The 72,089-nt window shown below is 33.6% G+C and overlaps 4 protein-coding genes across 5 annotated transcripts in view; 1 reads left to right on the top strand and 3 right to left on the bottom strand.

Moving 5' to 3' along the window:
* Positions 1 to 25,286: 25,286 nt before the first annotated feature.
* On the bottom strand, positions 25,287 to 42,432 carry LOC133180249 (AP-4 complex subunit epsilon-1-like). Its single transcript, XM_061314790.1, has 19 exons — positions 42,170 to 42,432; positions 41,964 to 42,035; positions 41,491 to 41,614; positions 40,680 to 40,753; positions 40,407 to 40,534; positions 39,684 to 39,843; positions 39,274 to 39,440; positions 38,671 to 38,744; positions 38,295 to 38,417; positions 37,393 to 37,502; positions 36,927 to 37,066; positions 36,502 to 36,617; positions 35,626 to 35,747; positions 32,697 to 32,918; positions 31,900 to 31,977; positions 30,609 to 30,711; positions 29,877 to 29,988; positions 29,238 to 29,415; positions 25,287 to 26,229 (listed from the first exon to the last, which is right to left on the bottom strand). Exons 1-19 carry the CDS (start codon positions 42,326 to 42,328, stop codon positions 25,537 to 25,539), a joined length of 2,955 nt encoding a protein of 984 aa, XP_061170774.1. The 5' UTR covers positions 42,329 to 42,432; the 3' UTR covers positions 25,287 to 25,536.
* Positions 42,433 to 43,808: 1,376 nt separating this feature from the next.
* On the bottom strand, positions 43,809 to 55,219 carry LOC133180488 (AP-4 complex subunit epsilon-1-like). The gene is made up of 12 exons (XM_061315002.1): positions 55,112 to 55,219; positions 54,818 to 54,889; positions 54,105 to 54,228; positions 51,435 to 51,508; positions 49,727 to 49,854; positions 48,892 to 49,050; positions 47,175 to 47,339; positions 46,880 to 46,953; positions 46,393 to 46,515; positions 45,792 to 45,892; positions 45,574 to 45,618; positions 43,809 to 44,721 (listed from the first exon to the last, which is right to left on the bottom strand). The coding sequence occupies exons 1-12, from the start codon at positions 55,184 to 55,186 to the stop codon at positions 44,146 to 44,148; spliced, it is 1,716 nt and encodes a 571-aa protein (XP_061170986.1). The 5' UTR covers positions 55,187 to 55,219; the 3' UTR covers positions 43,809 to 44,145.
* A 7,104-nt stretch (positions 55,220 to 62,323) lies between these two features.
* Positions 62,324 to 66,594, bottom strand: LOC133180487 (uncharacterized). Its single transcript, XM_061315001.1, has 2 exons — positions 66,395 to 66,594; positions 62,324 to 63,781 (listed from the first exon to the last, which is right to left on the bottom strand). Exon 2 carries the CDS (start codon positions 63,778 to 63,780, stop codon positions 63,022 to 63,024), a length of 759 nt encoding a protein of 252 aa, XP_061170985.1. The 5' UTR covers position 63,781; positions 66,395 to 66,594; the 3' UTR covers positions 62,324 to 63,021.
* A 2,518-nt stretch (positions 66,595 to 69,112) lies between these two features.
* Positions 69,113 to 72,089, top strand: part of LOC133180486 (uncharacterized) — a 14,008-nt gene continuing 11,031 nt past the window's right edge. For both annotated transcript variants that reach the window (XM_061315000.1, XM_061314999.1), the window contains exons 1-4: positions 69,113 to 69,205; positions 70,181 to 70,323; positions 70,877 to 70,960; positions 71,339 to 71,421. In XM_061315000.1, coding sequence (XP_061170984.1) covers positions 69,193 to 69,205; positions 70,181 to 70,323; positions 70,877 to 70,960; positions 71,339 to 71,421 — 323 coding nt within the window. In that variant the 5' untranslated portion in view covers positions 69,113 to 69,192. The remainder of the gene's footprint in view (positions 69,206 to 70,180; positions 70,324 to 70,876; positions 70,961 to 71,338; positions 71,422 to 72,089) is intronic.

The raw sequence follows: 72,089 nt of genomic DNA, 5'->3' as shown, positions 1-72,089 counted from the left end.
TTGCTATGGAGTAAATAATTATACAGTATTCAATAAGTTGCTAGGAAGACCAAGTTTGATTATACTATTTTAAAATTTGTTTCTCGTTTTCGTAGATAACAATTCAATTGATTTTTCAAAAAAACTTTTTATATTGTTTCTCTTTTTAATCATCAAAACGCCCATATTTGTTGCTAGGCAACGGATTCGATTTTCAAAAAGGCCCGGGGATTTGACTTCAAATTCTAAAAAAGAAATTCCACTGCTTTTATGTGAAATACACGCAACAACTTTATTGATCTGGCTTTTTTTTTTTTAATTTGGCTTTAAATATTGCCAAATTCAAGAAAAATGCTGAATCAGCAAAAATTGCAAAACATATGTATCTTCCAATGGCTAGCAAAGAACTAACTTAAGACCTTAATTTTTTTTATTGAATTGTTAAAACACTTAAAATGTGTATCTGTATTATATCAGTAAGGAACAATAATTCTCATGGTATTTACTTTTTATTTTAAGCCTTAAAGATAGATGATTTTTTTGTTCATCAACATGGAAAATTTGCCAGTTGCTAAAGAAATTTCTTTAGCCTAGTTTCCATGGTAACCATGACTCAAACCATTTTTTAGTTAAAATACATTGTTCATAGTTCAAACTAAATCTATGAGTGGAAAATCATCGGATTATGAGAACCTTCATATATCACCCTTTGTCTGATTTTTATATGGACTGGTACACAAAACATGGAGCAAACATAACGTTATCATCTGCTATTTATAAAATATGTTGATGACTATATGTATACGAAATTTCATTCTGTTCTGAATTGTGGTTTTGTAAATATAGAGAGAGTTCGCGAACGTTTTGATCACCCCTCGTATAAGCATTAAATTCTTAGATTTTGGATGTTGTCTGTCCTAAAACAGCACATGTTCATGCCGAAAAATTATCATAATGCGCTAACGCGCGGTATTCAATTTGTCGGCACGGCCTTGTGCTGTTATAGAACAGATATCCAAAAAATCGAATTCAATACTTAAGTAAAGACAGTTATTTTGAAAGCCACGAAGAAAAATATCTTTAATTTAGGAATATTGTAGTATACTTATTTGGACTAGCAACAGGCTCACTTCCTATGTAAGCTCTCTCCATAGTACAAAGGTCAACAGTCTAACGTCTTAGAATACTACAGGAGTCAGGTATAAACAAAACACATATCAAATGGATATAAGTGTAGTGGTTTCAAAAATAAAATATACAAATATTTTTGTTGACAGAATAAATTCATGGACAGATTTAAATATTGTAACATTTTGATTGAAACTAAGATAATAGTCTATATTCAAAAGAATTTTTAGAAGAAAAACAATGATAATTGAAAATTATTAGATCTTTTTATTTATACATACATGAAGAGTGAAATGGAGTTTCAGAACTAGTTCCACACATGCACAACTTTGATTGTACCTTTTAAAAATGATTTGATAAATAAGCGTTTAGATAAACGTTTAGCATTTAGATAATTAGCATTATTTTGTAATTGGCTATGTAATATACATGTATTCACTCGTTGTTGTAGTTTTTTTTAGCTTTTGAAAAGGTTCCTTTTATGCATGATTTAAAAAGGTCAAGAGTACCCTCCGCCTTAGATATGAATTAAAGTTATAGCAAAAGAAACACAAGAATTTTTTTATGGAAACAACTAAGAAATATGCCAATCAGTCTTCTTGAACAACAACATTTGAATATTCATATTCTGTGACCTTTTGAACTTCATGATGAGACTTTGAATAAAGTATTAACCATCTGGCTTCATTGTTATCAGAGGTTACAAAGGTTTTCCTTGTCTCGGTTTGGGTCAGAAGTAAAACATTTCAGATTCTGCTGTTTTCATTGGTGACTTGACCTAGCTCCAATATAATGATATGTATTTGAGATATAAGCAAAGATTGTGTGATCTGTTTATATTTTTGTAAAACAGTTACTGATGTCTGTTAATCATCTTCTTAATATAGTACCGGAATTTTAAGAATGTATTTTCAAACCGGAAAAAAATTCCGTCACAGTTTCACAGTTTAATTAATACTTACGAATGACGATTAACAATGTAATTGTCGTAATGAAACCACGTTAGAACTGAAAAATTTTCATTAGAATCAAAATTATCAATTTCTACTTTTTTTTCTCTTTAAAAGCGTTCAGTATTTTAATATCTTTATCATTTCCAAAAGAATACACAATTCATACTAAAAAACAATGTTGGTAAGTGAAATCGAGCTTTATATTCTCTGATACATATATATTGTTATTTTCAACTATAAAATTAAAAAAAAGTTAACTTAAGACAATTCTCGGTTAATAGCCTCTCTCATAAATACATGTTATTCATTTCAAATGTATTATATCAAATCATTTTTTTTTTCATCTCTCTCTTTCAAAATTACCTCTATGTGTGAGATATTGACTCGATTTTTTAAATGAATTTATCATTTTAAAAAATAATTCTTGAGGAGAAAGAATAAAAACAATTACACAATGTCAAAAAGATCTATAAATCTCTTAACGAAGCATATCTAAAATAGTATGTAGTTTAATATATATATATATATATATATATATATATATATATATATATATATATATATATATATATATATATATATATATATATATATATATATATATATATATATATATATATGCATGTTATAATAGAAAAAAAACTTATTTTGCTTTAATATCTCATGACTTTTATTCTTTAGCATCATTATTACATATAGAAATATATATTTGTAAAAGAGAGATATTTTCTTTCAAACTGTTTCCCTGTTTTATCATATATTTTACTTCCTTGTGTAGCGTAAAGTAGTCATTTTAATGAGATAAAGAGAAAATGCGAATTTCTCAATATGGTATATTTTTCAAATCAATAAATGATACGACATAAATATCCCATCCCTTGCACTGAAGAAGGTTTTTGACGAAGAGCATTTTACGTTATTTTGTTAGGATGAGTAAAGAATAAATTGGGAAAGCCATTATGAAATTCATGTACTTTTCTCTTAATTCCAGTTACAAATACAAGTCTGTGTTTTTCTGTGTCTTGCTGGAGTCGTGGTTAGTAATCCAATATACCCAACTTCCGGAGAAGAACCTCGAAGTGCTATATTCTCCTTTTCAACTCTTCGGAACATTTCAAGGATGATCGAGGAAGCAAACAAATGTCCAAGCCAGACCGGAAGTAGTCTCTGTCCATGGATGTGGATACCGGATATTGACGAAGAAAGAATACCAAAAGTTATATATAAAGCAGAAAAAATGGCGAATTCACCTTGTGAGACTGATGATGATAAAGAATGCATGTATAAAAATAAACAGTTTGGTGTTATGCACCTGGACCGTAATTCTGATGGAACTTTTAACCTCAGACAAGACGTAAAAGAACTTCCTGTTGCAATGGTTTGCGCACCAAAACTTGTAATGAATGGAGGACATGCTGACTCAAACATGGGCAATTTTGATTAGTTAGATTCCTTTCAATATAAATTAATTTGTGTCTATATATGTTTCATTTTAAATTTAAAATATATGTGGTTATTTCAATGGTAGTGATATTGGAATGTTTATTTATTATTTTTAGGTTGTATTTTTATCTATGTAATTGTATTATTATATTACATATGTATGCATTATATCTCAAATCAGCTTTATAGACCTTTTATAATCAAATAAGCATTAAATACTTCCAATAGCATTATATTTGTATTACATTGATGGGAATTCCATTTATAAATAAAACATTGACATGTCAAATTGCATGTTTTGTAGTTTTCTCAAATAGTGTGTTATATTGTAACTGTTGTTCTTGAGAAATGTCACTTTCCAGGTTAGACACAGGGTATTTCTTATTCAGGAAACCAGCATTTCAATCATATATATCACATAAAGTCAACTTTATTTCTTTCAATATTATTTTTTTCATTAGAATAACTTGAGGTAATTAAAGTTGTTGAAATAATTCTTCGTCTCAAAGGAAAATGTAATGGACTGGGATATTTGGGTTGAATAGCTCATCATTCTCTGGTATGGAAAAGAAAAGAAATGGATCGGGGAGGATACGAAATCACGAATGTGAAAATATTTTTCACAAACTCTAAGATTTTTCTTAGAAAGAGAGACAGATGAGAAAATTTACAGCTACAACTAATATGAAGTATTCTTATATTTTAAGGAGGTTCGGTCCTCAACTTTTAGCAGATTTTTGTCTAGTCTGCAAATTCCGCATAATATTTTAGTTTTTACAACATTTTGGTTTCTGCAATGCAAATTATACATTAGTTAAAAAATTCAATTAAATTTTGTATAACTAGAAATAGTGAGGAAGTATATTTTGAGCCGGAAGGTTTTCTGATAGAAAATAAGCATTTATTCTATTTTAAAATATTTTCATTACTGCTAAGTATGTCTTCATAGAATTCTATGCAGACTACACAAAAGGTTTATCTGTGAAGTGAAATATTGTTTGTAAGTTAATGGTTAGATTAGCAGTTTTAGATTTTACTATCATTTTGTGACAATCATATCAAATTTATTGTAAAAAACAGGAAAAAGTACCCCCAATTTTAGCCAAAAATCAACATATATTTTTTAAATATCTAAAAAGAAATTACATATCATCGACCCCCGCTTTTATTGTCATTTTTCCTGAAAATATAAGAAAACTCTGACGGTGACCAGTGTGCTGCAAAATCTGTGAAATTATAAGACTTTAAACAAATAGTAGTGCTTGTTATATTTTAATATTTACATTTGCTGTGTTTTTCTACTAAGCCAACTGTGAAATTTATTTGAAAGCCATTTTCGTGTATACTCACGCGTAGAAATATACACGGAGAAACTCGCGCTAAAGTGACGTCACAATAAGCTACAGAGACGTTAATAAAAATGTAACGATATAGGGCAGCAATTCAAACATTGAGTATATTTTTGGTGGTTTTTAACATGTAAAATGTAAATATAAATAAGGAATGTGTTTAAGTTTAGTGTGAACTATTGGTGTGTAAATCACAAAGACTTGCACGGAGGCATATTTTTGGTCTGTAAAATATGCTAAAATTTATATTATAACTTGTTAAATATTATAATAGATTTATATCAAGAATATCTATATCGTATTATCTACTTTGTTTACAGGTTTGAAGAGTGAAAGTGACCAGTGACTAATACGGGTTTCAAAGTTAAGTGTGCAATAAAACAAGCGACTAGCAATTAATAATAATTAGTAATACGGGTTTCAAAGTGGATATAGTTTGTGACAAGGTATCAGAAAGTGACCAGTGACCAATACGAGTTTTAAAGTGGATATAGTTTGAGACATGGTGTTAAAAAGTGACCAGTGACCAAGTTTGTGAAACCAAGAGACAGCCCCTTAAGTACGGATGGCTGAAATATACATGCTTAATAAAGATAATGATTTCTCTTTGTTCAGGCCCGTAGGAAATAATAAAATAAAAAAAATCACGGTAATCCCCCCCCCCCCAATAAAAAAACAACAACAGGGGGTTATCACGGTTATTAGACGTTATTTTTGAAAGGACAATTGTGCAAGGATAAAGTTGCTATATTTTCTATAGTAAATTATATTGGTAAAAAATATAAAGGGAGTGTGTGTGTGTGTGGGGGGGGGGGGGGGGGGGGGAGACACATGCCCAGGGTCCTATGGCTATGTTGTTTATTTTATTACAAAGGTAGACAAATGTTCGGTTATCAACATTCAGTGTCAATCTTGCGATGCATAGACAAAATAATTATACATTCGATAATTATTTATAAGGAAACCGCTTGGGTCTCGCAAGATACATAATCAATCAATACACAAGTTTCAATACATGATGTAATGGCCATGATAAAAAAATTAATAATTTTAACAAAACAATGGACCCTCTATACACCGTTGGGACTTTGAAAAAATCCTATAGCCTAAAGGAGTACGTATTTTAATTACTTAGGTCACGTATGCCTTTTAGTGAACACAGGAAATCTTGAAAGACATCGTAGTAGTGATAAAGAAAAAAATCGCGTTCACTATCCCAATGGTGTATATATTCCGTAAAGGCAAAAAGGCTGTGGCCTACACATCATTTTTTTATGTAAAAAAAATATTTATTTATACATGTATTTGGTTGAAAAATGGGGGAAAGTTGATCATAAATCTTATTTATTTACCACTTACTAGAATATTTTTTCATCAAATGCAATAAAAGTATTTTTAGCAATCCACGCTTTTATGCCTATCCAATTTTTACAGTATAAAAAACTTTTGATTTTTATAGTTGGTTAAATCAAAAATTGAAATATTACCTTGAAGTCGATTTTCAGACTATTAAAAAATGACATCAACAGGAGTCTAAATTCGGACAGGGAACAGAAAATAGGATATATGTTCGGGTTAGTAGGGAGTCAAACATAAAACATTTTAAAAATTATATTTAGATTATTCAGTAAAGAAGTTTCCATAATTTCCAAGCTCTGTGTAAGGATTTTAAAACTTCTCAATTTTATTAAAAGTTGTCATGAAGATTTTAATTTCTGTATCATAAAAATATGTTTAAATGATTTATAATTATATTCACTGGAAAAATGACAATGATAGATGTATCCAAGATCGCAGAAAGTGGTCCTCCGACCCCACCCCCTTCTATTTAGAGGGGGCGACTCCCTCCTTGCCTATCCGCAATTCGGCAATGATGCGCTTTAGGTGAAATATGTAACTTCACATTAGCGTACACATTAGCCGAAGGGAAAATAGACCACTTTTTCCCAATAGGAGAAATACGTGAAAATTAAGTTTTCAATTAAGGCTTTGAATACTTGAATTAATTAAAAATGATATATACAATACAGACTGGAATTTATTTTGTTCATATCAAATAGTAGATCAGTCTAACTGCACAAATTAAACCTCAAGGACCATCTATACACTGATGGAAAATGTTTTGGGGACTGAGAAAATTATATAGCATAAAGAAGGATATTCTGAAATTAACTAACTCAGTTTTATTATAGGGAGCGTGCCTTTTTTATTCAGGAAAAATCTTCAAAGACAATGAAGTAATAGAAAAGAAAAATTGCCTTCACTTACTCAAATGGATAAAATACATGCAAATAAAGTTTTCAAATACTCTATCTTGGTCTAATATAATGTTTAGAATACTTGGATTTATTTCAAATTATGTGATTTAGTTCAGATTACAATTTATTCTACTTGTATGTCAAATGGTAGGTCAGTCTCATTACACAAAAGTACCCTGAAAATAGGGCGCAGTGTAGAGAGGGTCCTTAAATGTAATGAAATGTATCCTTAATTAAATGTCTGTGCAGTGTAAAGATGATCCTTAGTATTTCATATCAATAATAATTTTCTCCCTCATCAATGAGCATATTAAATAATTCATCGACATACAAATTTCGCAATTCAACGATAAGCCATATAATATTCTATACGTGTATCTATTGTTTTGTTTAATGAGGAAAATAAGATTATATATTTATATTTTTTCAAAACGTTACCCAAAATTCATTTCTATTTTGTTTTGATACATGAAACATTTTTTCTTGCTTTATTATTTAAGCAAATGACCACTTTGTTATCAATATATTCAGTGATTTCTTGATAGTAAAAACTTTAAAAAGGGGAGTAATCAAATATTGAATCCGCCTTTTGATTGGTTATTTTGGATCTTGAATCTCGAATTTCGAATCTCGTATTTCGAAACTAGAAAGAGCCTTCTGGGCTTTCGTAGAAATATGCAGAAAATATCTTAAAAAATCTTATTAAGAACAACTTGGCCAAAAAGGCTGAAACTTATGTGGAAGCATTCTGTGGAAGTGTAGATTCTAAATTGTTCAAATCATGACCCCGGGGGTAGGGCGGGGCCACAATAGGGAATCCCAAGTTTTAAATTGAAATATGTAGAAAATGTCTTTAAAAATCTTATTTTCAAGAATCAATGGGCCAGAAAAGCTGAAACTAATGTGGAAGCATCCTGGGGTAGTGTAGAATCTAAATTGTTCAAATCATGGCCCCTGCGGGTAGGGCGGGGCCACAATAAGGAATCTAAGTTCTACATTGAAATATGTAGGAAAAATCTTCTTCTCAAGATCCACTGGGCCAGAAAAGCTGAAACTTAGATGGAAGCAGTGGACAGTGTAGATTCTAAATTGTACAAAGCATGACCCGTTGGGGTAGGGCGGGCCACAATAGGTATTACAAGGGGGAAAAGCAGATGAAGAGTAGCAGGGCCAAAGTTACTCAGGTGAGCGTTGTGGCCCATGGGCCTCTTTTCTATGTTCTCTACACTGTGCAATCCGACACTCTGTCTATTTCGACACAAAATTTGCTCCCCACCCACCCACTCCCTCCCCAAGTGCATGTTAGAGTTGACAAGTTTCACTGAACTAAAAACTTCTATACGCCTTGAATTGAAATTCATCAATTTCTTCTGTTTAGAATAATTCCAAATCCATTGTTCCTTCTAGAGTTGAACGGACTTGGCAGCTTGACATTTTAAACACTTTGAATTTTATTCTCAGTCAGATTATCACATATATTTTGCGTCATGGGGAACATTTTGTTCCTAGACATATCAGCTTTACATATTTGAAAAAAAAAATTAAAGGAAAATATTCCTTCTTTCATCATAAGGCAGATTAATTTGCCCTTATACCAAATTAATCTCATTTAATTGACGGAAGCACATTACAATATCATTCAAACTAATAGTAGAACGAATTTGTTATAATCCAAAAGGGAAAAAAGAGTCATATTGGTACGAGTTGATTAATTGGTAGCACTTCCTTTTCCCGCCATCCAGCAGCAGAGTGAGACAGGAGATCCACATAAAAAATTATTACCCACCGACCCACCCCTTTTTCATAGATGTAATTTCATACTGTTTGATTCGTACTTTCCTTTATGTCATAATTGTATATAAGTTGTTACTAACGAATCATCACATGGTTAAATTGTTTTTTATGATTTTTAAAATATTAAATGACGTTGCAATTACATGAACCATACGGTGCATCAAATTTGTAAACTTAAGCTTTCCTTAACGTAGCTGAGAGCAAAGTTCAATTGAAAATCATCAACCACCAACACAATGATCAACAAATCATCAACCATAAATTATTTTTCAGAGAGGATAATTCTGACTTCATTCAAGGATAAAATTGGACTTTCTAAATGAGGATGCACATACATTCTTCTTCCTATCGCCATTTTGTACTTGTTTTCCAGGACTGCAGTGAATGTGTACTTGTCAATATATAATAATTTTTTTTTATCAAAATCATACTTAAGTACGAATATATTTTGAGGAAATATTCAACATTATTATGAAGTCAATGCAAGGATCAAAATTACCCCAAAACGTCAACAATTGAATTTGGTTTTCTTTGTAAGAAGAAAGAAGACAAAAAGTCTAAAATAATTTTCATAATATTTACTTTTATGTTCCATTTCATTGCTTAAGAAAATAATTCATAGTAAAGTATTTTTAAACTTAAAATTTTTTGCTTTTTTGCTCGTGAGAATCAATCTTTTGCTGAACTACGTCTTTACCCATACCATGCTCCCATTCTGGTGAAAAGAACATGACAGAGAAAACATAGTTTTACAATGTACTCTGAGGCCATGCATTGAGGAGTGAGCATCCAAAGTCGACCGATCACATCTGCATTGTGTTCCTTGTCAAGATCGGAAAAACGTTAAATCCGTATACAACTCAGTGTGAAAATAATGGCCTAAAAATTTGTATGATAAACTTCAGACGAAATTCGACCTAATGGTAGACTGTATTTGCTGACAAGGTTTATTTATCGACAATAGAATGTTGACTTTAAACGACACTGCTGATATTCTTCTTTCCTCAACTTATTTGTCAATAACTGGTCTTGTTTAAGAGATTGTTTGTACATAGAACATGCTCTTCCGTATCGACTCAAGTGAGAGAAATGAAACTCAGTATGCAGGTGATAATGGTACATTTCTACATAAATAAGGGAAGTTGATGATAGTAAGTTGAAGTCATCACATTTATCATTAAGTTTTGTTGTTAGGTTACCATCAAAGTCTTCTTCAAGTAAAATACCCAAATATGATAAAGATGTTTCGGACTCCGTGGTATCTTCTATTTCAAGTTCAAAGGAATATATATCGTATCAAATTACGAATGAAAACGAAGATTGTTAATTGATAAAACGTCGTGTATCTTAATCTAATCAATAAAACTAAAAGTTTACTATTTATTTAAACAACTGTATATAAAATTAATTTATATTGGCGTTATAAAGCTGCACAGCGAAAGAGAAGGTAAAGAAAATCGCTAATATGATAAACATATCTCCGATATAAATCTCACAAGCATACATTAGACTGTTTGAGCTGAAATAAGGAATATCAATTGCTTATTTTATGTATATATTTAAAAGAAATGTTTGGAGGTTATTATTGTCTGCATAATATTTTTTTTAATTCCTAACAGAGTTGAGGCAAAGTAGCAATTTTTAACTATTGCACGCATTTTCGGCAAAATTACAAGTACTTCCAAAACAACACAGATTTCCTCCCAGCACTTTTAAGGTAGACAATGTTAACTCTTTATTTATTTATCAATTTTAAACATATTCCCTTAAGCCGTCACGGTAGCTCAGTCGGTAGAGCGCTCCCTCCGTGACCAGAAGATCGTGTGTTCGAATCACGGCCGCGACTGACCTAAGTCAATAAAAAATTAGTAGCAAATGTTCCTTCGCCAAGCGCTCGGCACTTTGAGTTGCGGGTCCTTCGGATGAGATCTTAAAAACCGAGGCCCTGTCTTACGATAGGCGTTGGCACGATAAAGATCCCTCACTGCTCACTGGCCCTGAGTGCCGAGTAAAGGTTTAAGCCCTTCGCCCGTATATGGTGACGTCTCTATATGAGTGAAAAATTCTCGAACAGGACGTTAAACAACATACAATCAATCAATCAATCATATTCCCTTAAATTGTCTTTGTACTTTACATTTACATTTAGCTTAACAATTTTAAGTCCAGTCGCATTGATACATTCTATGTAACTTGTACTAAGTACGGTACATGGATCATCATGGATATCTATATTACCCATTCCTGTATTTAAATGATTACTTTGTTGCATGGAGAGATTATAAAATGTTGTACATATTAAGAAGGTTCAACGATCTCTTTTATCAAGGGTGACTTTTCCAAAATTGTGAGATTCAAGACTCTTAGTCAGGGGGTTCTAGTGCTAAAACGGAGCTCTGTTGCTAATGCAGTGAAAATGCATTGTTTCTTTAAAATCTTTTTTGCTCCGTCGTATTAGACAAAAACTTAGTATACATGTTTATAACGAGCAAGGATAGATCTTCTAAACTCGGTTATCTTAAGGAGGGAAATGGGAATCGTGATCGAAGTATTTTCTTAATATGTATTACTTTAATAATTTCTGTAACAGAGTAACTGTATAAATATAGGAAATATTGATAGCAAGGTGCTCCAGAAATCTAATTAAAATCAGACTTCTTAGATCCACGCCGTATAAACTCTTACGTAGAGTGTATATGGTGCGGATCAATGAAGTATGATTTTAATGAGATTGGGTGCTCCAGTGACCTGAAGGTCACTGCCCTCGTAGTGAATGCCGTTGACACTCCGGTGTAACGACGAAAAGTGACCCCCGTAGAATATTGACCGGGGGTCATTTTTCTACGTAGAAATTTGACCCCCTGGTCAATATTCTACGTAGAAAAATGACCCCCTTTTTCGTAGAAATTATGGCCTGGGGGTCATTTTTCTCCGTGTGGGTTGTAGAAAAATGACCCCGTAGAATAATGACCCCGTGTCTTTTTTTAATACAAAAAAACTGGTTTTGGTAGGAATATTCTTGATAGGCAAATACATAGAGGTAAAATCACGCAGCCTAAAAGCTTTAAAGTTTAAGTAACAAAAGGTTACACTATACCTTACATGTACATCAATAATACATGATGTTTTATCCCATTATAGGAAATCAAATAACTATAGACTATTATGCTGTTCGATGACTATAAGAGTAAAAATACACGTGTTCTAAGATTTGTTTTATCAAATTTTATATAAAAAAGTTTCCAAAGTCGTCATTAAAAAAAAAACAAGATTATTTACTTAGCTGGTGTCAGAGAGAGAAATTTACATATGAATAAAAATGCATGGTTTCTGTGTATAATTGTAATGATCCTCTTTAAATTTTACTCTGGGTAAATAATGTAAAAAAAGAATGAAAATAAAGTCTCAAGCGGTTTTTTTCTGAAGTTACAAGAAAGATTAATGTTTTCGAACCCTACCCAAATAAATCTGCGTGAAAAAATGGACAATTGTTAAGAAATTTAGATCTCATATATATCTTTGATTTCTGGTTTAAAAAAAAAAAAAAAAAAAAAAAAAAAAAAAAAAAATTTAATAAAATATAAGGAAGATTAAATTTGTGTAAAAATAACAGACAGGACTAAATAAAAATTCCTGTGATATTCGACCTCAGAGTCACAAAAAATGGTTAGCTCAAAATCTTTACCAATGTCTTTTGTCGTTTGCTAGTGTCAACAAAGCCTATAAACAAAATGAGACTTTTTACATAAAAAAAAATAATTAATTAATAAAAGAGGTGTTTGGTATACTAAGCATTGACACAAGTTTATACACAGTAGTACGTATATCCCCTTTCTAGTTACATGTAATAATTTTTACCAATAGAAAAAACCGAATGTTGCATTATGAAAAAGCTTCCCTGCCTAATTTACATATTATTTTTTTCCCTAAGTATGATTGGCAATATTAGCACAATTGAAGTTGCGTTTGCAAGACTACATAGAACTCTGCCAAAAAAATATTGTTCAAGTACGTGATTCGTGTCAGCGTATCTATAGTGGTAAGTTTTGAGGGGTTGGGTAACGGGGATGTAACCCACTCTTTAAATTTGTTAGCCTATAGAAAAAAAATCTGGCCATGTCTTTCCTATGCACAAATTAAGCGATCTTGCTGTGTGATACGAGGTTTTAAAAATATAAGAGTTTTAAGGATAAAAGTAAACAAAAATCTTTTTTCTTACATTAGAAATCCTACTTATAAGGAGTTACATAATGCATATGTGCATGGTGATGTAGATTATACATGTAACTATATAATGATCAAGGAAGGGGAGTATATTGCCAGTATTTCTATCACAATCGAAGGACACTCCTAACAAAAATTTACTATAGTAAACTATACGAGGGTTGTCCGGTAAAACCGTTAACAAAGCGTTTTTCTCGAAAAATAATGGGCAACCTAAGCTGAAATTTTCAACAATTGTTTAATTATCATATTTAAGTGCATCGTAATTTTTTGGATAAAATATAGACAAAAACAAAGTGTCTATTATGCTTGAATGTACACAGGGAACGGTCCTAAGGCGCACGATAAATAAACCAGGGTTTCATTTGAAAATACATGAGTATTATTTCGAAATAAAAGTACTAAATAGATAAGGTTGGGGTAAAAATTATTCTATTTTTAATCCACTATCTATTATGTCGTCTTTTGTAAATTTTTAAGGCATTTTCTTAAACTTTGGCAGTTTCCCGAGCATTTGAAATGGGAAAGTGGTAAACGCAACAAGCGAAAAATGGCGATGTTTGGTGACGTTACGGCGCACCGGAGAGCGGTTCCGTTTGATTTAGATGTAGTAATTACGCCCTAAGAAACTTTGAATGACTAAAGAAGAAAAGAAATATCACTAGATCTTTAATATACAAGTGAAATGGGAGTTTTCTAAGCAGAAGCTTTTTGATCGGGTCCCCGGGTAGAACGAAACATACCAACAAACAACTACTGGCAATAGCAAGAGACGCTGTCACTGTAGACCATCGATATAAGACAGCCTATTTAGTTGAATAATAGTGAGAGTACTGTCCATAACTTATTTATAAATCTTCAGAAAGTTCCAAGTGTGTGAGAGATTGGTTCCTTGACCGTTTATGGAGGAATAAAGGGGAACTCAAGTATGTGCATCAATGAAATTTCCGAATTTAAGTGGGGCTTACCTAACTTTTTTTAGCAAAGAGGAAACGTGACGCTGCTTTATACACTTTGACGTTATCATACGTGCGCCGTAAGGCGATACCGCACATAACATAAAGTCTCATATTTTGTTTATTTGAGCACATATCTAATTGAAATTTGCTATGTATATTGATGAAAAGTGTACTAGAAAATGGTGAAAATTTTAGAACGTAGTGATGATTATTTTTTACTCTAGACAACTTGTCCACGATTTTACCGATCAACCCTCGTAGTTAACTATAGTTTACTATTATTAACTATAGTAAATATTTTGATTAACTATGAAACTTTGTTTGGAACTTTTTTGAGATTTCAAAGCTGAAACTTTCTTAAATTGATACCAGTAATGTAAAATTTTGGGATGATATGGTAATGAACAAGAAATACGAGGGGTAATCAAAAAGTTCGCGAACTGATTGAATTACTTCCATAAAAGAAATAAAATCACATTTCGATGTTTATTATTTTTTAAAGTGGTCCTCTCCGATTTGAATGCACATCTGCCATCGTTCTCACAGAATGAAAATACACCATTCAGTCGACGGAATGATAACTGAATGCCCACTGAATGGCCACTGAAAGGTCACTGAAAAGTTCCTTTCCAGTGACTTTTCCGTGGTCTGTCAGTTATCATTCAGTCGACTGAATGGCAGATACATTTCAGTGGCCTTTCAGTTGTATCTTTTTATTGAATAATCGGCTTATTTTTTAACTTAGAAATTTTATTTCACGTTTTCTTATTATAATGGATCTGCCCATGCGCGAATCACGTGATCCAGGCGTTCACGTGACATGCTCCGTAGCGTTCTGTTCACAGAAATTAAAAGATTTTTCCGAGTTTTATATTTCTTACCATGCAAGTTATTTTTTATAACAAGAATAGCCCATTTGTCACAAATAGGATTGGTGGATTAGGATATCTTTTCCCAGAATGAGGATAGTGACCATCACAACCCGACTCTTTTGTATTGGGGTGCGTCGTTTATCCATTGTGGATAAAGTATGGACGCCTCCTTTTTAACATATATGATATGTTTAAAATCTAAGGTAAACGATATTTTAGGGATTCAATAATTTTATTATTGTTAAGATATTCAACTATTTTTCTTAATGTAATTTGGCGATCTTTCGTTACAGATTGCTCAACTAAGGACACATCTCTCCCCAAGCTTGCTTTCACTGGGCACCAGAATGTAATTTATTAAATTAATGTAATTTGGCGATCTTTCGTTACAGATTGCTCAACTAAGTACACATCTCTCCCCAAGCTTGCTTTCACTGGGCACCGGAACAAACACCATTTTAACCACCTCCCTTCCTTCACTAAAACAATCAATCCAATTAATGATTGAACTTCTGCCATGTCTTTTTGTCTTCATAAATCGTGTACAAATTATTATATGCTACTGAAAAGGAATTTCTAAGATAAATATTAAGCTGTTCGTTGATCAAGTGCGACTGAGTAAACCATTTTTTGTCACGTCATGTACATATTGAGTCATATTTATATTGCGACGTCCAAACGTGGAGCAAATATCTGCTATTTAAAGAACATGTTTATGACTAAATGTGTGTCAAATTTCATTTTGATCTGAACTGTGGTTTTGTAAATAACGAGATAGTTCACAAACTTTTTGATCACCCCTCGTAGTTCCCTAAAATATAGAAAAAATGTGCATATATATATATTTAAGAACATAAAATACCACAATCATATATTCAAAAAAATACTTTGATTTACTATAGTAAAAACTTTGATACTGCATTAAACTATAGTTAACTTTGGTAAACTATAGTTTTTTTGGTTAGAGACTATCAGTGTTTTTCATATAGCGATCCTGATACAATATATATATATATATATATATATATATATATATATATATATATATATATATATATATATATATATATATATATATATATATATATATATATATATATAGTGTTTCATAATTAACGTTATTTAGATACATTCGTTTTTCCCTACAATAGAGATAATATAATTCTACAGACAATAATTGTAAGTACACAAATTACAGGGGAAACAACAAATCTATGAGCCAGTGCTTTCTAGTGATACCCCACCCGCACAGACAGACGGACAAGATTTGTACCAAAATGAATATCACTGTATAGCATGCCAAACCAAAGAGTGTATTAAAATTTCAAACATCTGCGATGAGTTGTTGCAGAGAAAACTGCAAAGAAAAAAATGTTTCGGACAGACATACACAAACACTCACCCCGCACACACAACAGAGAGATTCGCAGGGTACAAGGTATATACCCCAATTTCCTTCGAAGCGGGGGTATTAATATTCATGTAATAAATAAGGATAAATGAACCTATAAGTGGGAAAAAGATATTATATGATATTAAAAATGAAGCAGCAATTACAGTTAATGATAGCATTTCCATATTGGACGCTTCATATGCTGTGCTTTCTCTAATTTTTTTCCTTGTCTAAAAATAATAATACAATACTTTTTTTTGTCTCAATGCAATGGTGTATCCAGAAATTGATATATGTACGCTGGGGTGGAGGCAGGTTGAAAGCGGGCACAAATTTTAAGCTAGAAGTACATGTATGGGGCCACATAATTGTCCTTTAAATAGTTTCCGATAAAATCCATTCCATACAGGTATATCGTTGTCAGAAACATATCATGTCATTTTTGGAACAAAACCTGTGAGAAAAAAAGCAAGAAAAAAACAAAACGGATTATATACATGGGATGCAAGCAAAAATAACCATACCATATACATTGTATATCATGCTAATATTGAGAAGTGGCGTTAAGAAGGGGAAGGTGCTTTGCTCCTCCTCCAATATACATTTGAAAGAAAAAAATCAGGAGACTCTAGGCCTTCACCGACCCTCCCCAACATCGGATTAACGCATTTCACACCTCATATCTAAAGGTTTAATTATAAAATATAGTGAAAAAGTAGGGAGTCAGATTTCTATGGGGGTCATTTTTCAACGTGTGTGGAGTCGTAGAATTACCGGTCTGGAAGGGTTTTCTACGGTCGAAAAATGACCCTACTTGCCGTAAAAAATTGACCGGGGGTCATTTTTCTACGGAGAAATTTGACCCCCCGGTCAATATTCTACGGGGGTCAATTTTCGTCGTTACACCGGAAAATATCAATACCTACATATATACAAAAAAATGGCTTCATCGGGTATCTATATAAAACAGAATGACAAATCATATTTTTCAGAGTTCATGAAAACCAGCAATGGATTGTACGCTGACGCTAAAATCGGTGAGTTAAAATCAATACCAGTGTGATATAACTATAGTAAAAGAAGACGCTCCGCTAAAGGGGCATTTGATGTTGATGTGAATTAAGTAGGAATTATTTAGTGCAAAATGTTGGGTAGGGTATGGGTTAGTATTGTAAATGGAAAAATAATAAGCTTACTTTGATACGGAAAATTGTTATGTCAAATTGTATTTTGCATATAATGTATATTATATCGACAACATATGCAATACCGATAGATGTAAGGAAAATGTGACAAACGGCCAACATCTCTACATGTATCTGTGTTGCATGAACATGAGAATTTATAATAAATGTGTAATCTATTTGTCATACATGAAATATAACTTTCATGACGTTTTTGCGAAAAAAAAATCAATCAATTCTTTAAAAAAAATAAAACTATTGTAATCGTACGTGGTCATAAAATAATCAATCAAGCGTCAATCAGAAAGAACAATTTGTGTTTTGCATTTTCATTTGTAATAAAAAAAATTCTATTTATCCATTACATGTTTCGATTAAACTTACTCCAATATACCCCAAAATCACGTGACTTATTTACTATAGTCACGTGAGAAGTCGTGGTTGAAAAACTGTTGCTGGGGGATACCTACAACCGCAGAGAAACAAGCAGTCTGAGCGTCTTTTTATGAAAAAATAATTGTGTAGGCAAAATGTACTATACAACTCTGGTAAAGAGAGAGCTTCTGAATTGTAAAATACCTTTTTTTCATCATTTTCCAGGTCGTGGCATCAGCAAGTCTGTTTTTATATTTCACTAAAGATGTGATTAATAATCCGATTAACTCCAACTCAGATCAAGAATCTCCAAATGTTATTTTCTCTTTATCCATTCTTCAGAACATTTCTAAGATGATTGACGAAGCGAACCGGTGCCCCAGTCAGGCCGGAAGTGGCCTTTGTCCGTGGACATGGGTACCGGATATAAAAGAAAACAGAATACCAAGGGTGATTTATAAAGCACAGAAACTCGACAGAACAGCGTGTGAATCTAATCGTAATTACGAGTGTTTACAGGAAAATAAGCATTTTAATGTGGTTCACTTAAGTCCGAACTCTGCTGGGGACAATCAGTATATCCTCATACCGGGTGTTGTTGAATTGCCTGTTTCGATGGTCTGTACCAGAAAGGTTATAGAATCTGTCGTGAATGGAGGACATGCTGATTTTAACTCGGACCATTTTGATTAAGAATTAAGATTTAAGTTAGCTATTTTTTAATATAAGAAAAAAAAAAAGAATTACTGTCTTATATCAAAATGACTAGGTTCTTTTAACAGAGTAAACCATGTTTTTCCTAAAACATGCAACTTTTACAAAATACCATTTGAACTTCAGAATCTCGAACACTAATATCTCGAATACCAAGGATATGTCGGTGTGATTTGAAAGTCCAAACTATACTTATTGTTTTTTGGCTTAATCTTATTAAATAAAAAAGATGGAAAAATTTACTATACATTATGTATCTTTTTAACATTGATTTTTATTCTGCTTAAGTTTCATTCCTAACCTTTTTGTTTTCCTTTAACGTTTTTCTTTCCAGATTTTGACCGATTTTCTAACAGATTTATTATACTTATATACAAGGAGTGGTCCAAAATAAATATCACTTAGTGCGTACGTAAAAGGTATATTATTTCAAGACAAAGACTAATAAATAATTTCTACAGTCTAGTAATATTGGCAGCTCTTTGGTAATGAAAAAAGGTGAAAATAAGACACATTATCGATTTTAATAAACCTACAAACAAATTTGTGAACAGGGCATAAAACAAGGACTCTTGGAAATTACAATAAAAAGACACGAAACGTAAACATAGATAATCAAAGATTACGAAGCTCATCTGGACGAATGTTATCTATAAGTAAGGCAAATTTCACATCATATTTTTTTTCTATTTAGGGTACATCCCAAGATCAATATTCATGCAAGTTTGGTTTAAGTAGGACTTGTAGTTACTTGGAAAGAGACCTGCTCAAAAAACTTTTAACCTGTTTAGTAATCAAAAAATTGTGGTCAGTTCCAACATCTAAAGCAAGTCTGGACATTTTCATCCTTAGATGCATCATCTATGCAAGTTTAATCATAGCAGGCCATAATATTATATGGCTTCTCTACAAAAATTACCTTGGTCACTCATCTGTAAAATGTAGGTCAGATTCAGAATCCAAAGCAAGTCTGGAAGTGTCCATCCCTAGATACATCATCCATGCTAATTTGGTTAAAATATGGCTAAAATTCACTCATGTGGAAAATCTAGGTCAGATCCAGCATCCGAAGCAGGTTGTTTAGTATACATCCCTAAATGCATCGTCCATGAAAGTTTGGTCCAGGTAGAGCTTACAGTTATTTGGGAACGGGGCTGCTCGAAAATCTCAACCTGGTCTCAAATGGGAAAATCTAGGTCAGATCCAGCATCCGAAGCAAGTGTGGTAGTGTCCATCCCTGGATGCATCATCCATGCAAGTTTGATCAAGTTAGGGCTTATAGTTACTTGGGAACCGACCTGCTCCAAAAACTTTAACCTGGTCACTCATCTGGAAAAACTAGGACAGATCCAGCATCCGAAGCAAGTGTGGTAGTGTCCATCCCTAGATGCATCATCCATGCAAGTTTGGTCCAGGTAGGGCGTATAGTTACTTGGGAATAGACCTGCTCCAAAAACTTTAACCTGGTCACTCATCTGGAAAATCCAGGTCAGATCCAGAATCCGAGGCAAATGTGGAAGTGTCCATCCCTAGATGCATCATACATGCAAGTTTGGTCCGGGAAGGGCTTATAGTTACTTGGGAATGGACTTGCTCCAAAAACTTTAACCTGGTCACTCATCTGGAAAATCCAGGTCAGATCCAGAATCCGAGGCAAATGTGGAAGTGTCCATCCCTAGATGCATCATACATGCAAGTTTGGTCCGGGAAGGGCTTATAGTTACTTGGGAATGGACTTGCTCCAAAAACTTTAACCTGGTCACTCATCTGGAAAATCTAGGTTAGATCCAGCATCCCGAGCAAGTGTGGTAGTTTCCATCCCTAAATGCATCATACATGCAAGTTTGGTCCAGGTAGGGCTTATAGTTACTTAATAATGGACCTTCTGCTAAAACTTTAACCTGGTCACTCATCTGGAAGATCCAGGTCAGATCCAGAATCCGAAGCAAATGTGGTAGTGTCATTACCTAGATGCATCATACATGCAAGTTTGGTCCAGGTAGGGCTTTTAGTTACTTGGGAATGGACCTGCTCCAAAAACTTTAACCTGGTCCTCATATGGAAAATCTAGGTTAGATCCAGCATCCGAAGCAAGTGTGGTAGTTTCCATCCCTAGATGCATCATACATGCAAATTTGGTCCAGGTAGGGCTTATAGTTACTTAATAATGGACCTGCTGCTAAAACTTTAACCTGGTCACTCATCTGGAAAATCCAGGTCAGATCCAGAATCCGAAGCAAATGTGTTAGTGTCCATCCCTAGATGCATCATACATGCAAGTTTGGTCCAAGTAGGGCTTTTATTTATTTGGGAATGGACCTGCTCCAAAAACTTTAACCTGGTCACTCATCTGATAAATCTAGGTTAGATCCAGCATCCCAAGCAAGTGTGGTAGTTTCCATCCCTAGATGCATCATACATGCAAGTTTGGTCCAGGTAGGGCTTATAGTTACTTGGGAATAGACCTGCTACAAAAACTTTAACCTGGTCACTCATCTGGACAATCCAGGTCAGATCCAGCATCCGAAGCAAGTGTGGTAGTTTCCATCCCTATATGCATTATTCATGCAACAAGTTTGGTCCGGGTAGGGCTTATAGTTACTTGGGAATGGGACTTGCTCCTAAAACTTTAACCGGGACGCCGACGCTAACGCCGGGGGTATAGCATAAGCTCATCTCGACTTCGTCGAGGTGATCTAAAAAAAGGAACAAGATGCGTTTGTGAAACACTGATGCCTCGGATCCGTATGGCAGCTTATGTCGAAGGTTAAAGTTTCTCAAATGCAAGTCAAACTCCAGGTCAAATGAACAAAAATATTGGTACCCAAAGAAAGGTCTTGTCTCGAGGAATATACCTGTGAAATATGAAAGCCCTAACACCAAGCGTTGAAAAGATATGGTGAAGGTTAAAGGAGATGGGTGAACAAGGCGTGCAGTATGCCTTTAGCTTATGATATATAAAAATCATATACAGTTTGTGAATTTAGTATTTAGAGTAAAGTTCTCATTATTGAAATTTATGAAATTAAGATGAACAAAACTTTTCTGAAGAAAATTTTCTCGGCAAAAATTATTCTGTTATTTAAAAATAGTGTGGTATTCGTGCCGTTCTAACCCTGGCAATAAAAATACTTAATATCATTTTCATTTGAGACCAACACGCTAACCACTACGCTTCACAGCTCCTGATAAATACTGACATTTACATCGTGTTTTTGATATGACCCTTGAAAATATGGAAAAAATGCGAATGTTTTGTCATAATAATGTATTTTTATGGTATAATGGTTCTTTGCTCCATGTTTAACCAAAAATGTATATTTTTACGCAAACTTTAAGGATTAACTTTCAAAAAAATGGAGCCAAGACCCACTGTCACATTAAAATCATCCTATCATATTTTTGGTAATGTGTTTTAAATTTCATGTAAATATCCCGTGGGGAACCCCTTCGTTTTAAATGTGTTATTACTGTACATATCCTTCACTGAACCTCAGTTCACTGGACCTTAAAACCCGCCAGTCCGTGCCAGTTAGTTTGGACGCGGCAGTCCAGAGAGGAGGACGCCTCTATCTCCTCTTACATCTTTGTTTTTACATGTATGTACCCTTGTGATTCATGGCAGTGCTTGAGGTGGAAAAGCCAGCGGCGAGACGGGAAATTACGACAAACAACAACAATGACATTTGTATATAGTATCATCATTAATTAAACATGTAAATTGTAAACAAAAGCATTTGAGTTGTATTTTAATTAGTTAAAAGATAAATCCGCTCGACAATCTGTGACACCCACTCATATCGAAAAATTGTGTTATAGTATGAGAAAACGGTCCTTTTTGGCCTCTTTCGTGCGAGTATGCTATTTCATAGCCAATAATTTCAATCTTTGTGAGATTTTTGCAAATTGTGGAGATTTTACATGAAGTCCACTTTAATGTTAGGTGAAATAGAAAGGTAGAATCAAATGTTCATATGTTATGGCCAAGGTTAAAGTTTTTTAAAGTAGGTCAAACTCAAGGTCAAGGTCAATGGGCCAAAATTGTTAAAAAATTATGGCTAAGATTAATGTTTTTTTCAATAATATGTCGTACTCCAAGGTCAAGGTCAAACTGTCAAAGTTTTTGGTATCCAAAGGAAGGTCTTGCCACAAGGTATATACATGTGAAGTACATTGTATGAAAGCCCTAGCACCAACTAATCAAAAGTTATGGCCAAGTAAAGTCCGATAAAATTTTGCAAAACTGGGTCAAACTCATAGGTCAAGGACAAATTTGATGGTACCCAAGGATTTTGTCACATGGAATACACATGTGAAATATGAAATCCATAGCTCCAACCAATCAAAAGTTATGGGTAAGGCTTCAGTTTTTGCGGACAAACAGACAGACTGACGGACAGGACAAAAATTATATGTCCCGGAATCTTCGATTACGGGGACATAAAAAATGACATGAAATACGTTTGTAAAAAGTTTTCCAAAGTAAGCTGTGTCTTTAATCAAGGTTTAAAAGGTAGACAGATGCAAGTAAGAGACAGCGCACAACAGAATGTTACGCTGTAGTAGAATATTTAGAGAAATAACTATTTGGACAAAACTGGGCAGGACGCGTGTATGCATGATGGCTGTAATGATGATTAATTGATTGATTGATTGATATTGTTTAGTGCCGAATCGGCAATATTTCAGCCATATTTCGGCGTAGACTGATTCTTGAAAGGCATTGGGATAGATAGATTAAGGAATTTTTTTTCAAAGATAAAGGAAGGAACCCAATTGAGATCAGAAAAGTATGGACTTTTTCTTTTTTTTTTTTTTTAAATGGAATTGTACTTTAGTTAACATGCAATCTAATGAAAATCTATTGATTGATTGATTAATTGTATGTTGTTTAACGTCCCATTCGAGAATTTTTCACTCATATAGAGACGTCACCATATATCGGTGAAGGGCTTCAAATTTTTTACCTTTACTCGGCACTCGGGGCCATTGAGCAGTGAGGGATCTTTATCGTGCCAACGCCTGCCGTGACACGGGGCCTAGGTTTTTAAGGTCTCATCCGAAGGATCCGCAACTTTCACTTCAAAAGTGCCGAGCGCATGGCGAAGGAACAGTTGCTACCCTTTTTTTTATCGACTTAGGTCAGTCACGGCCGAGATTCGAACTCACGACCTCCCGATCACGGAGCGAGCGCTCTACCGACTGAGCTACCGTGAACGGTTAAAATCTATTGAATAGATTGAATATATATTTTTGAGAAGAATATCACAAAAGCGCGCTTTATGATTTTGCAATTTATATATTTATAATTTGCCCTGCTGTTCCGAAAGATTTTCAAGAATGCTCCCTATATTTTCCAACATTAAACTTTAACCCTATCGTGGCCCTGAGATTTTGCAAACATCACCCTGCAGTGAACTACGTTATGTACGTTACGATTTGTTCAAATTATGGCTCTTACAATCGGGAATAAGATGAATCCAAAATAGTGGATTTATATTAGAATAAGGAAAATTCTTTAAAATTATTCTCAAGAATACCAGTCCTTAGGAACATGAAACAGACTTAGACTCATGTCAGATTTTCAATCGCCTGTAAAATGCTCATTAATTATTGAATTAATCTCTAAAATTGCAGTTAACAACACTTCTGGAAAGCAATTTTGAAAAAATAAGTTGATTTTGGGGTGCTTGACCAACATTTTAGTACAACATGAAGATTCTGACTTAAGCTTAAGATGTTTCATGATCTCGGGGCCTGGACTACAATAAAACATAATGAGAGGGGAACATTCTCCTGTAGTGGGGGTTAAAATTCGATTTATTTATCATATGTCCCTTTGGCTAGGACAAATCCACAAAAGCGAGTCATAATTTTACATTGGATTATAGAGGAAAAATCTTCAAAACGGAAAAGCAACAACTTGTCAGATTGATATACAAGTACTGATATTTAGTGTAGGTTTAGGTTTTTTCAGATCACAGATCGGGGCTAAGAGTAGAAAAATAACACGTAGACAAATGTCTACACAAGTTGCCATTTTGTTCAAATCATGCGTATTGCCAAATGATTATTTTGCTGCCCTCCACCAGCATATGATTGCGTCTCAATATGAGTGAAAAATTCTCGAAGGCACGTCAAACAAACAAACAAACAAACAAACAAAAAAAAAACATCAGGTTTAACTCTAGGGGCTGGAGAACTTGGGATGGGCGAAAAGAGTAATTTGTAATATGTTATGCCCCATAAGGCCCTAATTTTGACATCAATTCTATTCTTTATATTTATCATCCTCCTTGAATGAGAGTGTGCCTGTTCATCTAAACAATTCTGAATCTCCTTTTTTACCCATTGATGCTTTATCGAATGTTGATTGAAACTGGCCTAGTGGTTCTAGAAAAGTTGAAAATGTGTGCGATGATACACAACAGACATGGACAATGTGTGATCAAAGGATAAATCTACATGTACATCAATCAGTTATTACTGAAAGGTGACTGAAAATCTACTGAAAAGTGACTGAATGGTAGAGCTCTGCCATCCAGTAACCTTTCCAGACCTTTCAGTGACAATTCAGTTGACTGGTATAGATTTATCCTGTGGATCAAAAAGCTCACTTAAAGTGTATAGTTCAGGTGGAGTAAATAAGAAAGCAATAATATTTGTGTGTCTTACTCCATATATTGTTCATGAACTTTTATCACAGTTATCACGCAAATCACACTTGTGTTTGGGCAAAATAACAATTTAACATTGCTGGGAAGACAATATGCACTTACACATGTATATATGCAAAAATCCCCGAGATTGTATTTTAAGCCAAATACATGTTGTCAAGTAAAATTACAAGTTTATGTTTAGCTTTTATCAATCATATAACTCAATTAATAAATACCTAGAATGTTGATGTTTTAGCTAACATTATCACCATTATCAGAATCATCGCTATCACTTAATGTATTATACTGACTGTATAAATTGTCCTCGTCAACACTGACTTTTCTTTGAATTGCTTCTTTGTTTGGAAAATCACTCTGTATACTGTAAGAATTTAATTTCGTTTTCCTAAATAAACTATCACTTTCTTCATCTTTGGTTTGGGAGGTATCTAAATTTAACTGGCTGAAACTTTCCACATTTTCCTGACTAAACATGAGGCTCCCTTCATCCATATCTTCATCACAACCAGAAAATGGCTGCTTATCGAATAAACTCATTCCATCTTCAGAAAAGTCTTCACTACATAGGGGAGGGGGTTCTCTGCTGTAAAACTCTGCTTTCTCTAAATTGAAGTCCTTTTCGTGGTATTGCAGTTGATTATTTGAAAAACTCTTCTTATTACGGTCATCAACATCTAAATTATGTTCACTAACTGAAAGTAGTCCATCACTGGAAGTGACTTGTTCTGACAATATCTTAGTCTCTGAAAAATCTAATGAATTGGTGGATGTTCTAGTCTCATCATTTACTAAGAATTCATTTGAATTATCTCCCTTTTCGGTTTCTTCGGCACTAAGAGCTCTCCAGTCTGTGGGGGTAGAATTCAGTGTTAGGGGAACTTCCTCAGACCATGGATCCTGTAATTCAGTCTCTTTCTCACCAACCTGTAGACAATTTCATGAAAAAAATAAGTATCACTACTTCAATTCAAGAGGCCAATGGGCCACAATGCTAATCTGAATTACTTTGGCCCTGCTGTTTTCCATCAGCAGAGTATTTTCCCTGTAAAACTTTGATCAAATATTGTAGCCCCACCCTTCCCCCTGGGGTTATGAATTGAACAAAACTAAATCTACAATACTTGAGGATGCTTCCATGTAAAATGACTAATGATGGCTTTGTTGTTCTTGAAAAGAAGATTTGAAAAGAATTTCCGTGTATTCCTATTTAAGAGCCATTCTCTGTAATGACTTGAACTTTTATATAGAAGCTGTGGCACGCATAGTCTCAGAATTTCTCCAAACTCTCTATGATAAAAGTCTTTGATACCGTAAACTCAAATCAGGCAAAAATTGGTTGCTACGTGTCATGGTTACCATAGCAACATGTCCTAAAGTTTGAAAAATGGCATTTTTCAACATCTTCAGAGTCCCACAGTTAACGTTTGCAGCAAAGCAAACAAGTGGCAATGACTGTTTCTGAAAGTTGAAGGCCTGAGGTCTTAAATGCATGATAAACATGTTTGGTAAATTATCTATAATATACGTTACTATGGAAACAAAGTATTCAAAAGTAATAATTTTGTTCATTTAATTTTATAAAGTCATACACTTAAGAATAAAAACAATTATAGGTTGAAATGCAAGCAAATAATAGGAAAGAGATCCTTGTAACATATACCAAGGACAAAATATGATATTTCTTATAGGTTGGCAATGGTTGCCATGGTTTTAATACCACGAAGGGATTTTAAATTTACTCTCTTAGTGTTTTAATCTTATCCTATCTTTTTAAAAAGAATATTTCTATATAACTGATGATCAATTTTTAAAGGCCTTGGTGTGACCCTAATTTTCCCATTTCAAAAAATTCAATTTCAGTTCTTTAAATAGTGCATTGCTATGGAAATAAGGCGAAAAAAACATGCATAAAAATCTGAAAAATACTCTGTTTCCTTGGACACGTACCGTTGTATGTAGATTCCCAAAACTTTAATGATTGGTATATGTGAACAACTAACCTGACTTTCAATTTTGACTATCACCCAATCTCTAACTGGATGCAAAAAGCTGGCACATAGGGTCTAATATTGACAAAAAATTAACAAAATCGAACATTTTCTCTTATTGGTAACCATAGCAACAGTGTTGTATTTTTCAACAACCTTTATCAATATATGATATTCAACTTTAGTTCTACGAGATAAGTACTATTCAAGGTGATTCAAATAATATTTTTCTTGATTAAAAGGTTAGTAAATTCCTAAAGCAGCAAAAAAATATCACTTTAAACAACTAGTACGTTGTTTCCATGGTTACACTGCAAAGTAACAATTAATCTCAATTTTTCTTATGTTGTCGGTGTTGCAAGGTCCTAAGGATGCATATGTGCCAGTCATGAATTTTATTGTTTTTCCTCACGATAGTAGCATTAACCCAATCATAACAACAGATTTTGCATGGTGGCACTGTGTTACCATGGCAACCATGAAAGTTATTTTTAGAATAATATTGCCAATACCTAACTACATGAGGTCAAATATTTTTCATTGTTTTTCTTACGTTGTTGATTGAGTTTGATCATGTAACATATATCATTTGTGACTATAGAGCATTTTTCAGCATTTTTCAGCATCTAAAATGTATTCCAAATGTACCCATGGTTACCACTTACTTAGAGATAAATTCTAAATAGTTTCTTTATAGCATAAGTGGCAACAAGGTGTCATGTTTTTGGGAGAATGGTTTGTTTGTTTTTCTTTGTCTTTATTAAGGCTCACAAAAGATTTAAAGTAGCTGAAAATCTCAATTTTTTCAACTTTTCTGGCTGTTATCATGGCAACCAAGACACATAGCAACGAAATTTTATTTGATATATGTTTCTGGTGTCAAGTTGTAATAGTGGGCGAAGTTTCATCAAAATCGGTGACCATGCGTGGCAAAGAAGTTTAAGTGGTTACAGAGAATCGCTATTAAAACCTATATAGCCCACTGTGGCCTAATCCTACCCTGCACATCAGGATTTGAACAAAATTGAATCTACGACACCTGAGGATGCTTCCATAAAAAAATGATCATGGCTTTGCTATTCTTGAGAAAATAGTTTTTAAAGATTTTTTCTATGTATTCCCTAGTAAAACTTTGATCGCCAATTGTAGATCTACCATAACTTGAATCCAAGCTATGTAAGGAAGCCTTTCACATAAGTTTAATCTTTTTTGGCCCAGTAGTTCTTGAGAAGACAATTTGACCACACCCAATTTTCACTATTTCTTCATTATTTCCCCTTGGAAGATGGTGTGGCCTTCCATTGAACAGACTTGAATTCTCTTTACCCAAGGATACTTTCTGCCAAGTTTGATTGAAATTAGCCCAGTGGTTCTTGAAAAGAAGATGAAAATGTGAAACGTTTAAAACAATGACAACAACAATGAAGGCAGCAAAGCCAACAACATCAATAGACAATGGACAAATTTTGATCAGAAAAGCTCACTTGAGCCCTTGGTGAGCTAAAAAAGTGATAAGGTAAGCTTGCATTTTTTCTAGAAAAGAAATTTTAGTCTTAAAATTCTTTTCCTTCTTTTCTTGAGATTAAATGAAATCCCCCTGGTTTGTGATGTCTTAGATACAGTTTGTCAACATTTTCCCCCAAATCATTAATGCATGTACTTTGTCAACTGCAGTTCCTCTATTGCACTGAATCAATTTTAACAGGGCATGTAAATGACATTACTGCTAATCTTCCTTTCTCTGTTTGCTCAGTGAAACCTGTCTAATCCGACATGCACAGGGAGATAAATTTTGTGTCAGAATAGACAAGGTGTCTGATTACACAGTGTATAGAACAAAAGGGGAATGAAAATAAAGGTTGAGATTCACAGTTAAATGGATTGCACAGGTGTTGGATTTTGACAGTTTTTCACTGTAATAATTAAATGCAGGGTATACCATACCTTATTTTGAATGTCAAATCCACTGAAAAGAGCTGCTGCTAGTTCTCTTTTCTTGTCTAGTTCCCTCTGTTTTTCATCAGACTCTTTATTATGAATATATCCTTGTCTGGTTTCTTGCTCCAAAAATCCTTCCTCTCCCCAAACTTTGCTGACACCCTCAAGTTTAAGGTCAACATTTCTGTAAGGTTAAATTACATTGTCAAGAGTACTGGTAAGTTTACGTATGCTTCAACTAAATTGTCTTCTTCTCCATGAGGCAAAATACAGCTGACATGTTTATATCAAGCAAGGATATTGTAAATTCATACGAAAAATTGTGTGGCCTAACAATTTTTCACACAGAAAGTAATGAAAAATGACTGGATAAAATAATGGATATAATGAAGCACAATCAGCAGTCACTGGAAATTCCCTTTCACCATTTAATAATTTAACTACTACTTCATTCATTTTCATAATAAATGCCATACCATGGTAAGTTGGCAACTATTTGATTTGGTTTTTTTTAGGCAAGTTATCCTTTTATGTATCCAATAAAGAAATTAAGAATAGGATTTGAAGATCAAAGACCAAAAATGGATTGTTGTATATAAAATTATCCCTTTTTCGTATATTTATTCTAACTTATTATTGACTTACTGTGAGTCAGATGTTGCCGACTTGTTCCCTGGACTTGTTACTTTTCCTGGTGAGTTTGAGTGGACAGACTCATTTATAGCTTGTGACTCGCCAAACCCAGAAAACAATGCATCTGCAATATTAATGTTTTCATAATTTCCATGAACATTGGTACCTCAAATATTGATATCTTGAATACCATGGGTACATGAACATGTATAAGTAAGCTGGAAGTCTTGACCACTTTTTCCTTGTGTACATTGACCAGTTTACCTTGTGTAAGTTGACTAATTATGACATCACTGAGAAACTATGTACATTGTAGATCATTTATTGATAAACATGAATTATGTTCATGTGACAAATCTGTTTATAAACAGACTCAAATAAATTTTGAGTTGAATATGTTATAAAATGGAAAACATTTGCAAATGTAAATACAAGTAGTTGAATTTTCCTTTTTCATGATAAAGGTTTCATCTTCTAATAATATTTATAACAGAAACACAAAAAAATAGGAAAACCAGCCTGTGGATCTGGAATCCATTTACATATACAATAATCATCTCTATCAAAACACTACTCCCCCATTTCTAAAACTAAGCCCCTCATTTCTAACAGTAGCCCCCCCCCCCCCCATTTTAGGATCTTTCCCTATTTCTGACACCATGCCCCTTTCCCATTTCTGACACCCATTTCTGACACTAGGTCTCAAAATCCATTTTGAAAACGAAAAATAATTTAACACGTTACCTTTAGCTTGTGGCATCCGTAGATTTCTATGCATGTAAGGCTTTGTTCCATTCTCCAGAGAATCGATCACAAAGTCATCCAGAAAAGACAGAGTGAAGTCAAACTGCAACAAATCAGATACATAAACATGTCTCATATGAATTTCTTAGAGTGTGAGGTACAGTAAAAGTGGTTATATTGAAGGGTTGAAAGTTTGAAGATTTCGGTATATTATAAAAATGGTGAGTGGAAAATTTGACGATCTACAGTATTTATCAGTGCTCTTTAACAGGAGTGTTTAAGTTGACGAGTGGAAACTTTGACGACTATTAGAAATTCGTCAATTTCGCCAATGTTTCCACATCGTCAACGTTTCCCATTTTACAGTATACATGGCTTTTCTGTGAAATTTAGGAAGAAAAAAATCATGTGAAAAAAAAATCACTTTATTATTTTAAAATAAAAAAATATGTTTGAAAAGATCCTGTGGTTTTTTACTGAAGGCTTTTTTCTTGCATGATTTTCATTCCAAGAATTTCTCAGTTTTCCTCAGGTAAAAAAGCATGGAGCTCAATACAAAAGTAGGGCTCCAATACCTTTCACATTCCTGATGGAACCACAATTTATGACTAATGAAATAATTCTTATTTTTCTTAATTTTGAATCATGACATGATCTGCTCAATTCATTTTTTTTTTCAACCAAAAATGAATAAAGTTTCTTGTACCAAAAATATTTCTTTAATCCAAGTCAGTCAAAATAATACATGTACATTTCATATTTAGACCTTTGTTTCACACTCCAGTCAATAATACAATGAATCTTTCATAGGTTTAAATAAAACATTTGTATTTAAGGAAGCTGAACACGCTAACAAAAAATGGTATTTTTTGACTTTGAGAAAATTATGCCATATAAAGGTGTAAATTTTATCTAGTTCATATTCAACATAAGGGACCTACCATATTTCCCCAGGTTCAAAGACAATGAAGTTTTAGTGAACAAAAATTACTGCTTTTAATTTCCATTGGGAAAATACAATCATGCAAATAAGTTAATCAATTACTTTATCATGGACTAATATAATGTTAAGAATACTTTTATCTAGTACACACTGTGTCCTAGCTTCACTGTATATTCCAGTTTATTCCATCTTCCATCTAAGGGCAGATCACTCTAACTGCATAAAACTACCACGGAATTAGAACACTTCAGGGAGGAGTATTTAGACCTTCCATAATAAAATAAGTACATACAAGTTTGTCTTTCCTAGTTTAAGTTTCCTAGCCCATAAGTGCAGTATATGAGGTACCTCAGAAGTATCCAGTCTTTCTGTATGGAGATCCACAGTAAGTGGTGATCCACAGAGTCTGTGACATTCAAGAAGTTTCTGTTGAGATAAAATCAAATTATACATATTGTTGGGATGGATAAGAGTGATTCCAAAACACAAAGTTTCCTATAAGTACATGTTAGATTGTTCCTGTTACTTTTAAAAGAAATAATACCCAATTACATTGTAATAAGATTCCTAAATAAACGTGAGGAATTAATTATTGCGTAATTTAGCAACAAGCACTTCTCACTAAATAAAAGTTCCTCGCTTTTATTTTTGTGGTGCTGATATCTATATAAAATCTCTTGATCAATTATCATTTCGCAAATTAATGTTCTCATGAAATTTGACATCTAAGTCTCATTGCACGATATTAAAATACTCAGGAAAAATAAGAAATCTTCAGTACTCCTGGAATCATTGCTGCTGACATTAATTTAATCTTCTTTTCAATTTCTATAATTAATCGTGGATTCCGAAATATCGATATTAAAACATGCTTGTGATTTACATATCTCTATAACTACCATAAATGAGGAAATTTACACTTGCTGTTAATCATGTAATTTGTAGGAAAAACCTTGTGAGTTTGGGTTATTTCCATAGTTCCAGTATAATGCATAGTTTATGCAAAATTCAAGATATTTATGTCAATAATTTCTTTTCGTGCATGTCACATAAATGAGCCCCTTATGACAATTTCTGCATTTACACTATTAAACTCATCAAATGGGCTAAAAAAATCTACTTAAATTCCTCTGATACAAATTTACCTGCTGTAAAATAAAATTCTGCTCCATTCCTCTCATTTTCTCTACTGCCTCTTTCACAACCCCTGGCTTCAATATACCCCCACACAATAGATTAGTCATGCATGATAGAATCCACAGACGTGTGCTGACATCTAATGACGGTCTGAGAAACTGTTTCTGAAGAAGGGACATAACTTTGTCTTCTGGCATATTCTTCAACAGGCTTGAACATTCACTTAGAATCTGAAGAGAAAAATACAATGCTTCATATTCAAAAAAAATTACAAGAGGCCCAAGGGCCTTAACGGTCACCTGAGTATAATACAACAATTTAGAGAATCCATAGAGTATAAAATGAACTGAAAAGTGAAGCTTTGTTGCCCAAAAGCAAGAAAAATAGGGTGATCAGGTTCAACAAAATAATTAGTCTAGTGTTCATTAACAGTTCATAAATTAGGTTCTAATCTGTTCCCCATTTATCACTATCACCATACAGTATATTAACAAACTATCAATGCTTCTGTACTATTTTAATTCCTTGTTGAAATCTCTTACATTGGACTCTCTTGGTCTTTGATGAACATTGAATAAGACAAGTTATTTTTGTCTCATTTTTATTTATCTATTACTTACAAGTCTACCTGATCATAAAACTATGAAAGTACTTTTTGTATTATACAATAAAAAATCTTGCAAAATTCTCTTATTCTATTAACCTTTCAAGTACATTATTTACAGTGACTAATTATCAAAAGTAAATGGCAAAGGGGAATAACTCCCCTCAGTAGAATACAAATTAATAGAGCCCTGGCCAGGACCAGAACACTTGACAAAATGGCCCAGATGTTCAAAAATATTTATTAAAACTTTTACTCTTTTTGCCTCTGATATGCCCAGGTGCAGAGAAGATTTTCAAAGAAATAATGCAGTTTTTACTACAGATTCACTACATTATCAATAGAGCCCCCCAGCCCCCCCCCCCCCCCCAACCTCCCATCCCCACCGAGAAACACCAGAGTCTCTCACCCTGGGACCAGAAGTTTATTCATCATACATGTAAGTAATCACTTTGTTTATCTGATTAACACTAAGGAGCAGACAGGATTATTTAACAGAATTAATGCATTTTCACTACATTATCAAGAGCCCCACCCTTACACCAGCACATCTGACCCAGGGGTCATGCAATTCACTACTCTGGAAGAAGTAATCATGCTCATCATAACTATACACTTAGCTTCTTTGCTTTTTAACCAGAAGCAGAAAAGAATATTTTCAGAGAAATTTTGCTTTTTCACTATATAATCAATAGAGCCCCCCCCCCTTTTTTCACCAGAACCCTTGACCCTGGGGCCATGAAATTCACAATTTTGGAAGGGGCATACTTGCGTATCATAACAATGTACTAATAGTTTGTTTAAATAATACCCAGGCGCAGAGAAGAAGATTTTTAAAGAAATAATTCACCTTCACTATAGGATATATATGGCCCCGCCCTAGCACCAGAACCCCTGTACCTGGGGCCATGAATTTCATAATTTTGGAAGAAGCATCCTTGCTTATCATAACAATGTACTTAATTTGTTTAAATAATACCCAGGAGTAGAGAAGATTTTTAAAGCATTAATGCATTTTCACTATATGATTTATATAGCCCAGCCCTAGCACCAGAACTCTTGACCCTGGGGCCATGAATTTCACAATTTTGGTAGAGTCACTCTTGCTTATCATAACTATGTATTCAATTTGTTTCAATAATACCCAGGAGTAGAGAAGAAGATTTTCAAAGAAATAATGCACTTTCACTATATGATTTATATAGCCCCGCCCTAACACCAGAACCCCTGCCCCTGGGGCTATGAATTTCACAATTTTGGTAGAGTCACTCTTGCTTATCATAACTATGTATTCAATTTGTTTAAATGATACCCAGGAGTAGAGAAGAAGATTTTCAAAGAAATAATGCACTTTCACTATATGACCTATATAGCCCCGCCCTAGCACCAGAACCCCTGACCCTGGGGCCATGAATTTCACAATTTTGGTGAAGTCACCCTTGCTTATCATAACTATGTATTCAATTTGTTTCAATAATACCAAGGAGTAGAGAAGAAGATTTTCAAAGAAATAATGCACTTTCACTATATGATTTATATAGCCCCGCCCTAACACCAGAACCCCTGACCCTGGGGCCATGAATTTCACAATTTTGGTAAAGTCACTCTTGCTTATCATAAATATGTATTCAATTTTGTTCAATAATACCCAGGGGTAGAGAAGAAGATTTTCAAAGAAATAATGCACTTTCACTATATGATCTATATAGCCCCGCCCTAGCCCCAGAACCCCTGACCCTGGGGCCATGAATTTCACAAATTTGGTAGAGGGCTCAATGCTTATTACAATCATGCTAACAGTTTGACTGCTTGATGTCCAGGAGTAAAGAAGAAGATTTTTAAAGATTGCATTAATTTTAGTGGTTTTTGCCCCACCCCTCAGGCCCCAGGGGGGCAGGGACCATGAAATTCACAAATTTTGTCCCCCTTCACCCATAGATGTTATATGCCAAATTTGGTTGAAATTGGTTGAGCGGTTTCAGAGAAGAAGCTGAAAACGTTCAAATGTTAACGCACGACGCACGCCGACGGACGAAAACGGATAGCAATAGGTCACCTGAGTGACTCAGGTGACCTAAAAAAGGCTAAAATTTCATTCTTCTGCCTTTCTTAACATTCTGAATTAAAATTCAGATTCTTGCTTTGAAAAAAAATATAACCACTTGATACAAATTAAATACAGAAAAAAAATGTAAGAACAAAAGAAAGCATGATTGACACTACATCTTTGGAATTCACTATTGAGTTGAAATATAGAAGGAAAGGTATTGCTGCTTTTGAAGCAAGTATGTTGAATTTGTTAGTGTGACTCTGTGACAGAATATTAAATTTACCCAGGTGGCAATGCAGACTAGTTCTTTAGAACAGTTCTCCTGGAACAAGCCCTGTACAGACTTTTTAACAGCATGTTGTATTGTCTCTGGTACCCGACTGCTTTGGACAGGTAGGTCCAAAACTGGAAAAGATTTATTTTTTATAATTTTCAAAACAAACACCATTACTAACTGATGAAGCTCATTCGGAAAACAAATCATAAAATTTGTATGTTTCACTATCTTGAACTCAAACGGGAATGACATTATACTTCCAGTTATCTGAGGATTCAAGATAATGAGGTTAAATAATAGAAAAAGTGATTGGGACTGCTAAATCACTTCTACATTTCCCACAGATTTGAGACAATGGTGTTTGAGATAATGAAGTTCAACTGTTCTTGAGAAAATCAGCACAATTCCAGTTCCCCAAGAGCAAGAATATTTACCAAGGCAAACTAGAAAATAAAGAGATTTTTGTATACTGCACTATGAATATAAAAGTGGGGGTGTATATTTTAATGTTACAATCTTAAACCACTTTTTTGCCATTTTAACTTTAACCTACTTTTGTTGACAATTTAACCTACTTTTGTTGACATTTTAACCTACTTTTGTTGACAATTTAACCTACTTTTGTTGACAATTTAACCTACTTTTGTTGACAATTTCATCTATTTTTGCTGCCATTTTAACCTACTTTTGTTGACATTTTAACCTACTTTTGTTGACAATTTAGCCTACTTTTCTTGACATTTTAACCTACTTTTGTTGTCATTTTAACCTACTTTTGTTGACAATTTAACCTACTTTGCTTCCATTTTAACCTACTTTTGTTGACAAGTTAACCTACTTTTGTTTCCATTTTAACCTACTTTTGCTGCCAGTTTAACTTACTTTTGACTAGATTATTCAGCAGTCTCTCCACTAAGTTTTCAGGTAAGTTGTTGCTTTCCACTTTAAGAATCATCAAAGTGATGTCAATGACCCAGCCTCCATCCAGGTTATATTTGCGCTTGTGTTAAGGAGAAAAACACAAGCAGAGATTATAAGGAAACAATCCAGTACCAACTGCTTCAAGATTAACATATAAAATCATAATTCGTAGAAGTAAAAGTGAAATTTTTTTATGCAAACTTACCAACCTCCTACAGAAGGAATTACCAACACTTCAGTTCAGCAAAATTAACTGAGATCATCACTTTTTAAAAAAGAAATGTGCAAAACTTGCCATAGGAAAAAGACCTGTCAGCTTTGAAGTCTGGTAAAAAAAAAAACGCAAAAAAATCACAAATAACTAGATTAATAATAAAGAAGGATATTTCTCGGTCAGGCTGACAATTTTTCTGACGAGTTCTGACTTGGTGAAGTTACTCCCCGGACGATCCAAATGTTCCACAAGCTTACTACAAACGACCTTGACATTGCTCTCATTGGCCATACTGTACAGAAGGTCAACAGTCTAAGTTAAAACAAAAAAAATCACAATTATCAGATTCAGAAAAAATAAAATAAAAAGATAATATTTAAAATCTATATATTAAAAAAAGATTTTTTTTAATTTTTGTAAGTTGCTGTGATGTCCTAAGCCTCACAAACAATATTCAGTAGTCTACTTGAATCCATGATGAAATGCCAGATATTTTAATTTCTGACATTCATAATAAAAATTTAAGACAAACTTTTTAAATGTAATTAATAAATGTCAACTGTCAATGATATAATTGTAGAAGTTGCAGTTTCTTTTCAACATAGTTTTTGTTGTTGTTTTTCAAAACATTCACATGCCTTTGATTGGATAGCTGGATCTGGGTCATCTAGAAGCTCTACTACAATCATCTGACAGTCTGTGGTACTCTCTGGACTCACAGTGATTAAATGTGTCAGCGCCCTCACACCTGTAGGAATGGATGTTACTAATATTTTTATTCAAATCAAAACTGAATTGATGATAAATGAAGCATCCAGCAGTCTAAAATTACTGGAAAAGGGGGGAGGGGAGGGGGGAGGGGGAATTATCAACCACTTATAATATTTCATGATAGATTACTAGGGCAACTTTTTGTTATCAATAGTAAATATTTGATCAGTATATAAAGTTAAAAGTCTGATAATAAAATACATGAAAGTCACGTTTGCATGTTTGGATAAATGTTTGTATTTGAGGACATGTTAACACTGTGAGGACATCACACTTTATATGTTACCTATGTGCTTGAGGACATGACTTACCTCTGTACTTGAGGACATGACTTAGCTCTTTTACTTGAGGACATGACTTACCTCTGTACTTAAGGGCATAACTTACACATGTACAGTGTACTTGAGGACATGACTTATCTATGTACTTGAGGACATGACTTATCTATGTACTTGAGGACATGACTTATCTCTGTACTTGAGGACATGACTTACCTCTGTACTTGAGGACATGACATTCCTCTGTACTTGAGGACATGACTTTCCTCTGAACTTGAGGACATGACTTTCCTCTGTACTTGAGGACATGACTTTCCTCTATACTTGAGGAGATAACTTATCTATGTACTTGAGGACATGACTTACCTCTGTACTTGAGGACATGACTTTTCTATGTATTTGAGGACATGACTTACCTATGTACCTGAGGACATAACTTACTTATGTACATGAGGACATAACTTACGTATGTACTTGAGGACATAACTTACCTATGTACTTGAGGACATAACTTGTTGAGGAGATGAATTTCTTTACTCTTATACTTGCTTCACTCAGAAGTCCTTGATGAGGGAAAATACTTGTGATGGTCACAATGCATTCATACATGAGAGCTGCAAAAATTCATTACCATACTGCTCAAGATTTTCAAATTCATAATTAAGATGATTCAGATGAAAGTTTACTAAAACGATACATGTACTTCAAGAAGAACATTTCCAGAGAAATAAAAACTGATTAGAAATCAGAAGAATACGAAACTGAAATAAAATCCACTTTCATTCTTTGTCTTGGGATTTTTGATTTCTCAAGCATTTGAAGTTACCAAATAAAGTCATATCTATAGATAAGTAACTACAATCTTACCATAAGCCATTTTCTCTCTCATGTTAATTTTATCTAAGAGATCTCTCAGCAGGGGGTACATGTCTTCACTGTTCCTGAAAAACGTATGTGTGTAAACAAACAACTGCATACTGATACTCCAAACTATGGATGACATTTACATATTTACATTATTTTATATTTCAGGGTTAGAAACTCCCTAAAATTACAACTCGCAAATAATTGCGAGTACCAAGAAAGTGAACTCGCAATTTTATAAGACTACTCGCAATTTTCATATAAAGTTAAATTTATATAAATTAAATACTTGCTGTACATGTAACTTAAGGAAAAAGTATAACTTCTGTACAATACACAAAATACAACTACAATGTGACCTTTAGTTAAATTACTGATTTAAATCAAAAGCATTCTGTTCTGTCATATTATGTAATTTTGTTACAGTTTCAATGCAAAAAAATCAACTCGCAAGTTTTTGCGAGTTACCTAATTTTTAACTCGCAATTTGGGAATCCTAACTCGCGTTTTGCGAGTTGTATATAGTGAATTTCGAACCCTGTATTTGCATCGTTTTACTCTGACAAACATGTCCAGAAAAATATCCTTATTAAACATTAACTTTACTTTTTGCTTTCTCTACCAAGAACTGCCAAAACCCTCAGTATGTCTATCTGTAACCATGGTAATGGAATGCCATGATATTCAAAGGATGCTGGGAGGCTCCTGTTCATTATTTGCTGTTGAATTTTGATCAGGTCAGAGGTTAAGTTCTGGCTGTTCTGATTTCCTCCCTGAAAGAAGAAAATTTTAGTAAATATTTTAATGATTTGCATCTATATGTTTTAGTATTTTTCAGCTATATATTGTAATCCATTATTTATTCAATTAAGTCATCAATATTTCCCCATTATGCCTTTTTTTCAAATGAATGTAATCAAAATTCCCAATTGAAAGAAGGGGACAGGATCTTGTATCAGAATGGTAAATAGGCTCTGTCAGGTTTGCCATGGAGGACAAACCTAATAGAGTTTTACCCTGAGCAGTTCTAGCTGTATCTTGATCCCTATAGACATGACCCCTGGATCTTTGTCATACAGAAGCTTTCTGATGTTGTCCTGTAGGTGGCGCTGGTAGCTGGGGATGGTCTTTATAAACCTCAGGATACAACAGGCTGCCTTCATTCTTACCAGTTCCCTTTGAAATCAACAAGAAATTATTAGTTATCCCAGGGTTGTCCCTAGGAATTGAAATAGAAGGGGACATTAAAAGAGTAGAAGGGGTTCTGAGGTTCTTCCCCTAACAGAGAGTTGAGGGGGATTACCAGAATAACCAGAGGATAACGTCTTTATAGGTGGGGAAATTCCCCGGCCCCCAGGTCTTAGGGACAACCCTGGTTATCCACTTCTATTTTACTCTTTATAACCCTGGTTATCCACTTCTATTTTTATTCTTTATTGATTTTAAATTTTAATATAACTCCATCAGAATTTAAGTCTAAATACCCCCTTCCCCAAAACTAATCTAGATTGACACATACAAGTAAATGATTTTCCATTTTCATTCATCTCAAAATATTAATTTTATCACATGAAAAAGTACCTATTCATTATTTTAAAACTCAAGATGATTCATATCATCTAGAGGTTTTAGCTTAGAGTTATCTGGATTAATGAGGCACTGCTGTACCTTACATACAACTGTGCTTTTTTAATTAATATCTGGATTAAGTTGTCTGGATTAATGTAGCATGTCCATACCTTGGATGCTGTAATTTCTTCTGCACCAGTGGTAAGAACATACTGATGACATTAATGTCTGAGCTGACAAGATGACAGACAGCCGACAGCGCAATACAGTTGTCCAAAATATTAGTACTGTGCAGGTCCTATAATGAAAAGATGCATAAATGTTTACAAAAATGCTCACTATAATTGGGACTTTATTGGAGACAGGGGTTCTAATGGCTAAGTACTGTAACAGATTTTTGGAGGGTCAAATTTTTGTGTTTTAAGGATGTTGATTTTTCTGACCTTTTGAATGGTATTCATCAATAGAAGAGTTAGTTCATCATCCTGATGAAGGAGTAACATGGCAGTGGTGTAACCTGTATATAAAAAAATGTCACAAAAAATTTCAGTTGTAAAAACCCAGAGGGAAAAATGTGCATATGCCTTTATGATAAAGAAAAATTACCAGTAATTAAACATGTATACAGTGAAACTTGTCTAATCAAGATGTTGTGTATTCCAAAATATGCCTAGTAAAACAATGTTAACTTAAAGACCCTTTCAGTAAATTCAATTGCTTAAACAGTTGTCTAATCAGAAATGTTGTCTAATATGGCCAATTTCTTTGGAACTAATGGCATCTGGATTAGAATCATTTCAGTGTTGATAATAGGGGTGAAACGATACACTTCTTTCACGGTTCGATACGTATTGTATAATTTTGTCTCGGTACGGTTATTTTCGATACGATACATTTTGATAGAAGGAAACAAATTCAACCTTGTTTTATGCTTTCTTTTGCTAAATCTAGTCACTTAATTTACGAATTTTCATTTGCAATTTGACTAAAAGAAATTGATTAGAATTATTTGACTGTCAAAAATTATTTTACAAACTATCGGTCATCAAAAATTTACGTTTTCTATACTTATTTATACTGAGTAACATGTTTTACCTCATGCCAAACCCAACTGAATAACGATCCCGACCGAAAAATGAACTGAACCGAAAATTAGAGATTTTGCACTGTGTATCAAACCGAGAAAAAATACCGCGGTGAATCGATACCGCGGTGAACCGTTTCACTCCTAGTTGATAACTGAAGAACATATACCAATTCTTTTCTCTAGTCCAGAACCTTGCTGCGCCAGCTTAAGTGTGTAGATGAGACCGAAGGAGACATCGTATCCAAGAATGTGACAGAATACGAGGCGACATAGATAGTCGCACACGGAGTCCTGAAATGAAAGTAAAAGTAATTTAGTACAAATTAGACATCAAACACTAATTAAACAATAACAAGTACAAGGAAGGAGGTTTGTCATTCGAGGTGAAAAATCAAGTTTCAACTGGCCGGCTGGAACCAACTGGCCGGCCAGAACTTGAACCCAGGGCCTCTGGCACACTGTGCCAGCGCTCTAACCACTGAGCTACTAAGACCCAATAAGTTGATAAACTTTTACACACCTGTGAACCCATGATCTCATATATACTAATTCAGTGTAGTTATATATAATGAGTACGTAGGTTCCTGGTACAATGAATTATTTTGTAGTAGTTTTACCACCAAGATGATAAATGTCCTACCTGTGAAACACCAGTTCTGCTTAGATTTTCTTTGATTTGTTCCAGTTCATGACTAACAAATGCTCTTTCCTCCTAAATTATCAAAATACAATTTGCTTTATTCATCAAGTAATGTATAACGAGAAAGAGAGAGGGATCGAATATCTGAGAGAGAGAGAGAGATGAAAAGGAAAGAAACAGAAATAAAAGAGCGATATAAATCTTACCGCTAAGTTACGACACCTGCAGACACTTCTAATAAAGCCATGAAATGCCCTCCCCATCAGCTTTTTAGTAGACAAGCTCTTATCCCCTGGTGATCCCCGGATACCATCTGAGAACAATTTCGGGAGGGAAGCGATTGTCTTCTCTATGACGTCAGACATCCTGTTGTCCTCTTATAACACAATTTTATAAATGATAGTCCGCATTTACCCACATCAAACCACTTTTGTGGTTAAGCAAACCCATTGCTCACTGACAATTCTACTTTCGTTTCAAACGGAAGTGAAGTATGGATAGGTCGTACAACTAAAGGATGAAAATATACAAAATTTTTACTTTCCCTTCTATTTAAAGAAAAATAACAATTTTGTGAAGTTTAAATATTCCTCTTTTTTTCATAATAAATAATGCGCAGGCATGTATAAATAATGCGCAGGCACGTACTATCGTTTTTTCAAAGGGGGGGGGGGGGCAGCTACACAAATTCATGATAATAAAAAAAAGTACGCAGACACTGTCAATAAAAAAAAAACAAAAACAAAACAACAACTACAAAACAAACAAACTACGGAAGCTCGTTGAGGCCAGCTCACAGAGAGAATTTTTTTTATTGGTTTAAACGCAATAATTATTGCGTTTAAACGCAAAACATTGCATTAAATCGCAAAAATCATTGCGTTTAAACGCAAAAGATTGCGTTTAATCGCAATATATACTGCGTTTAAACGCAAAGCACTTTGCGTTTTATCGCAAAAGATTGCGATTAAACACAATCTTTTGCGTTTAAACGCAATAATTTTGCGATTAAACGCCGTACTTTTGGCGTTTAAACGTAGCAATATTTTTGCGCTTAAACGCAATAATTTTTGCGTTTAAACGCAATGGTCTGAAACAATTTCTGCAAACAATTAGAATGGATCTTCTAAATAAAAGACTAAAGAAGAAAAAAATGGTTAAAAAAAAAAACCTATCCCTACGTTGCGGTCACAAAGTTTAACCAATGTATAAAGGGGTTCAGGAAACGACTGATGAAATGTTGGAATATTTACGTACATCGTGATGAAGTATTTAGATTTTAATGTATATTCACAATCTATCGTTTGGTGGCATACAGTAAACACATGAACATAGGTGATTGAATCATTAGAGAACAAAATCAAATGAAAACAGATTGATCGATGTGTACTACCAAATTGATAAGTGCTATTAATACCACTGAAACGTTAATTCTTAAATAGTTGTGATACGTAAGCAATTGATCAAAGGCTTCATTAAGAGTATTGGATTCTAATACGTTTAAGACATTCAGGTTGTAAGGATGCCATTGTTTTACTACAATTTTCAAAAACTGGAACATTTTGCAAAAAGACACAGAACCTAACGGTTCTTCTTTGAAGTGTCGGATCCAAGTAATTAAAAGCTTTGGCTAATTGATGTTTGATTTTGAAACTACAGTATCATAGTATTTTAATGCAAAATAAATACTTAAAAGGAAGGATTATTGTGTTTAAACGCAAGGATTTTTGTAGATATCTACAACCTACAATGTAGCTGCTACGTTAGACACTACAATCTTGAACACAGCCCTGGTGAACTAAAAAATAAAGACAACCATTGGAGCATTTAGATTTTATCCATCATTTTTATCACAGTTACGCTTCTGATATTGCAAACAAATACAACTAACATTGTTTGAAGGATGTAACAACACACTGATCATTTATGCAAAAAGTCTCACAATTGAACCTTAAACTACATCCTATGCATGTTGACAATAAAATGTTTGTGTAGATCATTTGCATACAGTGTCATTCAATAAAAAAAAATAATAAAAAACATAGTACATTTATTTTGTGTTTTAGCTGACATTATCACTTGTTACATTGTAACAGAATCTTCACAGTCACACTCATGTATTATACTGACTACATAAACTGTCATCAACATTGACCTATCTTTGAATGGCTTCAATGTCTGGTCATTCACTTTTTAAACTGTAAAAATTTGATTTGGTTTTACTAAATAAACTACATGTACTTTCACTCTCCTTGTCTTTGCTTTGGGGTATGTCTAAATTTAATTGGCTGAAACTTTCCAAATTTTCCTGACTAAACATGAGGCTCCCTTCAACCATATCTTCATCACAACCAGAAAATGGCTGCTTAGCCAATAAGCTCATTCCATCTTCAGAAAAATCTTCACTACTTAGAGGAGGGGGTTCTCTGCTGTAAAACCCTGCTTTCTCTAGACTGAAGTCCTTTTCTTGGTATAGTGATTTCATGCATTGTTTATTATTTGGAAAACTTTCCTTGTTATGATTATTAACTGAGAGTAATGTTTCATGGGAGTCGAAATGTTCTGAGAATATCTTAGTTTCTGAAAAATCTAATAAATCTGTGGATGTTTTATAATCATTATTTTCCAAGACTTCATTTGATTTATCTCCCTTACGTGACTCTTCAGCACTAAGAGCTCTCCAGTCTGTGGAGGTAGAATTGAATGTAAGAAGTTCCTCAGACCCAAGATTCTTCATTTCAGCCACTTTCTTGCCAATCTGTAGAAAATTTCATAAAAAGACAATATCATAACTTAAAAATATAGACCATATACATACATGTGATAAGTCAAAGACCACAAAACTGTACAAGGGCCATAAAAAAACCGGAATTTGGGTGAAAAAACTGTACACTGCCTATCAAAAAACGGTACAAAAAATGGTATAAAATATCGCTTAAATTCTTCTGAAATTCCAGCGTAATCATTGTAATAAACATCTTATATTTTATACCTACGAAGATCTGGGTCAGATTCACGTATATTAAGTCATGTATATCAACTTTAGAAAGTTGGCTTAATTTTTTTTTTCAATCAAGTTACGCATACAAAACATTAACAGTAATTAAGTACCCCTTAAAAAATAAAGCTACCTAAAGGGGTATTTGATACGGATTTATAGCAAGATAATTATCCCAATTGGCAGTTCACACCTTCGCACGCGATGGTTTGTGTACACTACACAATTATCAGAAGGTCAAGTGTGAAACACAGGTGACGTTTTTCAGTGTCTCGCGAGCGAGAATGAGAGGAAAATGGCGGCATTTAGAGAGAATTCAAAATACTGTACAAATTTTCATATTCCGTGAATTTTGGTGTCCCGCCGGTACACGATGAATGGGCTCAAAAAACTGTACATTTTGCGTACAGCCGGTACATATCACATGTATGCATATATCTATTTTGAAATCTTTCTTAACTATATCATATACATGTATCTTATTTCTTAACATTTAAACTAAAATTATTTATATTAAGGTATATTTGATAAATTAAAATGTATAGCAAGCATTAATTGTCTTCTTTTTTTTAAAATGAATATTGAATATAGTGGAATACTTCAATTAACAACCTTGACATCTGTCTCCTTAGCTATACTGTGCAGAAGCTCTGCAATCTAAATAAAACCAGGGTTTAAAAAACAAACAAATTATCACATGAATGAAAAATATTAAATAAATGAATAAAAAGTTAATATAAATCATTTAAATATAATCAATTTTAATGTTTTTTCTTTATTTTCTCATCAAAATATTTCATGCTTAATGAGTTCTTCAAACTTTCACATGCCTTTGATTGGACGGCTGGGTCTGGGTCATCTTGGAGCTCTACAAGAATAATCTGACAGTTCTCTGGACTCTTTGTTATCAAATGTGACAGGGCCTTCACACCTACAAAAGATGAAAAATGATTATATTTAATTTGAAAATGATACTTTTAAAAATAAACTATCTACATGTAGACATGTAATAATAAGAAACCATTGCATACTGTATACAGTTAAACATCATTATATCAACCCAAAGGGAAAAAACTTTGAGATATGCGAAGGTTCAACAAGATATTGAGGTTGAAATACAATAAAAATAATAGTGGTTGGTACTTTAAAATCAGCATGATATTTGAGATATCAGAGTCTGAGATACCATAGTTACAATTGTCTTACCTATGTACTTGAGGACATAACTTTCCTCTGTACTTGAGGACATAACTTTCCTCTGTACTTGAGGACATAACTTTCCTCTGTACTTGAGGACATAACTTTCCTCTGTACTTGAGGACATAACTTTCCTCTGTATTTGAGGACATAACTTTCCTCTGTACTTGAGGGCATGACTTACCTATGTACTTGAGGGCATGACTTACCTATGTACTTGAGGGCATGACTTACCTATGTACTTGACGACGTAACTTGTTGAGGAGATGAATTTTTTCACTTTGCTACTTGCCTCACTCAGAAGTTCTCGATGAGGCACAATATTGGTGATGGTCACAATGCATTCATACAAGATTGCTGTGATAAATATTTAAGATCCACTCTTAATAACCCAAAGACATTTTTGATTATAATTATGCAAAGAAATGAAGTTAATTCTAATAATACTCCAAGAAGGGCAATTCTAGAGAAATTATGAATCATTATACATCAAAGGAAATGAACCTGAAATAAAATTGAACTCAACTCATTTCTAATAGAATTTTAAACTGGATTTCTCAGATATTTGATGTTACAAAGAATTACTCTGTACTATGGTATAATTTTACCAATATTACAGTATAAAATATGCCCATTTACATATTAAAAACCTCTGTAGCAAAAATTCTACTCGTATCATTATCAAATAGTCATCTCTATTAGCAAGTAACTACAACCTTACCATAAGTCATTTTCTCTCTCATGTCAGTTTTATCCAAGACATTTCTTAGCAGGGGGTACATGTCTTCACTGTTCCTGGAAATTTAAGTTGAAATTTACCTTATTTGCAAAGCACATTATACATATTTTACCTTTGAAGTTTCTATTATGTTAAATTCTTACATTTTTTAAAAGACCTCTCTTTGCTAGTGAAACAATCTTTTTTCCAGAAGGTTTAAATAGTCTAAAAATGGCTATAACCACCAAGCCCTCAAAATCAAAGACAGAAAAATATCCTTAACAAATACAAGCTTTACTTTTTACTTCCTCTACCAAGAACTGCCAAAGCTCTCAGTATGTCAATCTGTAACCATGGTAATGGGTTGCCATGGTACTCAAAGGATGATGGGAGGCTCCTGTTCATTAGCTGCTGTTGAATTTTGATAAGGTCAGAGGTCAAGTTTGGGCTGTTCTGATTTCCTCTCTAAAAGAAAATAATTTTCAAAACTTTTATTTTTCTGATTTGTATATACATGTATCTTTAAAAACATATTTTCTTGAGTTTATCTTCAGCTACAAATTGTAAGTATAATTATTTCTTAATATCAATTATTGGATTGATTGATTGATTGTATGTTGTTTTACGTCCCATTCGAGAATTTTTCACTCATATAGATGTCACCATATACCGGTGAAGGGCTTCAAATTTTGACCTTTACTCGGCACTCACTCCTGGGCCATTGAGCAGTGAGGGATCTTTATCGTGCCAATGCCTGCCTTGACACGGGGCCTCGGTTTTTAAGGTCTCATCTGAAGGACCCGCAACTTTCACTTCAAAGTGCTGAGCGCATGGCGAACGAACAGTTACTACCCATTTTTTATTGACTTAGGTCAGTCGCGGCCGAGATTCGAACTCATGACCTCCCGATCATGAAGCAAGTGCTCTACCGACTGAGCTACTGTGAATGGTATCAATTATTGGAGAGGGGGTGTTAAAATTCATGATACAGTTGACCTTTGGTATCTCAAACAGTAACATCTTGAATACCATGGATATGTTGAAGTGATAGGGAGCCCCAACCACTTTTTTGCTGTTTTTTAAAATCTAAATTCAGTTCAACTTCGTTATCTCAAACACCAATATCTCGAAAACCATGGATATGTCCAAGTGATTTGGAAGTCCCAACCACTTTTTCTGTAAGTATTTTCCCCTCAATGTCTGGAATCCTTGGATATCTCAAATTATTGTTCTCAGTCCCATCGAGTTCAAGATAACAAGTTTGACTGTACCTCAAAGCTTTTTGGATATCTTGATTTTTTTTAAGTGTCAACTAGTTTGAGACAATGGGGTTTGGCTGTACTTGTTCCTTGAATATAATTCTCTCATGATTATGTCTCTCAGTTGATTCGATACGCAAGAGCATGCTCTACATATGAACAATTTCTAAAAAGAGGGAAGCTACTGACAAACAATTTGTCGAAACAAGGATATCAACAGTCTCATTTGAAGTCATCTTTTCGCAAGTTTTTTGGTCGATACAATGACCTTTCATTGAGTCAAATGCTGACTGACGTTTTTCATACTAATTGTTAAACCATTATTTATACACTGAACTGTCTACGGATTTTTCCAGTTTTTGTTTCCCGATCATGACAAGACGGGTGTGACCGGTCGGCAGGGGATGCTCACTCCTCCATGGCACCTGATCCCACCTCTAAATTTTCAGGTCCGTGTTTGCTCTGCTCCAAATTTGTATTGTTTCATTGGACTTTCAAGATTGAATATTGTTCATTATCTTCATATTTCATTCATGAACTATCGAACATTTAAAATATCAGAAATCTACCAAAATGCATGTACAGGTACATCTTCTCTGTCTTATCATATCTCTCCATACAATTACACTAATTAGCCTAGCTCAAAATTTATTAAGTATTTTACAAAAGAAGCAAAGGGGAAAAATTTCAGCTTTTAGGGCCATTAGCATGGTTCTCAAAAACAAATAACCTTGAACAAACCTAATCTGTCTTAACCTGAGCAGTTCTAGTTGTATCTTGACCCCTATAGACATGACCCCTGGATCTTTGTCATACAGAAGCTTTTTTATGTTGTCCTGTAGATGGCCCTGGTAGCTGGGGATGGTCCTTATAAACCTCAGGATACAACATGCTGCCTTCATTCTCACCAACTCACTTTGAAATTAAAGTTATGAAAAAGTCACAATGCCAAAACCAGTGGCCCTACTCCCCAGTATTCCCTACTGATTTAATGTTACTGTGTACAAGGAAATTTTCACTCCCATTTTATTTTTGCCCCTTTTGCCCTTGTTACTGGTAGGCAAATTTGAAATGGGGCAAATTTAAAAAACAAAGCATTATTTCTTTGACAAAACTGTGTCTGGGTGAATTTAAAATGCTGCAAAATTGTTTACAAGTGTGAAAGGGCAAAAATTAAAAAAAAAAAAAAAAAAAGCGAAAATAATCCTGTATACAGTATAAACCTATCAGTTTGTAGCTCAATTTTAACTTCCCAATAATGATTTCTTATTCATATCCACTTCAATTGGATGAATGTCTGGATGTTTGGATTAAGGAGACACTACTGTATTTTGCATGCTATCTTTTTTCTATCCATTGGCAAGATAAAGAGAAGATGTCTGGATTAAAAACACACCACTTTACTTTGCATTCTCCAAAATTTTATTCAGTTATAATTGTCTGGATTAAATAAGTGCCACTGTACCTTGAATGTTACCTATTTTTTATCTGGCTGAAGATGTGCAGATTAATGAGACAACTGTAACTTTAATGATACAATTTATTTTAAATCAGATGAAGCATAGTCGAGATTAATCAGGCACCACTGTACCTTGGATGCTGTAATTTATCTTGAACTCCAGACAAATACATGCTGACGTATTCTTCCCTCGAGTTGACAAGATGACAGACAGCTGACAATGCAATACAGTTATCCAAAATGTTAGTCCTATTCAGGTCCTGTAAAAGAAAAAAATCATTAATGTTTACAAAAAGGCTCATTCAAAAGCAGGCTCCAGGGCCATAAAACTTACATTTATAGATGAGCTCACTTTTGATCTCAGTCTCACTTTTCCCTTATACATTCCTTCAGTAAAAGTGAGACTGAGATCAAAAGTGAGCTTGTCTAAGTTTTATGGCCCCGGATCCAGAAGTCCTAATTCAGTTTGGACTGGGACCTCAAATTTGGCTTCTTTATAACTGACATTCTTTATATCCGTATAAGGAACATAAGGAAAAGTCTTCAAAAATTCCTTATAACAAAGGTTAATTCCTTATAAATGAGTTCTTTATAACCAAGTTTTACTGCAATTGTTTTCCGGGGAATTTTTGTTATGTCAGCATCTATTGCGTCACAAATGTTGTTCAGCTCCTATGAAATACAGTAAAACATGCTTATAGGAAACATGCTTACAGCGAAGAGATTTTCATTCCCTGTGGATTTGAAATATTTTGTGAACTTAATGGTTTATAATGAATTACATTTAAAATGAAGCAAAATCGTCTATCCCTAAAACTGTTTTACTGTACATTGTTTACCTAATGACTCTCTCAAAGAAAACTTTGGAAGCTAAATGTGGATTAATGGTTTTTTAATGGTTAAATATTTCTTTTCCAGCAAAATAAGGTCTTTTGCAATTGATCTTCCTCACAGATTATGCCTTGCAGCAATTTACTAAGAAATATTCTTTTATGGTGGAGCCTCGTTATCCCAGATGCTGTTATCTGGATGTTTCACCTTCAGAATGAATTTTTGAAGGACAGAATTAACATTTTTATATACCAATTATAGAAAGGTTTGGTACAGTAATTCAACTGCTCCATTAATCCACATTTTTTACTTTGAAACACAATTAAGTGTGTGGTTTAGGGAAGCTTGACTCTACTACAGAAAGGAATAAGCCCAGGCCTGGGTTGTCCCTAAGACCTGGGGGCAGGGAAATTTCCCCGCCTATAATAATGTAATCCCCCGGTTATTCTGGTATTCTCCCTCAGCCTCCTCTTAGGGGAGGAACCACAGACCCCCTTCTACTTTTTTAATGTCCCCTGCTATTTCAAATCTTAAGAACAACCCTGCCAGGCCATCATTAATTTTTTTTTTTGTCTTGATGAACTCTGGGCCACAATTTTCAAGCTGGATAGGTTTTTTTAATTATCTACACATTGATAATCATAATAAAGTCACAAACTAAAAAATCAATAGATGTTTTTATTATACGCGGGACAGCTAGACAGATTTAATAATTCTTGCTGTCAATCTAAATGTTATTGCTATTCAATCTAAATGTGTTTTTGAAATGACATGGACAATCTGTATTTCTTGCAAAAGAGAACAAATATATAAAATTTAAAGTACTGAAAAAAAAATGATCGGATAGGAGCAATTTTATAATATAACAAAGAATATTTTAGAATATTACAAACAACTTGTTCAGACATTTAAAATATTAATCTGAATACATAACACAGAAATTTATTTCGAGGCCAAATCAGTTGTTACCTTGAATATTTAATACAATATCGAATGAGACGTTCCTTACCATCTGAATGCTACTCAACAAAAAAAGAGATAGTTCATGATCTGAGTGAAGGAGCAACATGGCTGTGGTGTAACCTGTGTATATAAAATTAATTATAGTAATTAAGGTATTCAATGTATAATAAAGGGATATTGAACAATTTTAAATCATTTTAAACTAGTTAAATATATATTGCTAACTAAAGATAACCATGAAAGTGAAATGAACTAAATTCACATAACTGATAACATATAAGAAGCCGGCTATTTTGCACCTTAAACATTTTTGAAGAGTTATCTGCCCTTGATGAAAAGAAGAAAATTTTAATTTTGTCAAAATATATGTGGTAAATAATTCATTTTATTTCATATTTTAATAAAGAGAGAGTTTATGCATATTTTCACCAAGAGATTTGTATGAAGTTCAAATTACTTTTCACAATATCTTAGTAAAACATGCACTGCCCATAGACTTCAATGTAAAAATCAAGGTGCAATTAATTGGACAATAATCAAAATTTTGTAAATTCCTTTGGTGGAGTATTTTTATTTAATAAACCTTCAAAATGCTACCATGATCAAAAATATCGGACCATTCATTTATAGGGCTGTGTATTGAGCAAAATATTTCGACACGATACAATACGATATTTCATAAAGCGATATGCGATATATTGGATTCTTTAAAAAGTCTATCAAAAAAGTCTTGTATATCATTTAATTCATAGATTTGACAAAAACTGGATGTTTTATTACCAAATTGGAAGTCCATGTCTCACTGTCTTTACAAAGTACACTTCAAATTCAAACTTTTAATGATTGTAAAACTAACATGATAAAATATAGTTGTCTATGTATTTTGTAATAGTTATTTAAGATGTGCTATCTCCTTAATGTTTATTTCATTATTGATCATTTTTAATTCAAAACAGTTAAAAATAACCTTTCAAATTGGTGACTGAAATTCCCAACTTTTTCACAGAATTATAAGAAAAACTGCCTGCCCGATACATATTGGAAGTTATTTTTCGATACGATACATTCCTGAATATTCGATACGTATTGATTAATCGATATATTGACACAGCCCTATTCATTTATTAGATACAAAATATGGTCATTATACATTGAATACCTTAAGATATTAATTTACAGTGTAGCTTTGGTATCTTGAACACCAATATCTTGAATACCATGGATATGTCAAAGTAATTGGAAGTCCAAACCACATATTTATTTCTTTAGTATTTTAGCCTTGATATCTTGAATCCTCAGATATCAAAGTTTTTTTCTAGATTCCATTGAGTTTGAGATAAAGAGGTTTGACTGTATGTCAAATGTAGGTCAGATCCAGCATGCAAAGCAAGTTGGGTAGCGTTCATCCTAGATGCACAATCCATGTAAGTTTAGTCCAGGTAGGCTTATAGTTACTGGGAATGGACCTGCTCCAAAAACTTTAACCTGGTCACTCAACTGGATAATGTAGGTCAGATCCAGCATCGAAGCAAGTTTAATTTGGTAGTGTCCATCCCTAGATGCATCATCCATGCAAGTTTGTCCAGGTAGGAGTTATAGTTACTTGGGAATGGACTTGCTCCTAAAACTTTGACGGGGACACTGATGCCAACGTTGGGGTATAGCATAAGCTCATGTCGACTTAATCGAGGTAAGCTAAAAATTACTGCATTTCAAACTTTTGACAGAGAAAAAGGGAAATCTGATGAATAAAGATAAATCATAACCAAAGGCATATTTCAGATGCTCCAACCATGTCTTACACCAAAATCGTAAGGGTTGGCAGCTCTGCTTTTTTCATTGATCGATATAAATGACAATTATGTTGTCCAGTCGGTCAAGATTGGATTCCAGATTACTGAGGATTGACTGTAAACAAAGTATCCCCCACCCACCTGCCCCTCTCATAAAATTCTGCTAACCCCTACTTTTGAATATACAGTCAAATCTTATTATCTCGAACTTGATGGGACCAAGAAAAAACTTCAAGATATCTGAGGATTTGAGATATTGAAATATATTGATAGTAAAATACTTAAAGAAAAAGGGGTTGGGACTTCTAAATCACTACGACATATCCATTATGGTATTCCAGATATCAATGTTCAAGATACTGAAGTTCAACTGTATTAAGTAGGATGTTTATATTTTTCTCCTTCAGCATGTACAAGTAAAAATTTACAGTTGCTAAAACTCAGAAGAGAAAATGAACAAAAATTTTACAAACGGAAAAAAAAAAAAATTCATTTTTTCATTCATTTTCATTTAAAAATAATTTAATTCTGGTTATAACGCGGTATTTGATTGGATAAAAAATTACTTTATATCGTGTAAATTGGGTTGCCTATGTCACAATGACTTGTGTTAAAAACGTATCGATCCGCCTGACGTTACATTTAAATTTTTTACAATTTGAAAACAATTTTTAAGGGTAATCACCTTTTTTTTTTTTTTACACTAAATGAATGAAAATTAAATTATAAGGAATGAAATTAATAGCTACCCAATTTATCTGGTATAAAGTGGGTTGGAACAGTTTACGCTTTTTTATAAACCGCTTCGCATTTATAAAGCGTAAACTGCTCCAACCCACTTTTTACCATATAAATTAGGTAGCTATTAAATTCATTCCTTAATTATAAATTCATTTTTTTTTTCATTCATACAAATTTTATACCTATTCTTTTCTCTAATCCAGAGCCCTGCATTGCCAGCATTACTGGGTAGATGAGACCAAAAGAGACATCATATCCAAGTATGTGACAGAACACGAGACGACATAGATAGTCATACACCGAGTCCTACAGTAAAAATAAACTTTTGCAAATTGTGTATCAAACTCCATGCAGTATTAATGAGGGTAAAGATTTCTTTTTAATCATTAGATAATCATTAGATCATTGGATAACTCAGGAACTAAGTTAATGTACATCTCTCTTATAACATATGAAAAGCAAATTAAGAAAATAATTGGCATGATGCTCCATAATTGATGTAAATTACACAAATACATGTATAGTCAAACCTCATTATCTTGAACTTGATGATCTTTGTAAATGTATGGCTATTTAGTATTAATATTTTATTTTATTTTATAAGCCCAGGATGGGGCTACCTAAGTATTGAAAGAAAAAAATTAAACAAGTAAATTTGTAGCAGCATGCCATAATGTTTGGTAGAGTATAATCTGAGATTCCTGACTCTAACCCCTGCTTTTATATTTTGACATGTGCACATGTCAAAATGTAAAAGCAGGGGTTGGAGTCAGAGGAATCTCGGATTAGGTAGAATAATGAAGAGAAATCTTAGGTTTTTCAGTATTGACCTTTTGATTGACCCCACAAAGGGAAACACCTTTCACAAAGTGTGGACTGGACCATAATATCCCACCTGTAAAACACCGTTTTTCTCCAAGCTCTCTTTGATTTGCTCCAGTTCATGGTTGACAAATTCCTTTTCCTCCTAAATTATCAAGATGCACTTTTTAAAATTCATCATTCATTTACAGGCATGTTTAATCAAGTAGGTTGCTGAGTTGGGCAATCGCAATAATGGCAGTCAAATATGAAGTGGGAAAATTACTAATTGCATTATAGTGTATGTGAAGGAAAAAAGAGAGAAATCAAGTCTCAGAGAGAGAGAGAGAGAGAGAGAGAGAGAGAGAGAGAGAGAGAGAGAGATTACCTCCAAGCTACGACGTCTGCAGACACTTTTAATAAAGTCGTGAAATCCCGGGTCAAGATGATCCCCGGACGCCATCAGAGAACAATTTCAACAATCCTATTGTATATCGTCTTAAAACGCAATGATAGTCCGTAATCATCCATACCCTCTCAGGCCTCTGGAGACAGGAGAGTCACTAACAACAACTTTCATTTTAACCGGAAGTGAAGTGTGGATAAAGCGTACAAGGAATTTGGTAGGACGAATCTTTGACACAAGAGAGAATAAATACATGTATTTTTAACTGTTCCAAAAAAAAGAAAAAAGAAAATGTGACAGAATTTTTTTTAATGGATCGAGAAGCTGGGTAATCATAAATATTCTAAATGCATATAATAACTCTAATTCACTGGCTGATTTAGAGGGGACGTACGCACCCCTCCCACCAATATTCCCTAACTTAGCTAGGTTACATGTGTATTTAGAGCTTCTTAAAGTAGCCCTAAATAAGTCTTATTTATAAATAAGGGAAAAAGAAAGGGTAAAACTATCATGATATTTAAAAAATGTGCATATAAAAATTTGTTGGAAACAGATACAGTCATGTACATATATTCATAAGATTTGCAATTGGTACTCTTGCATGACAAGAAAATACGTATGTCCGTTTTAGCTTTTGGGTAATCCATGGGTGAACTCAATAAAAGTGTAATTAACGCTAATTATTGAAAGTCCCCTGAGACTGATTCCAGAAAACTGATCGCAACAGCTTTGAAAGGGGGGGGGGGAGGTTACATCTAACTATAAAATAGAGAAGAATTTACTGGGATGACTAATCAAGGTTACATGTACATATACATCATGGATTTTACTTGATTTCAAGCAATAAATATTTTGGGAGAAATGAACTCCCTATGTAGCAATTTCCACAATACAAACCTGGCTAGTTGATATCATATAATTCTTGAGATATTTGAATGCTGAAATGTCACTTGTCTCAGATTTTTTTTTTTTTAAAAATAGATCTTTTTCTTTACTAAATTTAGAAAATGAAGAAGAATGGCTTTTATATATATGTAAAAATGAAGATCGTCGATCGGCAAGAGTTTATATACATTTCAGATTCCGATGCTGATGAAGTAATTATGGAAACTGAAAAATCTTGAAATTTTTTTGGTATGAAATACTTTGATATGCTGTTGTAGGAAATTAAAGAAATATATGACATCATAATATAGTCAAAACCAGCGAGCATATTTTTTTTTTTTTAAAAATACACATTGGTCATCATCCAGCAGCGGCACAAAAAATCCTTTCTAACTTCTTTTTTCTAAAAGCTTTTTCTATATGCAATTTTTTATGCTAAAATTTCCTTAAAATATTTGCTACGGAGGCTAATTTTTTAATCAGGAGCACCAGGACTCAACCCCGGACTTGCTGGTCCCCTAACTGAAATTCCTGGATCCGCCCCTGTGTATGATATATAGCGCATATGTGCTTGTATGGGTCCAATTCAATGTAAGACGAGGAAGCTGCACGATCGACACTAACATTAGACATCTTCGAAATAAGTTAATATATATATGGGATTTTTTTTCACTTTTAGCAAGAAATTGAAAGATCTGGGGTCATGAAACACCCCCCCCCCCAAAAAAAAATGTTCCGCGTTAAAATTTACTGGTACATTGTGTATCTTTGTAAAATATAAACTTAAGGGAACGCACTTGGGGGGGGGGGGGTCCCATTCGTTAAACTTACGACATTTTTTGACATACATGTACTGGGTATGCCTCATACACTTTTCAACAATTAATTAGCGCATTTTTAAAATTTTAAAACGTGTCAGTTTAAATCAGATTGGTTTTTATCCTTACTGTTTTAAGGAAAGTTTATATTTGATAAGAATAAAAGAAGATGGGCGTGTTTGGCGTGTGATCTGCAGGAATAAGACGCACGAAACATTTATAGTTTAAATGTCTATACGATTGGGTCGATTGACCACAGCTGGACATACTTTACAAAGTTACGCACATGGGAAAATTTTACATTTAGTTTGAAATACTTTGCCAATTTTAATATATCAGTCCGCTTATCTTAATAATTACTACATATAAAACTTAGTAACGCTTCACATGAATAATAAACACATATAGGGTATAGTTAAATGCAATTACAAGTACATACTTGTATACATTAAAGTATCAGTAGGTTGGAAGAATTGCTTTCGCTTTCGGTGAAACAGAACCAGAATTTATCTATTTGAAAATAAATCAGTTCAAAAATTAAACTGACAAAAGTATTGATTGTTTGTACTAAAAAAAAATATTAACGCTCCATGCGAGGATCGAACCTAAAAATATTTCTTTTTCATTGCACTGGACGGGTAACGCTTACTACTGAGCTATCACTGCTATACACACTTCAATGTTTTTAAAGCGACAATGAAGCACCGCATTTACACATTGGAAATTTTTGGGAAAAGTTCATTTTTCATCGTCTCTGGGTCTTCTCTCCATTTTTTATAAATGTTTGTTAGTTTCTTTAAATTAAAATGCACACAAATAAAGTTTCAAAATCATGGAGAGATGACCCAGAGATAGCAAATTTTTAGAAAAATGTGTTTAAAAATGTAACATTTTTTACCAAATGACTCATCTAGCCAACTTTCAAGTTCTTTTTTAGCAAATCAAAATATAATATCGGTAAAATATTTTCCTTTCCTATTTCACAGGAACCCGATACATCAAAAGAATGCTAAAACTTCATGTGACAGATCAATGAAATTTTCACTTTTCAAGTGCGCCCAGATTCCTGCTGAATGCCAATCAAAAGCGCCCTCGTTCTTTGTTATTACCACAATGACCCCATTTTTAAAATTTGAATCCTTTCTATAACACGCTAGTTTGTAAGGATCCAAATCTACATATTTTTTTTTTGAATTATAATGAATTGATGCTTTTTTTCAGACACAGTAAATACCCCGACATTGGACCAGAGATGTAGTCTTGAATTTGTCCAATTTGAATGGCTACGAATCTTCTCACTTAAAAAGTTTTGAATTGGATAATAAATCCCTGTAATTTTGACCCTGTATAAATGACTAAGGATCCACACAGAATCTCTGGTCATTTATAAGTTACTGTATACCAGATATAAATTTTCATATTGTTGCTTCAAAAATTATTGATATAAGGTTTTAATTTGTAAACAAAGTGACAAAAAGACAACTTAAGACATACCAAAAACAATATTCCCCTTTCCTTTCTGATGATAGGACATTGAATATTAAGATGTTTTCAGAGATTTTTCCATATTGTTGCTTCAAAAGTTATTATTATGGTTTTAATTTGCAAACAAAGTGACAAAAAGACAAAGACATAACAAAAACTATAACCCCTTCCTTTCTGATGATAGGACATTGAATATTCAGATATGTGCTACAATATGAATACATGTATATCACTGGTATTTTAATACGTTAATAAACACATGCATCTCGCGGGGGTTAGCGCATTCAAGATGGAATAAAAGAAAATTCAAACATGTTTATTCATATCTATTGTTTCCCATTTTCACCAGGCCAGACATTCAACATAAAAACCGAAATCCTTATAACATCTCAATGGTTTTATGTAAATTTTACCTCCCAAAATGGTCGTTAGAGTCCATATTCGTATCGACGTTTGAGTCACAGAATATATTGCTAAGGAGAAGACTATAACGTGCATACATTGGTTTGAGAGAACATGAATAAATGTAAGAGATGACAAAAGGTTTTAAATGTTAGGTTTACTGCTTTTGTTGTGCGATGACCAAATGTATAGTTACAGTAATCGCATCTTCTCGGGTCTTTCCGGCATACTCAAAAAGGCCTGAGAAGTTGCGAATGATTGTTCAGCTCAGGTACTATAATAAATGGATAATTATTAGAACTTCGCAAGTCAAAGTTTTTTTTATAGTCCATTCTGTTCCCAACAGAGAGCGCATTTGACCGAAAATCCTTGGGTTGCGAAGATGTACTAACCGGCCGGTAGCCGCACTTTAAAACAAGAGGTACTGAGCATTGAGCTCACAAAATAAATGATACCCCCTGCTCCAATATGAATATAATGGCATAGTGTAATGGACGGGTGTACGGAAGTGTAACAGACACTATATACCCCCCCCCCCCACACACACACACACTTTTTTTGAAGCGGGGGATATGATAAAAATATATTATCAATTTTTACCATTCTTACAGGACTAAATATATTTATTAATATTTTCTGTAAGAATTCTAAACAAACAATAAAATGATTGAATATTTATTTTACAAGTCAGAACAATTTTTCCATTTGTTGATTAAAAGCTAAAATGACTGCTTTCACAATAAACATCAGTCTGATTTCGACCCAACGTGACTGGGCCTACAATATGAACATCAATAAAACTTAAGGAAGATTGCCATTCCGTGCCGTAATTAAGGTATATTAACGATAAAGCTCGAGCAAAGCTATCATTATCATTATCGCCGCTATATATGGGATAAGGTACTAGACAGATAATGCAAATCGTTGCCATGACAACAGATTAATGACCAATGCTAGAGTCAATATATTGTTTAGCGCCCAGTTGTAGACAGCAGGAGAAATATTGGATGATACCCTACCGATCAATAAATAATAAAAGACACCTTATATGGTTACACTGTGCGTATTTTGATCATTTCATTAATTATCAAAGTCGACAGTAATAGGAGATTAAATGAGTAATGAAGCTTTGTCATTAGCCGTGATGAGAGGATGGTGAGAGTAGGCGGCATCTTAAACTGATAATTAAACATATCAGGCACAGGATTATTCGATTTCAGGCTTAATATACACATAATTCATAAAGTAGAAATGACAGAAAACTGTGGAAAACGATGTTTTGACAGTTTACTTGAGATTGAAAGAGGATCTGATTAAAACAATTCTCGTTGACAGATGAAGTTAGCATATTACACAGCAGAAAAAAAAATAAAAATAAATGAATTTAAAAAAAAAACGACCTTTCAAGAATAAGATATGAAAATGAGTAAGAGCTATTAATATAATGAAAAATTAAGAAATTTCTCTAAAAAGGTAATAGCAAATTTAACTCTGTGGATACATGTATACAATGCATGATGTACTATTTATAAAAATCCGTGTTATTTTACATTTCTCAGTTTAAGAGGATTAAAATTTACACGGAATCTAATTTCTATTTCAGAAAAGATACATGCCAAACTTTCTTATTTAGGATAAAAGATTGTCGGAACCCAAATTATATTAACTTGGCATGAAAGATCACATAATTCAAGAGATGTCAAAACAAATCATTAATTAAATGTTGATTCTTATTAATTTTGAAAGCACAGAAAACCAATATCTTAATTTGAAGGATCGAACGTCCTGTGGCCTGGAAGTAGTTTGTAACTATGGTGACAGTGACGCTTAATTACGTTTGTTCGGCTAATGAAATCCATGAATGACAAAATATTGTTTTAAATGTCATTTGAAAGCAAGTTTAAAATAATAAAATTTGATAAGGGATCTATATTGAGAGACTTATCAATATTTTTTACACATTGGAGAGAGAACGGTTTAATTAATAAAATTAATATCTGGTTACGACATTCTCATTAACACAGGAAGTAAAGTTACGTCATTAAATGACTGAAGAGTCAAAAACACAGGAAGTATAATTACGTCATTAAATTCTAAAGATCATAATTATGAAATATTATTGCATGACTGTGAGGGAAATATGAAGATTTATTCAGAGACCAGAAACATATCCCTCCTGGGCTTCGCCCGAGCTAAGGGAATAGAATGTTTTTGGCTGAATAAATCTTCAAATTTCCCTCACGATCATGATCATGGAGTGAATTGTTTAATATATCGAAAAAAGCCAAGGCTTTAAATATAAACAATTCAGCACTCCTCTCAAATTCACCTTTAGTTTTTTTTTTAATATCACTGAATTACTTTACTGAAGTCTCTTCATCACTTCACAGACGATTGCTTTTTTTTTTTTAAACATCCTTCTTAAGATCGTTAATTTTGTTCTTGCTTGGTAGAATCCTGCTTTTGAAATTTTTGAGACACCTGATGATTTTGTTCTTGCTTCAAACCTTCCTGCTTTTGAAATTTATGAGACACCTGATGCTATCGGAAGTTTTCGTTGAACGAACGATAAGTATATTTCTGGAAATTGCACGTGGAAAATTTGATCAGCCATTGTGGCCCCACCCTACCACCGCATGATTTGAAACAAATTGATTCTACACTACCTGACTTTGCTTTCATATGAATATGACTAATCATGCCTTTGCTGTTTTTGAGAAGAAAATTCTGGAAGATTTTTCTGATATATTCCTATGTAAAACATTGATTGGCCATTGTAGCCCCACTCTACCCGGATATGGGATGGGGGTTGTTGGGGGGGGGGAGGAGGGAGGGTCATGAATTGAACAAAGTTGATTCGAAACTATCTGAGGATGCTATGACTAATCATGGCTTTCTTGTTCTTGAGAAGAAGACTTTTACAGATTTTTCCCCCTATATATTCCTATGTAAAACTTTGATCCCCCATTGTGGCCCCACCCTACTCCCGGGGGTCATGGCTTTAACAAACTTGAATCTACACGACTATGTAATGAAGGTTCCATATAAGTTTTTTTTTCTTTGGCCCAATGAATCTACACTGCCACAGAAAGCTTTCACATAAGTTTCAACTTTTCTGGCACAGTGCTTCTTGAGAAGAATATTTTTAAAAGATCCACCAAATTTTCACTATTTCTTGATTATCTCCCCTTGAAACCCTTTATTTGAACAAACTTGAATCCCCTTCAACTTCAAGGATGCTTTAAGGCAAGTTTGGTTGAAATTGGCCCAGTGGTTCTGAAGTAGAAGTCGAAAATGTGAAAAGTTTACAGACGGACAAAATGTGATCGGAAAAGTTCTCTTGAGCTTTCAGCTCAGGTGAGCTAAAACTGGGTCAAACTTTGCAGACTAATTGTGGTCGCTTTATTCTTTTTGGTTTAGAAACTTACTTTAATGTTCTTTGAAGTTAGTTTCAGGTTTGCAATAGGAAATAATAAAAATTACTCCTAAAAAACATAAATACTTCAGAGAAGGTGTTGTGAGGTAAAGTTAATTGGATAGTGCACAATGAAATACGGAAAAGAAAACAACGCCGCATTCATTCTTTGGTTTTGGTTTTATTTTTCTTTTAACAACAAATACAGTTTTCAATGCGTATTAATTTATCTCATTTTCTGAGATTCAATGAGAAGAATCTCTTAAGGATAAATAACACAAACAAAATTTTTCAGAAATCAGCAATATTTCTCATAGATTTATAATGTATTAAGATATGTAGCCTGAATAATGTTTGCCAGGTAAAGTGGAGAATTTTGAAAGATTTCGTCACAATGTGAAAAAATGGGTGCAAAATTTTGTATAGAATTACATCGAAAACGACATTAAGTCGCATATTTAAGCACCAAAGAAAACTTACGATTTCTTAATATTTCAGGGATTTAATATTTGTCATTTCCATGCAAAATCAGTCAAAAAATATAGATCAATCCATGCATCAAATTTTTGTTTGTGTTATGTGTCCTTAAGTTAAAAAAAAACAACATTTTTTTGGCGTGGTTATGAAATTGATATCCTCCTGTCAATAAGTGTAAAATTAAAGAAAAATATTTGTCGTGTTTAAGTAAATTTACAATGCTTTTACAATATTGTTTTGTATGACTGTATATATTTGAATCCACTATTTCAGAATTGCCTTCTAAAAATAAATTTTTAAAAAATATTTGCACTGAAGCACCTGTCAAGAACAAAAATATATTGGAATGACCACTTCATCTTGAATTATATCAAAACCGGAAGTAGAGATGCAAGGAAACAGGATTTTTAGGACTCTAATTCTTCTGATCGAGTTAGTTCACTCTGGCTCAAGCGAACGTGTTGCTCAATTCCAAACCTACATTTGCACTTTCCAATAGTCACAAAGTACACCCCGGTCTTATCGACCCGGAATCCTTTATCCGGGGTAAAGATTTGCTTCACATCACCTGTTACTGTCGCCAAGGGCGTATTGTCCTTTTTGCTTCTCAGCGTCACGTGAACTTTGCCCTCAAATTTACTTTCAGTTTTGAAATGGCTAGCGTATTCATCTTCCTTTATTTCCAGATCTGCTTTGGTTTCAAATTTTGACGGAACTGTTATCTGGTTGTCAACCGACCATACCAGTTCTTCCTCGAACGTCTCATTGGCTGATTTCGTCAGACTGAGTTCACCTTTGAACCCTGCATTCGCCTCTATAATTGGATTTGGTGGGGTCAGTTTTAAGTCTAAATTGTAACCATAGGTGAATGACTTCTGTATTGAAATTGAACATGTGGATTTTGTTCGGCGCTCCGTTTTCAAAGTATAAACTTGATTCTGGTCTGTCTCGTTACTGAAATGAGCAGTAAAAAGCACGTGAGTTTTCGGAGTGTTGACTCGGATTTGATCGTAATATTCCGTAGTTCCATGACGCACGCGCATATGGTTCCAATTTATGTCGGCAGAGAGAATATCGTCTGCTTCCCTCCTCTGATTTTTGTCCAATGGGAAGTCATTCACCCACTTCCGGACTATATCCTCGAGGTCGATGATTTCCTGTGACATTCTGAAAATAAATTATACAGTTTTATCAATACTGTATCTGCCCAGCGTAGAAATATACGCCGAAAGGACATCTATTCCGGCCGGCCACAGCTGAGACGTAAAAATATATATAAGGTTGTAAATCTCTAATCAAGCAGAATTTTGATTAAGTAATTATGAAGCTGGTGATCTTTTGTGGAGAGACTTTGAAAAACAAGCATACAGAGTACCGTGATGTGGGAGGCGTTGGCTCCGATACATGTATATGTATACATATTGGCACAGACCATTTTGCATTGGTTGAAATCTTAACTACCTTATTTGCCACAAGCGTTACAGTGTGATATAATGTGTGGCATATCACATTCTTGTTCGGTAGTGTCGGGTATCACCGTTTTTTGTTTTTTTTTTATTTTCTTTTTTTCAGAGTATGCGCTTATTAAACAACATAGACTCCACTGAGTGGAAGTTCTATTTAGGATTATAATCATATGCATAATAATTGCAAAATTGCAATCTTCCTAATATGTTGCAAATATTTTATCAAGATGCCATTTTTTTTATATTCCATGTACATCCCACATAGTCCTTTATTTCTTTATTATATCAGCCATACAGAGCTTGACGAGCATTTTGGCTATATAGTCCAGAGTGACCTTGGGCAAGTGCAATACCGTATATATATGAATTATTACAAAGCCTGTATCAACTTGACAGGAAATTTACAATAGAAAATCCCCTCCCAACCCGGCCATTCATTTCTGATCTCGTCAGGTTCCTACGAATATCGAGTTCCTATCCAGTAGAATTTTGCGAGGTTTCTATGCGGGTATCGAATATAGAGGTCGCAATATGTCACGACTTAATTTTCTGTAATTCATCACTTTGTTTAGAGGTAGTTCGGATACTCTTATGATCTCGCCGTGTTTAATGGTTCATGATGTTTGCATAAACATTTTTAAACGTTCTAAAAAGATTTTCGATTTTTGGACGAGTTATTCATAACTCCACAATTTCCGCTCTCAGGTAAAAGGCTTTAAGCCAAACAATATCTGTGAAGTGGTAAGTGCTTCAAAGTACACAATCTGCTTTTATCTTCTCTGTACTTTATCTGTGGTTCGTTTCAAACGCGTGTCAGCAATCCGCCTCACGCGCAAGATCTTGAAGCACACACAAGTCTGCACGCGCGTTTTCCTTAGATAAGAGTTCGGCGGGGGTTTTGAGATTATGCGCCATGTTAAGCATTTGATAGCGGCACTTTTTACCGACGGAAAGGCGAGCGTCAGGTGGGAAATGTTTTAAAAACAAGAATTTTACAAGCGGAAGACAGAAATATTTCTCATGAATTCTTGAATGTTTTAGAGATATGATCAAGCATTAGAAGTGCTGTGTTTGTTTCAATGTTGCAAGACGTGTGTGTTCTATTTGACAATATAAAATGAAATTTACAAGATATTACACCAAGATGAAATATCTATATATTATATACATGTATATGATTTTATTATGATCTTGAGTAAATTTTTTGGTACACGTTTAATTTCATTCCTGACAAATTCAGCAAGAATGAAAAATCATAAAAGAAAAAATCTTATTAAATAAAGTATTTTTTTAATCGGTAAAAGACAGAATATACTGATTCAAAAGTAAGAATTTGATATGGACATTTTCTAGTCGAGGTCATGAATTGCACGAAAAAGATCTTTTTTTTAAAAAAAAGGTTACGTAGTATAGTGATTTAAATACCACGGGTATTAATGCTAAATTTATATTACTGTATTTACCCTAAGAATTCGGGTTTTACCTGATAAAAAATACTAAAAAAAAAAGTTTAGATCAATTACGCCAGATAGTAGAAATAGCAAGAATTAAATATCATGTGCTTAATAATTTGCCTAATCTTTAAAATGCAAGTATAGATAGAAATATTGTACTTTGATAATCTCCATAGATGATGCAAATTCTGACAAAGGGCATTCAATTCTGCTTCGTTTAATGATGCTCAAATATTGTCCCTCGTTTAATGATTTTTCCAGGCTTTTATCAAGGTCGCTAATGGGTGCGACACAATTACTGCATTCCCGTTAACAAAGTATGGTCCATATCTAACATATTATCGAATTTTGCCCGAAGAATAAGATATCGGTAAATCATGCATATATAAGTAATTACTCATTATTTACATATATTGTAGGTAAATTCCATGTTATTTTGATGTAGATCAACTGTTAATTTACACTTACTTAACGCAAAGGTCAATTGGGAATTTCCGACTTCAGTGACAACATTATTTAAGGAAGTTGTGTATAGTGTATTTTGTAATTCTTATGAATTATCTTGCATTAGAAATGCCTTACTATTTCAAGGATTAACATAACTTCGTATGAGCGAAAAACCGACAAAATCCGTTGTAAAAATCTCTCGCATATGTTAAATTTTTAAAATATAAATAAAAACTTGTCGAAACTTGAATTTCATTTCAAAATATACATTTAAAAAGCAAACTCTAATTGTTTGAATTCATAGTTAAACACTTTTAAAAGTTTTTTTTAATATGAATAAATATAAAATTAATTCCCAACATTTGTCTGGCATATTTTTGATTTTGAGAAAGATAAAAAGAAAACAGTCTTACCTAGAAAGAGAAAATTCACAATAATCTACGATCCTCACAGAAATAGACAATTTAAGATGGCCTCCAACAGGCGAAAACTTCCACGATTTTGATTGGATGAAATTTTTGTCACATCATTATTCATTCCAACAGGTAAAAACAAATCGAATAGATGTCCCCCGCCCACCTTAACGTTACAAGAAGAAAAATGTAAACATGCACGAAATCTTTCTTAGGCTGAGAAAAAGCCGAACGTTAACGTAATACGCACATGAACTCAGATCCCCGGAAAAAGTCCGTGAGGTTTCCCCGGCTAAATGTAGAGCAATTAATTCACGGTGTGTCTGCAGACATTATTCGAGATTCTGCGACAATTCCTGTTTAGTTGATTAATTATTAAGGTCGTTTGATACAAAATAATGCATTTTGAGTCTCTCGGGAAAAAAACTTGAGCGATCTAATGCGGAGGTTCTGTACCATTACATAGCGATGATATCGATGCAGTATTTTTTTCTCCCCCTGAACATATCTGCGTCTTAATTCCCGGGGGATCCTGTGACTGCTATATATCAATTATACTTAGGATCCTGTAAGGCGTTTATAACACGGACTTATACTATTTTGAATTCATGCAATGCGTATAATTTTACATTTTTTTCTACAGATCTTGAATGTTAGGAATGATTAGGGAACATTGGAAACGGTGCCATACTTTAAATCATATGTACACATCCTTTAAATTTTAATATATGTACATAATATTTAGTGGAAGGAACCAGTGCTCGCTAAAATGCTATGCATATATATGCTTTTTCTGTATATATGAAAATCAGCTGCTAACAGGGCATACAGATAGAAATGACATTCAAGTTTTGATACAAATAAAAAGATGCATGTAGGAAAATGAATCATTTTGTAGCCCAACATTTTCAAGAACCAAATTTGTCACTGTCCAGGGTATCTTAATTTGTATATTTAAGAAATGAATTTAATTTTTGAAGATTCATGAGGACATGAACTACGACGCTTCACGCCGGCATATTTCATGAAGCGCGTTAGCGCTTCATGATAAATATGCCGGCGTGAAGTGTTGTAGTTCATGTACCTCATGAATCTTCAAAAATTGAATTCATTTCTTATATTTACATTATTTTTCTGATGAGTTACCACAAATTTGACCATTCAACTGTCATTTTTAAAGCAAAACAGTTTGCACTATAGTTTTGACGTCAAGTACGGTATTATGACGTAACAATGGAGATATTCATGCTCATCCATGGTAGTTCATGAGAAAATGAACAGCATTCTAATTTGCAAAGAATCTTAAGAAAAAATATTTGGAAATGTAAATATATATATATATACTCTTTATATATGTTTATCATTATGTAGTTATATGATATGAGACTTAAATCTGATCATGAGACAAATTATAATCCGTTGTTGTAGACGAAAATTTTAAAATAAAATCTAGAGGTACTGTGAGCACTGAGCTCACAAAATAATACCTCCGCTCCGATATGAGTAAAATGGTAAAGTTCATGTTTGCTATGGGAAAAGCCCAAATATCTGCATGTCCGATCAAAATGTAAAATAGGAGATGCACAATGGCACTGTGTAATAGATTTAAGATTCTGGGAAAGTCTCATTAAAATTTATTCAGAGATATATATAAGAGGACATTGCACTTGGATAAGAGATGGGTACCCCAATATCATAGAAGAATGACAGTGTCCATATATTTGGCTATGGGAAAACCCGCAAATATATGTCTGATTAAACCGTAAAAAAGAAGGTGCAATGACTCTATGCAATAAAGATTCTGTGAAAGTCTCTTTAAATCTTATTCAGTGGTATAGGAGGAGTTGTGGATAAGAGTGATCTACATGTACATATGTAGATGTAAACCACCAAGCGTAACGGACAGACATATACACTGTAGCCTGGTTCCCGAGGCCTTCCGATGTGCACGCACAGAAGGCCTGTGCGTGCACATCGGAAGGCCTCGGGAACCAGGCTATATACACTGTACTTGTACTAGATCTATTAGAGTTATCGGTTTTAGTAGAGGATCGTAACTGAGGTCATTCCGCATGTAAAACGAGAGAGACGGAAAAAGGGGGGGGGGGGGTTGAAATAGAGAGAGAGTGTGTGTGTGAAGTGATGTATAAAGCGTGTAAAGAGAGTGTGCAGATCGATCGAGTGTTTGAAACAGTAAAAAAAAAAGAGAGAAGGGGGGGGGGGGTTGTGTATGTAAAAGAGAGTACGGAAGGGTAACCCCTCTAACCACTTTTTGTTAGCAATTGCCTTTAAATATTAAATAATATTGTCATGAATAGTACCCTCTCCAGTTACAATAATTCCGATTTTTTTTCTCTATAAATGAAAATGGAATCGATATCTTATTCTATCCCCATCCGACCCCAAATTAAAAGAATATGACTTTTATGAATCTTCCCCATTACCCCTTTTCATTTTTTTTTTTACCCTTGTCAAGAATTAACCCCCCCCTTTTTTTTTAAAGATGCTAATGTCTGTCTCAAGTTTGTACAAGCATTGAACAAGTTAGAAAATACTTAGCATGCCATAAGGAGCATAAATATTCACAACCTAGGGGCTACCTTTCCATCAATTCATCGGGCTTTTTTCTTTAGCCATGCAAGCAGTTACGAATCATTTTTGGTACGATATGTTAGTGACTAAATGTCAACACGAAAGTGAAAGTACAAATGTTATTTTTGACAGGTGGTGGTGTCGGCTATGCGGTGAAAATCTAATCACTTCGATGAAACCAAACAGATCAGTTAGTAGAAAGAATTATGTCACTCCAGTGTAAGTCTATTATTTTTTTTTTGGATGGATTTTAAAATGAATGTTAATATGTATATTTCATTTGTTTACTTACTGTAGCTGCAAGATTTTAACAGCAAAACCTTTTGTAAATATTTGTGTTACTTTGTCACGTGGAAGATTTAATGGTCCTTATGCAAGCCCAACGTGCAAGTTCTTCATTTGAGAACAATTTCATCAATGCACTGATCTTTCAGTCATATTATCTTTTCATGGCGGACCAAAGTTTATCTTACATAACATAACTTTTTAATGTATTCAAATACAAGTAATTAAAATGCGTTTAGAAGTAACAAGATGCATGTACATAGTTGTTTAAAATAGTGGCAGATGACCCTTGAGAAAGTTTGAAGCTTATTTTATTTTTTAATATTTTCCTGCATATGATGTAAACAAGTTCAATTATACAATAAAAGTTAGGAAATTACTAGTTTTTTGGCAAAATTAAAATAATATAAACTTTCATAAGCTTCAGCTTTGATTAACAGTATAGAGCAGAAGTTACATGTAGTATAGTGCAATATTTAAAAATATCTTGGATACTGTTCATGCAATGACATCCCAAGACATACATCCTGGTGTAACTCCCTACATGTACATTCTTTAATCCGATTATATTGTCTATTTATCCATAGTGAGGGGTCTTACACTTCCTGGCCATATCGTTAAATAAAACAAGGCACTCAACCCTGTCCTGAGTAATTAACTAATTAGTTGCATTCCTTTTAATTACTAAAATATTTGACTCAAACCCAATATGTTTACAGAAAATCAATATTTGTAGTCATTGAATGGTCTAATGAAGACAAAATAAATAATTTGCTTTGTATACATTTGTTAATACTGGTAGTACATGTGTATACAGTAAAACATGCTTATAATGAATATGGTTATAATGAATTGACCCTTATATTCATCTACAATTCTGTATTTTAAGCCTGATTTGTCTTCCCACAGTACATCCCTACACATTGTATGATACAAACACTATCCGTTATTGGGTCCACTATGGCCTGGTCATTCTTGGTGCTATCCTAGCCATTATCACAGCAGTGGCCCAGTGGGTAAACCCGGCTCCCTATGGAAAACATGAGAGAAGGGTAAGATTTTCTTAACTGTTGAAATCAAAAATGATATAACTCAGATTTTTAAACATACTGTCACTGTATGCTTAAATACACTCTTTTTCCTCTTGATTTATTGTGCAAGACTTTCAGAAAGATCAGAAACAGGTTGTACATTTACAAAAATAGGAGGTACTTGGCAGAAGCAATTTAATTAAAATGTTATAAAATTTTTCTTCACTCAAAGTGAATATTTTTTGTTCTGTACAATTCTGTTTCAGCCAAGTAAAAGTACCAGGTATTGGCAGATTTGCATCATACATGTATAGTATAAACTGAATCAGATCTATATTTTGATTTTAACCACAAAGTCACAGAACAGTTCTTTGAACCTTTATATACTTTTAGTATTGAAGTTGATAAAATTACTATTAGTATTGAAGTTAATAAAATTACTATATAGTATTGAAGTTGATAAAATTACTATTAGTATTGAAGTTGATAAAATTTCTGAAATTTAACCAAAGCTTTGTTAGATTTGACAAAACCTGAGGTATGATGAAATGTTTTTGTTAATTCTTTACCTCAGGATCAGAACTGGGGTCCCCTGATCCCCCAGAGGCTGGGACACATTCTATCAGATGCTCTACCTGGGGTTGTGCTATTTACACTGGTATGAAAAAGAAACATGTACTTGGTTTAAATTGTAGAAAATATAGATATCGTGATACAGTCAAACCTTGTTATCTTGAATGGTTTTGGAAAACTTTTTGGTATCCGAGGATTCAATTTTTGAGGTTAAAATACATAACTAAAGAAAAAAGTGGTTGGGATTTCCAACTCAATCTGAAATAACCATGGTATTTCAGATATTTATTTATGACAAACTGAAGCTCAACTGTGTATGAAATATTATTAACAGCAATATTTTGTGAATAAAATATACAAAAGTATTATAATGACCTAGTAGATATTCCTCAAATAAATGCATTTAAAATATATCTAATGTAAAAGTACATGTACTCCTTGATACATGTATCATTTTTTTTAGGTGTTTGTATTTTATGGAATTGATGACAAAACCTATATCAACTATGTATTCCTGGCTATGTTTTTGTCACACTACATACATAGGTAAGAGTATTACACTATACAGAGGTAAGGCAGTTATACTCGGGGCATGTCTCTCTGATCCAGACTAATAGAAGTTTAGTCTGGTCGCTTCTGTGAAATTTGCAAAATTTTCTGCAATAATGCAACTGTTATCTACGAAAGCCGGATAAGCTCATTTTTGACAAGATAAAAAAATATTTAACTCGTTATAACGAGATAGTTTTCTCGTTATAACGAGTTAGTATCTCGTTATAACGAGTTAGTATCTCGTTATAATGAGATACTAAATCGTTATAATGAGATACTAACTCGTTATAACGAGATAACTATCTCGTTATAACGAGATAACTAAGTCGTTATAACGACTTAATTATCTCGTTATAACGAGATACTAACTCGTTATAACGAGATACGAACTCGTTATAACGAGATAACTAACTCGTTATAACGAGATAATTATCGTTAAGATGAAAGCCGGATAGGCTCATTTTTGACAAGACAAAAAAAATATTTAACTCGTTATAACGAGATAATTATCTCGTAATAACGAGTTAGTATCTCGTTATAACGAGTTAGTTATCTCGTTATAATGAGTTAGTTATCTCGTTATAACGAGTTAGTCATCTCGTTATAACGAGTTAGTATCTCGTTGTAACGAGTTATCTCGTTATAACGAGTTAGTTATCTCG

This window comes from Saccostrea echinata, unplaced genomic scaffold (genome assembly GCF_033153115.1).
Source record: "Saccostrea echinata isolate AGI-Se365-2 ecotype Australia unplaced genomic scaffold, CSIRO_AGI_Sech_v1 ptg000006l, whole genome shotgun sequence".
In the NCBI taxonomy this organism is placed as follows: Eukaryota; Metazoa; Mollusca; class Bivalvia; order Ostreida; family Ostreidae; genus Saccostrea; species Saccostrea echinata.
The sequence above is the reverse complement of the archived record's forward strand: the minus strand, read 5'-3'. Positions and strand labels throughout refer to the sequence as shown.

Bases quoted from the DNA above. Each gene is read 5' to 3' on its own strand.
- LOC133180249 (XM_061314790.1), bottom strand. From the start codon at position 42,328: ATGTCTGACGTCATAGAGAAGACAATCGCTTCCCTCCCGAAATTGTTC. The intron at 40,754-41,490 runs GTATATGTTCTT...TTTTATATACAG, and splicing joins TGGACTAGAGAAAAGAATTG to GTTACACCACTGCCATGTTA. The intron at 38,745-39,273 runs GTAAAGTTAATG...TACGTTTTTCAG, and splicing joins CTTGGTAGAGAAAGCAAAAA to GAACAGTGAAGACATGTACC.
- LOC133180488 (XM_061315002.1), bottom strand. From the start codon at position 55,186: ATGGCGTCCGGGGATCATCTTGACCCGGGATTTCACGACTTTATTAAA. The intron at 54,890-55,111 runs GTAATCTCTCTC...TTGATAATTTAG, and splicing joins GCAGACGTCGTAGCTTGGAG to GAGGAAAAGGAATTTGTCAA. The intron at 46,516-46,879 runs GTAAGGTTGTAG...TATTTATCACAG, and splicing joins GAGAGAGAAAATGACTTATG to CAATCTTGTATGAATGCATT.
- LOC133180487 (XM_061315001.1), bottom strand. From the start codon at position 63,780: ATGTCACAGGAAATCATCGACCTCGAGGATATAGTCCGGAAGTGGGTG.